Here is a 72,089-nt window from a genome sequence, read left to right as displayed (position 1 = left end):
CCTCGTTTGCTTATTTAATAGTTTTTATTTGATTAATTTTCGAAGGAAAATCAGCTTGAGAAATTAGTTAAAATTATTTATTATGGTATGTGGAATAATTTTTCGATAGTACTCGGTTTTCCCAAAAGAAAAGAACGGTATTCCATTTCCCATTCTTCGCATTATGATAATCATGTTTGTCGACGAAATTTTCGATTAATTTCGTTCGTTAATTCTGTAAGATATGTCAAGTGTCTTTCCTTATTTATTTATTGGCTTAAATTATTCTTTCGAAGGTACTAGTCAGGTGCTTGTTAAGATTTCGTAGATTGTTTCATAAAATAATTTATTATTAGACCAATGCACGTAAAAGAACCAAGACGAATTTATTTTGTCGAATTAACTTTATTTATTATTAATTTTATTTTCAAAAGCTTCTTAACAATCATATTTCACATTTCACGTGCATTAGTCAAATAATATACACATTTTCAACCACAACAAAGAACAAAAAAGAGAATTACTAAGAAATGGATAGAATTATTAGCAAATTAAAATTCTTTTCGTTATTTAATTTTCCAACGATGTACATACGCATATAATTTTTTCTTCCTTAATATTTACTATGATTTACTACAATCCTTCTCACGAAAGAACAAAAATCAAAGACACTTACTATAGCACTGTCACAACTCGAAAATCCGATAACAGATTACATCGATATCGAGATACTACCCACCGAATTCTCGTGTTCACTGAACAACCATGAGATGCTTACGATATCGACATAATCGATATTGCAACCATAGTCGTTGCCAACAACTTCTAGTAAATTAATCGGATATTAATTACTGCATTACGACTTCGTTACCTCTGTAGAACGAACATTCACCTGTTATTAACCTGTTGACCGACGTCGACGAGTTAGCTTCTTATTAGACAATGCTGCACGACGAGTTAACACTAGGTTTACAGACGCTATCTGTATACCTATTTCTACGGACACCTGTCAAATTTACAGGTAAAGCGAACCACGTGTCTTTTCTTTCTTTAACGATTAGTTTAATTTCAAAACCATTACAATATTAACCCTTTGCACTCGAGAGGTGAGCTTCAGCCACCATTTCATAAAATTTGGAAGATCCATATTAATTAATATATCAAATTTAATGTAATGCAACAGTGTACGAGGTATCGAAATCAAATAATTCTACAATTCTATTATTATACAATTCTTTGTTTACTGCTCGAAAAGTATCGTCAGTTTTTTAGTAGACAATCTTTGATTTTCTACTATTCTCTAGCCGAAAAATCTTCGAGTGCAAAGAGTTAACAGTCTTAATATAACTTAACTAAATCTGTTACTATCGTATAATTGGAGCAACCCATCCGTCAAATTGACGGGTTTCGTAAATCTAGTGTTAACTCTTCAGGAAATTTTTAAGATAGTAACAGTAACGATATTCATCCAGCGTGGAACGGTATGTCACTTGTTCATTTTCATCGTACGAATATTAGTACGAGTCTTTTGACAATTCTTTTCTCTTTCTAATTATCTGAAAGTGACTATCTATTTTGCTAAATAATCGAAATTTGCAGAGAGAAGATAAATATTTATAAAACGTATTTTTGAAGGAACAAAGAGGAACCAGTGGCATTCAAAATTTAATCATTCTATACTCCATGTACATGTTGGCTGTCGGTGTGTCTACGATTCTCGAAACGGTCAGGTGTTTCACAGGACACGGTTTCAAACAGTTCAGATGTAATCTTTTGAACCACTTCCCTAATACGATTACGAGATCCAGCTCGGACTCTAATTCGTCCTTCGTCGTGCATGGTCCAGCTCGCGAATGGAAATTTCGTTTCTTTTATTTTCCATCTACCCGTGTTACTAATTTACACTAAGTCTGCTATTCAAAAAGACCTACGCCTATTTTCCATATTTTCTCGTTGAAAAAGAATTTTTAATTTCAAAAAATTTCCGAAACCATTGCAATATTTTGTTTAGAGTCCACATAGATCGGCCAGTTGTAAAAATTCTTGGAATTCGATAGGGAATTTAATAATTAAACTTAAAATGGTTTGAATAATCTCCGTAACGCAGAGAATTCGATGATCGAAATTAAAATAAATATAGCAATTTGCGGAATGCGAGTATTAAAATTTCTCTCGTTCCTCGGTTTGGATAGTCACTTTCGGGGCACCCTGTATCACCGACTCGTTTCAGCAGCCACGTTCGAAGTGACAGGACCGTTTCCACAGGGATCGGGGATTACAAGCGGCGGGGTCGTTTGTGGTCAGACAGCTCTGCCCGGTTAACAGGTTAATACATTTCGAGCGGCCAATAATGGATTAACGATAACAATAACCGGGCGTGCACGAGCATGTAAATTAACGGTTGAAAAACGATACACGCAGGGACGAAGGGAAAAAGCATTGCATTTCGCGAAACATTCTGTGGTTAGCGATTAACCGAGCCTGTCGATCGCGTATCCGATTCCGCGTGGAGATACAAAGAAATCCAATCGCTTTGTTGTCTGTGCCCGCTTGTAAAGCTCGCCGAGCGGGAAACACAGCTTTCCGCTGCGTGGAATCCGAAGCTTTAACGATTAGTTTAGATAATGCGATTCCTGGCTTCTCGACGGGGAGAGGGACAACCCTTGAACTTTGCCCCCGCGGATTGATTCCTTTTTAACGGGAACTGTTTCACGGTGTAATTTATTCTCGTGGTCTATTTATTACGCATCTTATTACACCACGCCATTGAGCGGGAAAATTAGAATTTTCTCGTGAAATATCCCAGCGATATTTCGTCCTAATTATCGCTCTTCGGGAGAGGGTGAGAATGCGAAAGAAACGAGTCGAAGAAATTCCTCCTTTCATTTTATTTTATTTTATTTCTCCTTTCTTTTTGCTTTTCGTGCTGCTGTTTCGTAATGGAGAAACGTGCCCGTTGACTGACGCGAAAATATTAACCCCGCTGGAGGGACTCGCGGAGACATTATGCGGCCCCAGAAAATTGTAAGTCAGGGGTAAAAAGTGACGGAACGTAAATCCCTATGCCATTACGCGTACGTGTCGCGTATAACATTCATGACTTTTGCATATTTCAGAATTCACGAGCACCGGCTAATGTATACACTTTGTCTATGGCCTGATTAGCACCCCTTTGACTCGGCATCACTCCCCACTTACATTATGCTTCGCATTCGACGTTATATTTTCCTTTTCTACGGATGAAAAACACTCGTTGGTACGTTCTGTAACTACCCTGGAACAAGGAAAAAATAATAACGGAATAAACCAACGTCGTTTTATCTATTATTACGTTGCAATAATTCCTCGGCCATCGTCAGGGGGGCGGAAACGTTGTTCTTTGTTCTCGCGGAAGGAAGAAACGAAGGGCGATAATTGCGACGAGCAAAGAGAAATAAATTCTAGTCCAAGATTGTCTTTGGTGGCGAGGTGGTAATAAGAAAGGTCAAACGAGCGTGAGGGTAAAAAGTCCGGTGTTCCTCGAGTCGAGAACGACCGCGGCTATCCTGATTATTTTTGTACCGTGTACATATCGTAGGCGAAGATGATTAATTACCCGGGGCCAGGATGAAGCTTGGCAGCTTTTCTGCGTCGCTCGTAGGTACTTCCTACTCTTCGTCGGTGTTTTAACTTAACGTTCCTTTCCATGGTCGCCGTGGTCCCTGTATAAATGAGAAAAAACGGGGACGAGATCGCTGGCGACGCGATCGATACTCGTCCCGACGACGAAACGCGTCGTGGTCGGCCATTACGCCATTGTTTAGTCACGATGGTCGTGCTTGAACAACTATTATTATCATTAATGTTATCAGTGGATTTGTACATAGGAAGTGTCGTGCTTCGATTTTTCAATTATTTAGAATTAATTGAGGAAAAGGAAAAAAAAAGGAAAAAAATATATGCAAAAAAGAAAAAAAGAGAAAGTCGAAAGTCGTCGTCCGGTAATTTTGTAACGTAGAAAATGTCCGCGATGCTGAAGAAGTTGGCGAGACCAGTCCGGATGTGTATGTTAATTTTTGTTAATTTCGTAGGGGAGTATAATGATCTGATAATTCGAGGAAGTATTATGATATCGATCGTGATTGATCACTATCCGATATATCGCGATGTTGAGGTTTCGCTTGGACGTTTTACGAGTATTATTTTAATTCGAATTATATTTTTGATAAGGAGTGCATTTATTGATTTTATCAATTGGCCTTGAAACGGATTTTTTCTTTGTTCTTGCCTTGATGCTGGTATTTATTAATTTTAATTTTAATCAAATATTTGTACGGAGGAGAAAAGGATATTTATTGTATTTTATTATACGAATATTTACGTAAATTTATTTTCGGGGACGTTTGAGGAAGAATATTCTAAAATCGTTATTGTTTGGGTTGTACGCACATGCACCACTTAATTCTTTCATAAATTTTGATTACGCTTCGCGGTAATTTTATCTCACGGCATACGCGTTTCCATAATTCATTAGAATTCAATTATGAGACAACTATATGATCGCGGTGGATCTAAAATTCACCATGGTTTGCGCTATTATTAAATTCCGTGTATAACTTTCGTATCCTCGATCGAAGGAAATGAACATCCGCAAGGGATGCATCCCCGAAATAAAGTAAACGTTTGTTTTAGTACGCGTACACCGAATGCTTGTTATTTTTTAAATTCACCTAATATGAATACTATGAAAAATTTATTTTAGTTTGCGAATTTCGTCTTGGGTGAACGAACATCTCTTTGCGAAGGATGCATATGCAAATTCTGAGGCAACTATTTACGAGAATTGCACGTACACAGGACGTTTTATTACTTGGAGACAAAGGAACACGTGTCAGATGTCTACTGTCATAAATCTAGGTTAATAAATTTTGTTACTTTGTTAGAAAATACAAATATATTTATTCGGTCATATTTTTTAATTATTGCAAAATTAAATATCCTAAATTTCATTCTAAAATTAATCTCATCCCACACGATCGAGTGTCTATGAATTAACTAGAGTAGTATTTCTGTTTTCGACCATTTTGACTTACAGAACACCTAGTCCGGAGACTCTATGCATTATCTGAGTAATTACATAAATAATTATGTGGTAAATATTTATTTCACAAAATACCCGTTTCGAAGATCCTATAGATCACCTAGTGTTCATTTTGTAGACATTTTTTTCACAAGTCACCCATTTCGAAGTACCCTTTAGTAACTTTTAGTAACTTTCAATTCGTGACGCACTACAGTCTTCACAGTGCAAAAATACCTTAACGCGACTATCCCTGACAAACTACACGCAATTTTGCGAAATTCCACTGCACGTGTTCCTCGAAAAGACGGTATTCGCTGCAAATTAAGGGACAAAGGGTTACACGGTACGGGGCGGCTTGCAGAAAAATGGGGGTGCATTCATTGAATGACTGGCGCGATATCGGGGGTTGTGAAATTTCTGAAAAAGTTGGAACAACCGGAAGTACGTGCATATATCCTCGAAAGTTGAATTACAGTGGACGGGTGAAGTTGAAAGTGGCTTGGAGCGAAAAGTTCATGGTCTCGCCAACTTATTCGCGTCTTGCCGCGGACACGTATTTAATCATCGCTAGTTCTGTACATGTATATAGCGAACCCGCTGAATTATGCGAATAACGTGAGAGAGAGAGAGAGTATCGAATAGTATGCGTTAACGACGGACACGGTTTATCGTTCGTGGACATTCAGTGGCGAATTGCTCGTTCGACAGGTGTCTAAGAACGATGAACGTGTCTCGCGAGGAGAGATGGCAATGCCATTATTTATATTACATTACTATTAAGTTTTCCCAATATCGTCGTAGTTTATTGTTGAATGAGAGAGTTCTATTCCATTGCGGACTGCTGGTTATCTAGATGATCGATCGTTCGGTCCACAGCGATTCTCGAATCAGTATGGTATCACGTGTGATTGTGAAACACTGTAGAAAATGGTACGACTCTATGTCAAAAATAGCAATTATCGGCTTGTATGATCTAAGTTTAGTTATGAAAAGAAGGATAATTTGTTAAAGTAGGAAACTAGTATAGCAAAGGTCACGATATAGCCTGAGTGTAAATTAAATTATTAGAATAGACACTGATCAGTGTAGCCTTACTGAGAATCTCTTAACGTTGGATTTGTCAACTGAGAAATAGTTAATGGTATATTTAAATTGCTGTTAATAGACAACTAAACGTGTTTGCTTCAATGCCTGATCGAGTTTACTGTCTTGCTATATCGTGGCTCCTGATGTAAGTTCTTGCAGATTATCTTGTAAAACAGTGCTTTTCAACGACGTGGACTCGATCTGCGGCTCATATAAACCAGAAGTATCTTTAGGTCGATCATTGTGTCTAACTTGACATCTTTTTGCCATGCATGCTTCACGAAATGTCTCACGATGTTCAGCAGCAAGAGTACATCTACACGTGTCTTTTGTCGTACAATCCAATTGGTTGACATGTCTGCTTTGATCAATAGCTCGGCTGAAACCGAGGACATGTCTTAAATGGAAGGTTCCACTTCTGTTGATCAATTAGACCTGTGTTCCTTCCGTGAGACTTGTTACGAGGCGAGTACAGTACACTAGATAGCTCAGAAGAAGTCAGTCGACTGTGATTGGCGCTCACGTAAAGACGATCACACACGAATTTTCTTGACCCAGGATTACTCACGCGAAACTGAGACATAAATATTCGCATGAGCTGCTCATGGCTTTACAATGAAAAATAAGCTTATCGATTACGATATATAAAAATCCGAATATTTCACGTCTCTTTACTAACACATGAAAATGGCGATCGTCTGTTAGATACTCACACAAGTACTTCCAGTTTTGACCTCCACGTGGTTAATCCTGGATCAATTGATCGGCCTCTAGCGTCTACTACTCTGAAAGATATAAACATTGGAGAGAGACGCGAGATCGACTTCTTCTGAGCTCTCTACTGTACTCCCCCACTCGAGAAGCGCATGACTTAGCCAATAACATCGGGCAGCACTGTTCCGAGACTCGAGGATCGAACGGGGGTCGGGGCAGATAATAGCGGAGGATGAATGCTGGAGGATCGGTGCATTTGATCCTAAATCTGGAGAAATGTAAATCTCGAATAAGCACAGAAGTTAATTCCGCAATGTGTAGAAGCTATTTATCGTATGCGTTAACCGTGCACCAATTATATTTACGATCGTTGATACGGATTCTTCGTGTTTCTCTGTATCTAAAGGTACGGTAGTCGTAGCGAAGGAAGAGATAAATCGTACGTGTTAAACTCGTTCGTATTTTCAGCACCGAAAGGTATTATCTATTACATTTTACCCGCGTCGCCGTGTTTTAGTGATAAATAAAGAAGATAATATAGGGTGAGAATTGTACGGAAAGGGGAGGAGGGGTGGACGTCGTGTCGTTCCGCGAGCGTTTCTCGTTGCAAGGTGTCGGACATGACAAATAAAGGGAGATCGCGCTCGAGGACCGACAGGACGAGCATGAAAGAGAATATTTATTTGTAATATAGTCGAGAGAGCCGTGTAAATAAATCTCGTTCGCGAACTGGAAGGTTCGGAACGAAATGTAAGATAACTTAATACATTCGAAATAAAAGTTGATTATTTTTCTTTAATCTTGTGGTACGTTCATTGTCCTTTCTTCGGCGCAGTTGGTCCCCTGGTGGAAGATATTTAGATCGGTGTCCAGTTTTACAGGTAACAATTTGTCGTAGGTTCACGAAGAAATGGTACTGCGTAAATCCTATACAAGAGAAATTTTTGTTGAATAGATCGTGTAATGAATATATTCGATTCTGAGTAATTTCGAATTATGGTGATTTATTTTGGTGATTTTACCATGTGAGAGGGTTTATGGAAAGTGAACCATTCGAAAAATTAAAATACCAATTCTCTGAAGTTTTAAATGGAAATGTCGCTTTATGAGAAGAGATAATGATATAAAAATGAATTAATTTGCAAATTACCTGGTGTATATTTTATTAGATTTATTTGTCGTAATTGCATGCAATTACAATGAAATTTATATTACTTTCGCGAATATTGCGTTAACAATAAGAGTGGTATTACGAGCAAAATTATGATCGTGATATCGATAGTCAATTTTCCGGAACAAAATAATATCGGGCCGCTGAAAGAGGTCAAATAATCAACACCGAAACCAATATTTACCTAATAAAGGCAAACCTCCGTACAAACTCGACAATTAAAATTTCCACGTTCGATTTCGAATTCGGTTCCGTTGTATACTCCGCGTACTATCATATTCCACGAATATTCCATTTGAATAAAAGGGAAAAAAGGAAAAGCGGAAAAGCAATAAAAGAGAATTAAAAAAAAAGAGGAAAATAGTAACAAACGAAAATACCATGGATGCCAGAGACGAAAATAATTCCACGATCACACCTCGAACAAAGACCAAAACCCTGAGCCAATAATTTCTCGAACGATTACGCCGTTCGATTTAAATCTGCCTCGAAAAATGTGGAAAAGGAAGGGAAATAAAATAAACGCTTCTGTCCGTGGCATTATTAAAAAACAATATCGACCACAGAAGCGAAACAACGAAGCGAAATCGAGAGAAACAAAGCAAGAAGGTTCGCCCGATAAAATACGCTTCAGACGCGCTCGAAATCCGTATCCAGAATCGCTTTTTTCCCCGTGGCTAACCCGCTCTTTTCCCCCACTGCTTCTCGCTGCACCCTCTTTATTTTATATGTCGGGGGTTGGCATCGTTTCGTTCGCAGCCTGCCGGTTTATCCGGCGTTATGCTGTCGCGCGTGACATCGCTCGAAAAGTCGAGGCCGGCCCGTTAATTTACGAGTTTCCCGGAGGTATTACAACAAATCCGCGATCGAGAGACAAAGGCGGGACTGGCGATTTTCACGCGCGCGAATATATCGATTGGAAGTTCGGATAATCGCCGGAACCGCCACTCCCGAGGGCGCCGCGACGCTCCTGACTGCAGCCACGAGCGGAACGTACAGGGTGCGTCAAACGTGGCGTTACTGATGCCCAGAATAGGGGTTGATGCGTGACACGTGACGAATGATTGGACAAGTATAGCATGGCGGGACTTTGCAAATGAAGAAATGAAAAAGTCGGATGTTGAATAGGGTAACGAGTTCTACGAGGGTGGAACGTGCTTTTGAATATTGTTTTATAATTGTATTACGCAGGTCTGGTAAGTCGATGGTTGAAATGGAGGAGAGGCTATGGTTAGCGTCGACGTGACCTTTTGCGGGGCCAGGTTCCAAAATTTTGCGGAGCGAGAATATACATTTAAATCCGATATGGTAACGGTAATCAGTATGGTACTATCGTTCTCCAAAAAGTTAATCAAAATCGGTGTTTTCTAATTGGGTAATTTCCTTAACACCTAATATTTTCTGCACCCATGTTGCAATCGTATCAACCTTTGATGTTAACGTTTAATGTCAACGTTTAGAACACGTTACAACGAAATATTTCAATGCAAAAATGGCAGAGAAAGTCTTGCTCTCGTGTCAGTGTACAGAAAGCTGTACCATATCCAATTAATCCATAATCGATTAATGGATTATGCGATTGTATTTTCCACACACATCCGAATATTCAATCTGTGTACAGGGGGTCTTGCAAAATGTTTGATGAGTTTTCGTAGATCTTTCAAAACATAGGACCGGGTTCCAGTGAACCTGCCTCGCGCCGGCCCTGGCTATGGTATGATAAATATAGTTCCTCTAATTTTTGTTATTGCTCGGAAATTAATCGAAACATCTGCAAATAAGAGTGTATTGCATTGTTTGAGAAATATATTGACGCCATATTTTCGGGATAAAGTATTGATGCAGGCACATCATGCTATATACTAATTATTTGTAAAGAAATAGCATTAACTTCTTGCTTTATGGCTTATCCAGATGCTACTCGAGTGAAGTATTAGCTGTTACAAAATTATTTTTTAATATAGAAATATTGTATATAATTTGTGTTTAATCTTTATCGAATTGAGATTATAATTGTATTATAAAGATAGAAAGGGTATCTTGTTCTGGTATTACGTTAGAATACACTAGCAAGAGCTTAATAGCAATAGAGGTGTAAAGCTAGACAAAGACAATAGAGTACCATTTTTACATCTATGTTGCTTTTACCATTTATCTACCAGGTTCACACAGTACGTGGCGAGGTGAAAAGGTTCTGTGAATTTTTAGGATTTGTAGCAATTTTTCATATGGGTTTATATATTTAAAATGTAAATATTATATATAGATATCGTAGGAGTATCGAGTAAGCAGGTTTTCTTTTCAGTGAGTAATACAATTTTCTTATCGAGTAAATTAATTCAAATATATTTAACAATAGAATAGCGTAATTACAAGTGGAATGAACTAACATTCTCATTTAAAATTCTTTCTGTCGATTCCTTTAAGATTCTCTTTGTCTCTTCATTCTTTACTGTAATTCTTTAATTTTAACTCTCTTACGATTCTAGAACAAAGAACAATGGGTTGTTCCTCGAGTAGAACTGGCTCTCTTTTTCATTGTCAGGAGAAAAATTTATGCTAACTGTAAGTATGTTCTTGGCATCCGAATGTGAGACAAATATCGATCCTACACGTATACGATACGTGTATATTCCTGTTGATTTACAAAAATGTCCTAAAAGAAAACGAATAATCTAGGTGCTCAGTGGTAAATTTTAAAGTCTAGTCTCTCTGTTGACTCGCATTAATATTTATTCTTAGTAATAAATTTTTGATGCAGTTTGTAGCAAGATTTATCTTTAATGCAGCTGAACGATGCGATTGTAGCAAAAGGGTAGTTACGTAACACACTGCCCATAAAGTTTCTAGCCTAAGTTCTCGAATGTTTCCCATCTGTTAAACTTTATCTGCAATCTGGCTGTTTTGTGCTTCTATTAGGATACAAAATTATTAACAATACAACGAATAATACCAGTCAGTTTCTTACTACACAATGCAACAGGAAGCAACCAACTCTGATTCTCTCCTCTGCTCCTGTAACTTTGACAGATCTCAGTGAAGACTAAGTACATATAAACTAACTCCCACTCGCATTTTCCATGACATTTGCGCTTGCAGCAGCATATTCTCTTCCTCTTGCTCCACTTCTCTATCCCGCTCACTCGATTCAACCAAACTCAGCAAATATTCATAGAAAACATTCAGTCACGTTCATGAAAATCCTCAGAGGGCGATGCACTTTCCCTTCAAAGCGAGGTTTCAAACGCGTGCTACATTAGATCCTCTTTTAACACTTTAATTTACATACGTACAGGCACACTTGCATGTGTACTGTGTGAAGATAACTTGTTGGTTGGGCTGCCTAGATATTTAATTTTTCGTTTAAAAGGTAAACGAATACAAGTTTGCTATAAAATTTCGGGAAATTGACAAAGCTCAGAAGGAACTTTGAAAATTTATAATACAGAGCAATTATCGTAGATTAGGAGCGTAGCTCTTAGCTTGGTATCATTTTCCAAAAGAATGGAAAACAATACCAATTACCAGGTCTCACCACGTGGAGGTGGCTACGCATCGAGACCCGACATGCGCCCTAGTGGCGCAGCCTGCTGGCACTACCTGTATCAAAGGTACCCTAATCTAACTTGGAGCGAATTAAGTTAAAATGACTCTACTGACACTTTATTATATTTCGTGTCTTACAAAAGGGATTTCGGTTCGGTATACTGAAACTCTACTGTCGCAACGCTAAGATATTTTCAAGTTCCCATAAAAATAGGGAATGAAATATCAAACACGCGAGCTAATAGAAAATCGCGACGCGCCCGAACGAGTTCGCGATTATTCGAAAGACCGACTAGCCTAGGCGATGTACTCCCGTGTACAGAGATAACTTCATACCTCGGCACCCTCCCGATCGGGCCTAGCTCAATTCCAGTCACTGTCGCACTCGCCAAGACTTACACGTGGACCAAGGCTAGTCCCTGAACCAATGAAACTTCTAGTGTCAACGCGAGGGCCCGCTGGGCGTTTGCCGGCCAAGACAGACACTTCGCATCCCAGCCACACGGGGTAGAACTTAATCATCCCTGTGGTCTAACCGTAGATACTACTAGTCCGTCAGCTAGCATGTGCCCGAGCCCCAGTCGCGTACGACTTAGGCAGCGGACCGCCCCGTCGAGGTCAGAAGACGCATTGATCCGAGGGGGTCACCCTGGAACCCGATGCATGACGAGATTGACAGTGGCTGGAAATGAGTGTCGGAGACGAGCCGTGAGAATGACTTACGAGACATGAAGTTGTCGAGTACACGAGAGTACGTCGCGTAGGCTAGTCGGTAGTTAAGAACAATCGCGATTATCGCGAGATCAATTATGTTCTATTTTGTAAACGAGAGGGTAAGAGAATTGATATGTTTCACTCCAAGTTAGGTGGCTTATCTTTGAACGGATAGCGCTCACATAAAACTTAGTCTAGGAATCTGTCTTATCTGCTTATAACTACTTAGGTCTAAACGCACGCATCCCGCGTCGTCCAACGATGTTTTGAAAAAACCTGAAAAGCTGAAACAGATTAGTTATAGATTAGTAAAACACAATATATACATAACAGCGAAACAAATATAATGATCAACCAAATTGAATAAACAATCCAACGATGAGAAATGAAAAACCTAACAATTAGACACGAAGAACCCAACAATGAGATATGAAGAACCCAACGATGAGACATGAAGAACCCAACGATGAGACATAAACAACCCAACGATGAGACATTCGAATATTATACGAAATATTCGAATGTCAAATAAAAATAAATAGAAACCAAGAAAAATCTGAAAAAATAAAAAATTATTAAAATCTGAAAAAAAAAATAATTAATAGCTGAAAACAAAAATAAATTATTAATACCTGAAAACAACAACAAAAATTAGTAAATGGGGTGGGGTGAGGATGGGGTGGCTAGACCCAACCTCACTTCGGACCCCCACCCCTCGCGCACAACGAAAAGTTAGATGTTACACTTCCGAAGTCGAACCGACAAATGGCTTTTGCTCCGTCGCGTCGCCCTTTATATAGCCTCCGATCAGCCAAGTCCCCCACTCCTATCGAAAATTTTTGAACTTTGCCGATTTTATTAATTAGTAATTTTCCGCTCTCATAGCCAACAATTTATTAATTTTTTTACTTTAACTATAAATATACATTGCGAGCAATTTGTTAATAACAATTTCAATTTGTTGTTAACAATAGGTGTAATTATTTACAAACTTTTAGTAAATTATTTTTACATTTTAACATACTTAAGTTGTAAATTCAAGTAATAAACAGTAATTTATTAATTTTTTTACTGTTATTATAAATTTACATTGCGAACAATTTGTTAGTACCAATATTAATTTGTTATTAATTAACAAATTTGACTATTTAAACATTTTTTGTAAACCATTTCTGCCTTCGTATTTCCACAGGATAAATTTCAACGATACGTATATGTATCTGTCAAAATATTTTTATTTCCTCTATGTTTTTGGCAATGTCGATTGTGAATTCCTTTACAGGAAAGTACACTCTACTAGAATCGCCTAATGAATATTAAAGATTAGAGAAAAGGTTAATGTATGTTGGACAGCGTAGTCGCAGCGATACAAACCACATGCTACTTTAAATGTACGCTACATTTAAATTGCCAGCGCACATTCCTGCATGAAATAATTTTTATTCAAGGGAAACTTCTAATTAGAGAGCCACCTACTGTTTCGTGGAAGATGCATGCAGACAAAATTTTAACGAATCTTCGCTAACGAAGATTAACTCCAAACAAAATATTTTCGCGAGTAATAATTAGAAACTCCTCTACTAATAATCACCCTGCTGATTTACCCGAATGTTTTCAACAAACGAACCCCTTTCTTCACCCACGCTCCTTTGTCTATATTTTTTAAAATTACACGAAAGAACGCGAACGGAGGTAACTTTTCGAGGCAGCTTCATCAAGATTGAAATTTCGAAGTTCGACACTGAGCGAAGATATCGATTTTCGTCGAGGGGGTGAGATAGGCTGAATTTCGTAACTCAATATCATTCATCGGAAAATGATAATGCCAATATTGGCATTTCTCGATGTTTGATAATTAATATATTTAATAAAATTCGATATCATTATTCGACCTGTGGATCAGCGATGCATTGAAATTGAGTATGCACCGTATCGATATCGTTACTCAGCCATATTAAATTTAATTATCAATACGACTCTAATTATCTGTGCTAGCGAACGAACGTGAAAATCAACGTTTGCACGTTATCTGCGAATCGTTCACGAGATCGTTTTCTTTTTTCCTTCTTACACGTTGCACCGATGGCTCTATAATTTGTCACGAATTTGTAGCAATTATTTTCATGTCAAAGGTGGGCTGATAGAATAGAAGGTGCTCGTGGTTTTAATGCACGAACTTGGGGCGTATACGCGAGGTGTCCTGGCAGTTAATTTTAATTAAAGGTACTGTTCGACTACATAAACGAATCGAATGTGTATACTCCTCGGGGAAAATTAACTATGCGTGATATGCATTTACAGTGTAATATCAGCCCACTTTATAAATTATTACGCCAGAATTTAGGTGTCAATTAATTTCACCTCGATGTCTTGTTTGGCGTTTCTAACTGATATAAATTACTATTGAACTCGTGTGATTTTCATATGTATCATGTTTATGGCTTCGAATTTTCTTCTTTCGTTTCGAATTCCCTTGCTTCGTATTAATTTCTTTTTTCCTTATATTTTATTCTTTCTACTTTCCTTTCCTTCGAGGCATTTTATATTCTCCATTTTGTAATTACTTTTTATTTTTTTTAAGTTTATGATCAGTATTTTTTAGGTATTTTTGTTTATTTTCTATCTTTGGTATAGTCGATGGCAACCCATGGCTTTTAATATCGTTTAATGGATTATACGTGTTTTATTTCAATTTTATTAAATCACTTATGCGAATTTGTAATTCAAATTTGAAGGCTTCTACATGGCTGCTCGTAGATTATTTTTATTTATTACTGAAATACTTTGAAATCAAAGTCAATTAGTGAAATTGGACAATTAATCCTAGTTAGGTACCAATTTTGTTGGATTGTCTGTTTAATTCTACGAATAAATAGCTCTGCTTCGAGAATTGGCCTGTAGCCACTTCCCAGGTGTACAATAATGCTTTCGAAAATATTCTACCTTGCGATTCTAAAACCGAATCCCGAGAGGACCTCACATCCACCTTTCCAATGCAGCTGAATAATGGTGGAATTTCCTCCAGGCTCGGAATCCTCGCACCTATTCCTAGGAATTGCTGGAAACTCGTTTCCATTTTACATTGCGAAACTTTCAGAGTGCATAATACTTTGGATCGTTATTCAAAATAGGAAAATACAAATACCCTCGATTCGTGACATTTCGTAGAACGAAGGGAAAGTAACTTAATTCTCTTGACTCCTGATGATGTAGAATAAAAATTCAAAGGCTCAAAAGGAAATTCTCGCTGTCTTTCATGCTGAAGATATTTCGTTCTTTTCTTCAGATCCACATCTGAATTTTATAGTCATTTTTTGTTTTACTGTTCCTTGTCTTCTTTGCTTGAATATACAGTCGCCCTATTTTATAGATTTATTATACCTCCCCAGTCATAATTTAGGACGCAAAATTTACGATCCTATTATATTTATTGGATCCTTATATTCTTCATTTTCTCCACGAATCTCTGTTGTACTTCGTTCTTATTTTAAATCTTTCTCCTTTTATATTTTTAAAATTGACGTTACATTTTCAGAAATATTATTTCTTAAAAATTTCTAGGACCTATGATCCTATTATATTTTTTAAATTATTAGCATTTGAGTATTAAATTATTTATGAGTTTTAAGTACCATTAGGATTTAATAATTTTCATATTATTCACTTGATATTGTATTTTGTAAATTTCCAGGCCCTGAATATCACAAATGGTTATGAATTTTAATTATTATCGGAAACCCATAATTTTCGAATCATTTGTCGATGATACCTACATTTATTTTTCGTATACTTTTGCAAGATTCAGCCATTTTATATGAACAATGAGGAATCTATCCCACGGGTCGAGTAAACTGACGAAGAGTAATGGTAATTTTAGACTTACAGATTAAGTTGTTTGAAATTCAAAGTCCGAGTACCTTGGACCACGCTGCCGCGATGACAAAAATTCATTGCTCTGTTTGCTCTCAATCCTAACAATGGTGTATTCCTAACAACGGTTGCGTTGAAATACTAACTTTGGTCTTCCACGACACGCGAGTGAATTTACACGCACGTATATCGCGTTGCACACGCAACGAATGCAAAACGATACGGAGCAAAGTACGGTCATACATTTTTCATTATGCACTCTGCTTTACTTGAAAATTTCGCGAGGATACGGAACACGATAACAAATTGCAAGCTCCGTTTCATTTTCATTAAAAAGGGAATTTCTTTGTTAAGTCTCTCCTAACCAATATTGCCTTTTGTTAACTCGTCGTGGTAATTTAATTTTGGTACCTCTGCAGAGAAATTTCTTTCTATTCAAATTATTCTCCCCTCTTTTTTTTTAATTAAAATTTCTGCACGAGTTGCGATGGGAATGAATTCCTTTGAGCGTTATAATGTTGTGATTGACCTGTACTACTTGTTCGGCAGCGCAGCATTTGTACTACTGATAAAAGATTTATCATTTTTCTAACGTTTTTTAAATTTTTCTATTTTTTACATTTAATACTTTCAAGCTTTTTATAGGCAGCGATTTAGTTATGTATTGTAATAAAATATTTTTTTATGGATTAAAGGCTCGTACACGTATTCGGTGTTAGTATTGGATATTCTTTTAAAATTAATAATTTTTAATATATTTTTAATTTATTTATACAGTCGATATAATAAGGTATTAAAAATTAGTTTCCATTTGTTAGTTAACGTTTTATCAAATTGTAAAATTACAGGGATGGTGATAGAATAATAAAAGCATTCGCGTCAGATTCGTTTGAATAATGGACGAAAGATGTAAAATTTTAATTAAATATAACGTATACAGAGGATTAATAATACTAAGTGTTCTTGAATACTTAAGCTTTACGTACACAAAGGAAAGACGAGTCTCTTAATTAACTTCTGTTTCCACAACTTTCTGTCTTTATCCTCTTTTCCATATTTCGTTTTCAGTTAATACATTCCAAATTTACCTTTTCGTTTATTTGAAAACTTGCCTACATTTCCGTATGTAATTAAATAAAATTCTCCAACGCATTTAGAAACCAGGTCCCAAACGCTTTATAACGCTTTAATTTCACGTACACGTAATTAATATTTAATTTTAACACCATCGCAGAAAATACACAGTTATTTTTGCCAGTGTTACAGAGCAATAAAGGAATAACAAAGGAATCATAAAATACAATAGTTCTCACTCTGTTTCCTCTCTTAGAATATAAAATTATGAATAGAAAAATTTTTAAAAACTCCTACAAATTACCACCACACGAATTTTATATCTCAGATAAAAATTTTTCTTTGTTAATAAATTCAGGAAGAATCTATGATAATCCTCTTAATTGCTTTTCTATTTTTCAGAAAGAAAAGAAAAAATTTTCTACATGTTATTATCACAGGAATGACCATGTCACATATTATTGACTCGTACTCCTTATATCTCATATTATACCTCAGATTCAAATTTTTCTTCAGTAATAAATTCAAGAAAAATCTATGATAGTCCTCTTAATTCCTTTTCTATTAATCAGAAAGAAAAGAAAAAATTTTCTACAAGTTATTATCACAGGAATGACCATGTCACATATTATTGTCTCATACTCCTTATATCTCATATTATATCTCAGGTTCAAATATTTTATTATCAATAAAATTTTAGAGTAGTTCATTCAGTCCTTAATTATTTCTACTCACAAAACAGGAAAATAGAAGAGTCTTAAATTCTTTGTTTTCGATTCAGATAAATTTACCAGATATTCCTAAGAATCTGGTTCTTACGTCTACCTTTTAGGATTCTGTTCTAGTCAATTCCGATAAATTCTACAGATATCTTCGCAATCCTCGAATCTGCCCTAGACCCTCGTTGTTCACACAACTCTCTCTTTTCTCTCGTCCTTAATCTTCGACTCTTCGCAGCTATCTGCTGAAGACAACACTCTTCTTTCCCATCCCCAACATTCAACTCCAAACACTCCCCAATCATATTCGAAAGCTTCACACGCACAATGAGTTCTACCCTCTGTGCAAACGTTCGCATGAAACTTTTATTCCCGCGGGATTACTCGAAAGAAAATAATCCTGATCGCGAATCTTTCTCCGGATCGCGTTGCTCCAATCTCCAAGTATAGGGGTGGTTTTCGCCGTATTTTTAAATTCTCGAATCTCGAATCTGAAACTTCGTGAGATCTTGAAACTTTGGAAACTCAAACTGCTGATTTTATTTTATGGAAGAAATATTTTGTTTCAAGGACTATAGTGTCTACACAATTTTCGTATAAATCTTCATCGATTTTAGTATGGTTAAACAAATTATAAACGGAGATTAGTATATATTAACGTATTTATGTACTCGTTTCAAAATATTGATACTTGAACTCTTTCTGGATGTATTCTATTTCTCTTTTTCGAATATGACGTATGAAATGTCAAATATATCGAAAATTGTATAATTTTCTTTTCTCATCTTTCTTTCAAAAATTTCCATTCACATGCTGATAGTTAAATTTATAGTTCTCGAAACTTGAAACATTTTTGAGTTTCGGAATTTCTTCTCTTTGTGGTGTCTACAAAGTTTTCGTATAAATCTTTATCAAGTTTAGTATGGTTAAGCAAATTATAATCGGAGATTAGTATATATTAACGTTTTATATACTCGTTCCAGAATATTGATACTTCAACTCTTTCTAGGAGTATTCTATTTCTCTTTTTCGAATATGACATATGAAATGTCGAATATACAGAAAATTATTTCATTTTCTTTTCTCATCTGTCTTCCAAAAATTTCCATTTACATGCTGATTGTTAAATTTTCAAGTTCTCAGAACCCAAAACATTTTTGAATTTCGAAGCTTTCCCATCTAAGTATCTCCTTCTTCGTCAACACACGTTAACAACCTAATATTGAACATCCAACAAAGTATACATTTTTCTTACCAATCCTCCAAAAATTTCGAGTCCTCAGAAAAGTTCAAAATTTGAAATTCTCGAGACTGAAAATATTTCTGAATTTCGAAACATTCCAACGTATCGTGAAATTCATCCCCATTCACGAATCCCCATTCTTCTTCATCATCATCTGTCAATCACCTAATAACGAGTATGAAGTGAATTATATATTTTCTTTTACCCATCTTCTAAAAACTTCAAATCCTCAGAAATTTGAAAATTCCGACTTCTCGAGGCTGAAAACATTCACTCATACTCGTGCAAGTATCTCCCCTCTTCATCTAGTGGAGATGAAGCGAGCACATAGCACGTATTAGTGAAAATGGGACGCCAAGAGGGTTGATGTGACGTTCACCCCCGAATAGCGGGGTTTCCGGCTGTTGGGCCGCTTTGAAAGTGGGAAATCGCGGCTGATTTCGTTAGTGGAGATTGCTCAGACCGCGTGTATTTTCCATCGTGATCCGGCATTGGCCACGTCACGGAGCGCGTACTGGTGTCTTTTATTCGCGCCGGGATTCAATGGGCCGGGTGGCATTGTCGTAAAGTCGGGGGATACAACGGGTCGCGGGTATCATTCGCGGATCGAGTCGACGAGCCTGGTCACGGTTTTCCAGGCATGAATACGGCCGCGTTTGATTAAGCGTAATCTCGCGATGGGATACGGGAAAGTAAGATTGAATGCGGCACGAGGCTCCAGGTATTAACCCTCTTTTCCTTGCGCGATGGATCGGTTTTGTGTGGCTCGATTAATCGATTCGTTGCTGCCATCGCTTATTAGAAACTTCTCTCTCGGTTTCCATATCAATGTCTTCTTCTTTTTCTCCTTTTTTATTCTATTTTCTATTTTAGTCTCGATTGATTTTCCTATTTTTGCGTGCCTTTGGGTTGGTGAAATTTTTTGGATCTGATCACGAAGACCTTGTTCAAAAATTATACTTTGATATATTTCGCTGGTAATTGGTTATGTGAAAATTGTCTAAATTATTTATATAATAATGTCTTTTTCTCCTTCCTTATTCCATTTTCTATTTTAGTCTCGATTGATTTTCCTATTTTTGTGTGCCTTTGGTTTTGTTTTGAAGGTTGGTGAAATTTTTTGGATCTGATCACGAAGACCTTGTTCAAAAATTATACTTTGATATATTTCGCTGATAACTGGTTATGTGAAAATTGGCTAAATTATTTATATAATAATGTGAAATTTTTCTATATTCTAGAGTAATGAAAGCAGTGTTTATATAGTAACAGTGGTTTGAAATAGTGAGATTTTTGGGGATTTGCCGATCCTTGACTGTTGTAAATTATTTGCGGATAGAATTGATCCTCAACTTGTACTATCCTCCACATTTTAGTGGTTTACTTTTTAACAGTTTAGTTGTTAAAATTGATATCGTATTTCTTCTATTTTTTGATTGTTATTTTGGCTCTCGATTTAGGTAGATCTCTAACAATTTTGACGAGTTGTTAACATGGGTAACATGTATATCTCTTGTTCGGGTATATTCCTACAAAAGGATCGAATAAATCTGAAGCGTTCTTCAAATCTATATTTGATAGACAAAGTTTTATTTTATCGTATTATTTTCTTTCTTCTTTTTCCAACGAAATACTTTTATTTCATTTCAAAACTATTCGAAGAATTTTATTTCGATCGTAATTAGAAGATTGGGAAATTAAATTCTAATTTATTAAATTAATTGTACTTCACATAGCCGTTAATAGACAGATTATATTGTTAAATGGTCTTAGTCTGGAGTATCAAATCATCGGTAAAACTTGGAACAATTTGGAAGACGTCAGGTTCCCGGTATTAGTTGGCTTAAATTAATTAGTCCTAGAAACAATTAGGCGACGAATAGTCAGTTAACGTCTGAATTGCTTGAACTTCAGTCAGATTAGTGAGCAATTAAACTCAAGTTACAGTTTCAAACAAGAGACAGTTGTCGGACTGCTGTTAATCGTTAACCATTCGTTATTTGTCGTAACGATTTCACTGGTGTAATTCTGGTCTCCCAATTCCATCTAATAAACTGTACAAAAATGAATAGAAAAATACATTTCTAAAACAACGTCCATTGATCTACTTAAAATTTCATATTTATTTTCGATAAACTTATAAAATATTGCGAAATTTAAAATACTGTTTTCATTTCGAATTTTGTGTTAGAATTCACCCTGACTTAATAATAATATTTAAAGTGATATAACGAAGGTAATAATTTTATTACTAAATTTCTCGCATTCAATCGTCTGCAACCCCTTGTCTTCTGAAATTTAAATACCTATAAATTCATAATGAATACGTGATTTAATTATCATTTCATTCGCATGTCACTCTTCTATTTTACCTTGTTACCACGTCACTCTTGTATCACTCCGTAATTGATTTATGCCAATTATTTTCGTTTGCCGTGTTTCTAATTAAATTAATACTCGACGATTAATTATAACTCTCCTTCGTGGTAAATAAACAAAATTCCCGTTATAGAAACTTAATTTTCATTCGATGGAAAAAGCCACTGCTTGTTTCGTTCGCCGATTTCGTCAAGCAACCCCCGCAGGGGGTGAGACCGCTTTCCCGACGAATTATCGACGAATTATCGACGAATTGTCGGCGAGTACGAAATCACGAAACGCGATCGTACATGTTCCATAAATCGGCAGAAACTCGAGGTCGACGATCTTGGAAATAAAAATTGAAATTTTACGATCGGCGTCGGGAATTCCTTTGTGCCTGGTCCCCGATTATTAATCGGCGGCGATTTCGATGGTTAATCGAGCCCAGCGATGTGTAATGAGTTCACGTGGCCGCAGCGTGTATCGTATTGTTTGATTTTAATGGACAATTTATTGTGGCCTGCACGCGTGCCGCATTAAATCTTGATTTAACGTTTACACGCTGGTCCGTTTGAAATATGTTTTCGTGCGTTTTCACGGGTTATGAGATTCTAATGATATACGGGCCCAGTGGACAGCTAAAGTGAAATTATTAGCGTTAAATAACGCTCCGATTGCTTTTTATCTGGCTATTATGCAATTTAGGCAGATTTGAATACATTTTACTATTTTGAAAAGTCGGAGAATACAGATGTGGTTTCTAGCAATCGAAATTGTCAACAATTCAGTATCACTGAGGAAAATGACGTGGTATTCGATTTCTTCTGTAGTAAAATTTTAATCCCCTTTTCTTAAATTAGGATGCAACAGTAAGAAATCATAATGGAAAAGAAATAAGTAAGGGAAGTAAATATAAAATAAAATTTATAGCTTTAAATTGGAAATGAAGAATAAAATTAAGTATTCGTTTAGGCAAATTTGTATACATTGTGGTACTTCGAAAAATCAGAGAATACAGATGCGGGTTCTAGCAATCGAAATTGTCCATAATTCTGTATAACTGAGGAAAATGACGTGGTATTCAAGTGCTTCTATAGTAAAATTTTAATCCCCGTTTCTTAAGTCTGGATGCAACAGTAAGAAATCATAATGGAAAAGAAATAAGCAAGGGAAGTAAATAATAAGTAACACGGTAGATAATAAAAATAGAGAAATAAAATTTATAATTTTAAATTGAAAATGAAGAATGAAATTAACTATTCGCTTACAAATTTCAGGTTGTCTCGGTAATAGGAGACTCGTGTATGCAGTGTGATAGTAGATAGGAGAGAGCAGGAAGAGAAGTTTAGGAGAAAACTTTAGTAACGTAACACTGGTGACACACGTACTCTTGCTTTTTTATCTCGGACTGTCTAACATACATAGTCTTCCAGTTCTTTCACTATGGTTTCTGGGTTTTAAAAAGAAAAAGCCACGAATAATTCACGCCCTGCTTTATATCTCTGCCCTGTGTTCATATTGTCCCTCTGCAACAAATTTCCTCCCTGAATTAATAAAAACATTATTATATTCTTCGTATAAAATATCTATTTCTAAATTACAGATTATTATAATAGGAGACTCGAGTATAACAATGTCTACAAAAAAGCAAGAAAATTTTACATTTCCTCTAAGGAAAACTTTAGTGACATATCCGCTAACACCACGTACACTCTTCGACCCTTTATCCCATATTGTCTAACATTCGTGGTCTTCCAGTTCCTTTACCGTGGTTCTGAAATTTCAAAAAATAAAAACCACAAAAGAATTTCCATTTTATTTGACTCTCATCTGCTCGGCAACTTTTTCTTCATACAAATTTGCTTTTGGATCAAGGTAGAACAAATTATTAAAATACTTCCTTCCTTTATTAACCCTTTACACTCGAGCGATGAGCTTCAGTCATCATTTCATAAAATTTGGAAGATCGATATTAATTAATACAGGTAGTCCTTCTACAACACGGCATCCTATAACACGGTTTCACTATAACACGATTCATAATTTGCGGGAACCCTCCTACAACACGGTTTCGCTCTAACATAGAACGATAATAAGATAAGAAAATTGCAAAAACTTTTGTACAACACTGTACTTCTACATGTGCAGTGACGATGAAGAAATTTATTAAATTAAAGTTGCGTTAAATTAAAATAATATTTTTGTTCTTTTTTTTTGTTTTTGTGTTGTACATACGTTTATATTTTTAATAAAAATTAAGTTGTTTATGTAGAATTAACCTTTTGCACTCGAGAGGTGCCTCTCAGTCGCCATTTAATCAGATTCTAACGATGGATGTTAATTAATATATCAAATTTACAATTACCCGATGCGTGGAATATCGAGGCAAAATAATTTTAATTTAAATCATTTTAATTAGTCTTAATTTGCATACGATTTCTGATTTGCCGTTTTAAAAATATCGTCGACTTTATGGCAGGAAGTCTTCGAATTACTATTTTTCTCTGACCCCTCTTTTTGTACTGGCTCTAGATCTCATATAACACGGTTTCACATTACACGGCATTTTCTAGGAACCTATCTATCGTGTTATAAGAGGATTACCTGTATATCAAATTTAATGTAAAGTAATACTGTGCGAGGCATCGAAATCAAATAATTCTACAATTCTATTATTACACAATACTTTATTTACTGCTCAGAAAATTATCGTCAGTTTTTTAATAGATAATCTCTGAATTTCTACTCTTCTCTAGTCAAAAAATCGTCGAGTGCAAAGGGTTGAAATACTTATTCGTTATACTTCACCGAAAATAATTCTAATATTTCATAAGATTTTATTCTGTTGGTACACCAAAGTTTTAGAACCATCTTCATAAACTATCCCCTAATTTTTCAGAATACTTCGCAATTGACCATTGGCGTAACATGGATCTCGCTCGATCAGTTTTCGGAAAATTTGTGACGCGTGTTGAACACTCGTATTCGAGCTCATCGCCGAGAATCTTCCTTTCGGTTAGACTATTCTCGTGGGAAATTCGTAACCGACTCGCGACGCCGACAGTTCCATCCTTTGTTCCCCGGTATTAGTATCGGCATTACGACGCGCGTTTTAACAATTCTCTGACAATTCGCTGTGCCAGTTTCCCGCGCGATGCGTCCAGCACGAATCTCGTTCCCTCGCGAAAATTGTCCGTTAACTGGAAATCCAGAAGTGTTCCTCTCGTCCCCTTTTTTCCCGATCGGGCATCTCGCGCGGAATATATTTCAATGGCGAAGGAAAACTGGAACAATATAGCGCGTGAAAAGAATTGGAAAATAACCACCCCCTGATCTTTTGTTCTCCACTGCCTTTTCGTTACGTCGGATGACAGGGTTGGCTGTAGCTGCGAGCTTTACAATTTCAGAACCACGACTTTTGTTATTCGATGTACGGGATTTTTGATAATCAACTGAGATATGCGGAACCAAGGGTTGGTCTTTGCTTGCAAGTCGAAGACCGAAGTTTCTTGCTTTAACTTGGGATATATGGGCTAATTGTTGTCACGGATAGATAGTATGGCGATGAAATCAAATTTAATCCTATGCACTCGAGAGTTACTTATCTTTCGGCACTTTGAAATTGATAGAAAATCGGAATCTGCTTTTTATCGAGTGGCTTTCATCGGTATTGGTAAATCCAGGTATTGCAATTGAAATTAGGAATGATAAACAATTAATACAATAATAAGTAAAATTAAAATCACATTGGTAAATTTATAATTAACCCTTTGCGCTCGAGAGACACCCTTCAGTATTTGATAAAATTTCGAAGCTCGATATTCATTAGTATGCCAAATTTCAGATAATATAACGACGAGGTGTGAGGTATCGAAATCAAATAATTCTACGTGTTTATTATCATACCACTTCTTATTCACTGCTCAGAAAAATATTGTCAGCTTTGCAACAGAAAATCTTTGAACTCCTATTCTCCGTTAGCCAAAAATCGTCGAGTGCAAAGGGTTAAAGGATATTTATATAAATCTAAAATTATTTAGTATTATAGAGGAATAAATATTTAGGCCACACCCTTTTTCATTCATGTACCAAGAGGTAGTTACTGACATTTGAACCACCAACGTTAAATACCGTGCTTGTACTTGATATTAATTAAATTGGTAGAATGAAAAGAAATTTGATACTCCAAGAGTCAGTATTAATTCTGCGAAAGGCAGTTGTACATTTTCCGTAACAGGAGAAATGAAATCCCTCAAACGAGTCACTTTGAGCTTTCCTGTGTTCAACATCCATACCTTTTACAATCGAATATTCTCGAAATGAGTGTTCCATTCAGGCTTCAAATTATTCAAACAATTCAGACTCCGTAGTCTAGAAATCTATTCGACTTGGAATTCAGAAATTACCAGGTCACGACTCCGTGTAGGGCAAGAATATGAATCAAATATGATTCCATGCTTGAATATCTTTCCTGTCTTCTCGTGCAATCCCATCAAGGTTGCATGTTCCATAGGGTCCAAAAGGCTGAGAGAACCCTAGCGCAGGATCGGTTCCAGTTTCGTTAGTGTTTAATGGAAATTAATAACGCGATGGGGGTTATAAGTCGCTGGTACCGGGGGTGAAAGGTGTGATCATGATTTAATAGATGCTAGGATGGCTCGCGGAACACGTTGTAAATAAAATGGCGTTCGATGACGTACGAATATTCGACAGTATGCATCTGGTGTTCGCCGTTCTTAAAATTTTCGCCTCTTTCCTCTATTTTCGAAGGTGGATCACGTTTCCGGGCTGAACGGCCACCTGGATATGATGCACGCGAGCGTTCTGCGAGGGCTGGTAATCTTGGGAAAGTGCTCGCTGCTTTCTCCTCGCGCGAAGTAATATAGGTTGGGTAAGAAGCCGAAGTTTTGGGGATGAAGAGAACCGGGGTGGAAACGGTAACGGGAAAATGATCTGCAAGGGTAGTTTGATTATATTTCCCGAGTATTTTTCAAGGCCTCTGGAGGAATTGAAATAGGGATGAAGGGTGAGTTGTAGGGTGGAGGGTATTTAGAAAGTTTGTAGAGGTTAATTTATTGCAAAGGATGGACAGAAAATAATATCGGAAATTTTAGTATGAAATTTTAATCATCGTTTGAAACAAGAAATGTTACTTTAGGTAATATATTTAGCATTTCGATAATAATTAATTCCAATTAGGATTATTTCATATTAAAAGGGTATTTAGAAATGATGCAGAGAATAATTTATCGGGGTGGGCAGAAAATAATATCGGTATTTTTGTATAAAATTAATTCGAAAGGTTTTATTGAATAATATATTGACTATTTCGGTCTATAGGATAACACGATTATTTTCATACGTATTTAATATATAATTTGATGGATGAGTATTTAAATGTATAAAAATATTTGATTAATAGTCTGAACGTAAATAATCGACCTTGATGTGTCATCGTTTTTGCTGTTGATAGTAAAAGGTTTAATTTAATGTGAAACTGGCTATGGTTGCTCGTTATTGGTCTGAAGAGAAGATAATTTCCAAGAACTCCGAGCCATAAACTTCACTCATCAAAGCTGATACTATGTAAATAGACTGTTACTATAGATAGTATCCTATAATTCAATGAAATTCTAAGCTCATTTCTATATACACATTTAATGAAATTCTAAATTCCATTTTACATGTCACTTAATTTTACATAAGTAATACATTTAATACATAATTACTACAATTTAATATAATTTAATACAATTATTACATTTTACATAATCACTTCCGTTTGAACGATTACATGTGACTTTCGTAGATCAAACATGAGAGAGTGAGAGAGAAAGAGAGATTTGTTCGTGAGGTATTTACATCCGCAAATATTTATCCAATAAGTTACGAATTTTTACAGTACATGATATTCTGCTCAACGTTAAGCAATGATACTTATTTTTCATTATTCTCTCCCCGATATTGAACAAAAATTTCAAATATTTCTTTTCCTTTTATTTCATCCCATTACGATGCAATTTGTGCTCATAGCACTCCGTTTTAAATTAAAAAAAATTCCAGTCATTTTGGATAGTTTAGTGAAAATCTCTTTGTCAGTGATAGTACAAAATCATTCTCACCTCTGCAGGTCCTCGAAGCGCCGAGTACTTGGCACCCCGTGCATTTTTGAGGGTTGAAATCGTTCGCGTAACTAGATGTACTTTTCTTCACCAAATGGCGATCGTCACTGTCAAAGGGGTAACGCTGTGGTCGCTGTTTACCGATTGATAAACCACCCCTGGACCGTAATTCCCGAGTCTGTTAACCGTCCTACGTCCGACGACTCGCCCTTTGATTCCGTGTACCCGCTTCGACTATATTTAATCAGGTCATTTTGAAAAGTCGAACAGTTTCGGAACCCGTGCAATTCTCCGCGTTTCCTCGCTGCAAACGGAAAAACTGTAGACAGCGGCCGAGGTGCGTTTAAACTCGACCGCGTTTATGCTCCACCAGTCTAATGATAAACTGTCCGCTTGTAATCAACCTGCAGGACTAATTAAAGACGCCGAGGGAATAATTTTCACCCCGGTTTTTTCGCCGATCGACCAAATTGCTGGACTTTTGAGGGTCGAGAGGGAGAAAATTTACACGACTTCGCATGGCTGACTTTCGCGTTTGAAGTTAGAAGTCTGGGAAGTGGGACGATCGTTTCTATAGGGTAGTTGATGTTCAGATATTTGTTTTGGGGTGTTGTTTCACGCTGGGAAATTTAAGTTGATGGAAAGGTGGAGGAATTTTCTTTTATATTTATTTATTTTTGTAAGATACGAGGTACAATATTCCAGTACAACGCGGTTAATAGATGCTATATAAATTTGCTGTATAAATTTGTGGGAGTCTTCCCCTATGTGCTGGTCACAGATATCCTCGTTGGCAGTGTAGCTACAAGGGACGATAGGAGAAGAAAGGAAGGGATGTGTTTCTTCCTCATCAGTAAAGCTACCCTAACAAGCCCTGCCTTAGTCTGGGATATTATTGGAAGGACGGGGAGTTATATATATAGGATTTTGAGGTTTTTCGAGGACTTGCAAGAAAGTTTTCGAAGTCGCAATTCATCTAGTGGTGAGGGTGAGAATGATGGTCGCTACAAATTTATAGGAAATCGTGCTTATAACGCGCATAATCTAAAGTATTAGGTGAAGTAAAAAGAAATCCATTATTTTTGCATGAAATTGAATGAAAAATGTAAATTTAAATGCAAAAATAATGGAAAAATAAAATATCCATTATTAAGTAATTATTAAATAATGGGTATTTTAATGCAAAAATAATGGATTTCTTTTTATAAATACAAATACTGGAATATTCAGGTGGTGGTCAACATTGTTAACTTACTTCGTCTTTCATTATATTAGGTGTAGTAAAATGAAATCCATTATTTTTGCATAAAATTGAATGCTTACTTATATTACTTCACCTAATATAATGTTTGAAATAATTATTCCTATGCCATGTTTATTTCCTGTTTTATCAACAGTATTTACAAAATAAATGCACACACACGAAGTTTATTAAATCTAATAAAAATTATTTAAAGATATTATCAGATTTTGAAATAAAATTATTTAAAAATCTAATAAACATGCAATTATACAAATTTGTGTACTATGTTCATCAAGATTTCTTGAACTGAAAAATACTATTTAAATTGAAGGGATGTCGTGAGTATTAAATAATGAAAGCACTGTTTTGTGTTAATACAAGCTTTATTCCGCGAGGGGGATTGGTACAGAGGGTACAGTGCCTTTCTTCGAAAAGCTCTATCCTGCGCTCTAGTTGCCAAGGAAATATTTTTTCCAGAGCCTATCCCAAACTTTCAAGGTGGTTCGTGTGTCCTGCGTCCCACAGGACGTTGGTCGTAAAGACATAAACCAGACCCCCATCGACTCGGGACCCTCGATGTCTCTAGGGGTGGAAACAATCCACCCCATCTAGGCTTTCTTTTTCCGCATCGACGGATGCGTTGCTGCACTTTTCGGTGCAAGTAAATATTCATTCCCAACTGTTAAATCAGCTTTATTATATTTGACAATGGATTTGGCAATATCAGGTACTTCCTTCGTTTTATTATTTGACGCGTTGTACGGAGAATCGCGTTATATGTAAACAGTAGTCGCAATATCTTTGGTACGTTATAGTTCGTGCTGTGAGAACTCGCTATACGGAAGTCGTCTGTACATGTTTTGTATTTCACTTCCTTCTTGGCAGCAGAAGGCAAGCGAATACATAGTTCACCTATATACTTTCCTTCTCTAGAGTTATGTTTTGATTCTGCCGAGGCGTGCGTCAGTTAGTTGTGTTCCGTGATATGGAGAGGACAGCCACGCCTAGGAGACATACGATTTCGAGCAAGATTGTACGAGAAACGTAGTAAGTGAATTATATATTAATCTAATAAAGAACAACGTGTATTTATTTTATGAAAATTGTTTAGCGTATATTCGGTACCATTTAGAGTATATTTTCTACAATTAATTGTAAATATAGCATTCTGCTCACGAATAATATCCAATTTTAGATCATTTTTGGCACAGAGAATGTCTAACTTGAGATTAGCAAAGTTAGAGTAGAGTAATCATGTCATATAGTAGTTTTTCAGTATAAATCAAAATAAGCGCGATTAGGGAATTTTTAAATAAGTTTTATTATAAATTTATTTAGCCTTTGTTATCTATTCAACTGGTATTAGTGATTATTAGACTTTTGTCGAATGTACATCCCCAACCAGGGTTTCCCAATGTAAACGAAGCGAGGATGCTGACTCTGTCCAGAGGATCTACGTGCATTAATTGCTGATGCACTTCTTGCTAGTTTATGACAGATCATTCACCACAGAAACGAAAGTTTATTGTATGATTCGTGTGATTCGCAGACGTACAGGTTCCTATCATCATAGAATAATTCGTAAACCTTGATTTCTGACTTCCACGTGATTTTAAACAAGGAAGGTAGATAAAGGACACTAGAAAGTTACTAGAAATATCCAGGCATCCATGTCGTAAACACGAGCAGCTGAATTTAGGGTAATTACTGAACCTAATAGACTGGAATGTTCGTAAGCAGAGTCTCGTTTAGACTGTCCAAGGTGCACGAATTCGTCCTTGTTTTCCCGTTTTCTTTCATTTGTACGCGTAGACCGTAATGACAAAATTCGGGAAGAGAAGCTGGGGTACTTTGCATATACTAATTTCATGTTTCGTTTCATGCGAGCATAGTTTTGCATGAGTATTATCGTGTTAATTGGATAGTTCCTTGAATAGGAATTTGGATTTTGGTTAAATCGGTTTTATTCCGTGTAAACGAGGAGAGGGTTTAAAATGAGACATTCCTGCATGAATAAATTGTTCCATGTTAGAAGATCCGCAATTTAATCGATAAATTTGTCCTAAGACGTCGAAAAGGTTGATGTGGGAAATTTGAAATAGTATTGAGACAGAAATGGATCTGAATTTATTATTGATAGAATCGGTAGATGTGACCTACATGCTGCAGGTCATCCGTTTATAGTCATTGAAATAGTGATTTGTATTGATCTTCGACGTTATTAATGGCGAGGACTAAAAAGGACGCGTTATTTTTCGAGTTAATTTTAAACAACGTATTTCAGTCCTTTTCCAATACGTTTCAGATTATGCTTCATTTCGTTTAAATTTCAAATATGAAAATAACATTCCATCTTACGTATCGTCAAGAAATAACGAAAAATATTAATTATGCGTAATTGTTCGTATGTTAGAATAGAAATGAAACTTAACACTTAGCCGGCCGATCGGGAGGTCTCCCCATTTTAACCCCTTGGCTACTGTGGGCGCATATACGCGCTCAGAAATTTTGCTTTTGTGACACGGAAGGCGCATATACGCGCTCAAAAATTTTGCTTTTGTGACACGGAAGGTGCATACAAGCGCTCAACACAGTTTGCTTTTGTGACACAGAGGGCGCATCTTTACTCAAAATTTTGCTGTTCTCGGCGGACATTGTAAATGAGTTCCTACCCGTGTGGTACGACCGGTGCGTTTCAAAGTCTGCCGTAGTCAAAGAGTTAAAGTAAATCGGTGCCCGACCGATCGGGGGGATCTCCCATTTTGACCTTAGCAACGCGTTTCTCGTTTTCGGTTATTCCTTACACTTTCTCCATTTGGAGTTGTTCGTAATTACTGACGAACTGCTTCTATAAAGCACTGCTTCTAAAGCTTCATATAATAAAATTCACCAATTTTTAAGGCCCTTTATTCGGTATTTCCAACGCTCTTCAGATCAGTTACCGATCAATTTCTATCAGTCATAAAATCAGTTCGTGTTACTTCCGAAAAATGCCCGGTGGACAGCGCAATTTGGGTTCCCCGAGCACAGTGGAAACCGTATAGTTCGCTGTGAGGCGTGCGGTCGGCTAACAAGGAGAGTGCAAGTCCATCGGGTCACCGATTTGGCTCAAATTTTATAGGTTTATAAATCTTGTCATGTAGTTTAAGAAAATATACAATTATAACAGCAGCTACTCAGTAGTTTTTGAGATATTTACGATTAAAGTTTTATTACTCCGTTAAGTACACCTTTATTTTCAATAGTTTTAAATTGGAGTTTTAGACTATCGGTGATAGTTGAGAATTTCAATGCTCGAGGACCAGGGTTCGATTCCGGTTGATAAATTAGTATTTTTTCTTCAATCTGTTTTTTATTTTGTATTCATTTTTCGCCTATGAAAACATTGTAAATAAAAAATTGTAAATAAAATTTCTTTCTAAAAAAATTTATTTTGTACCCTTTCTTAGGCCAGTATATATTTATTACTTGATAAGAATATTATGCAAGAAAGACAGTTTTTTTTATAGCAATCCTATCTACTAGTAACTAATTATTTAATTAAACATTGTATAAGAATGTTGCTTATAATTCCAACCTGGCTGCGCAGCTATAAATGTTCACGAATTAATTACAAAAACTTGGAAATTTATTAATTTTCTGTTGCCGAATTGATTTATTAAGGTGTATTATTAGCGCATAACCAGACGCGGTATCGAGTTTGAGTAAAAATTTTACCGCCTGCGATCAGCGCTATCTATGATTTGGGCTCAAAAATCGAGAAAGTGATAGGAATATAGAATAGGCAAGGAGGTCGACGATGAGCTGGTCACGTGGTAGACAAGGACAGAGAGTGGATAGAAAAGGATAGAATGGCTCCGGCAGTGAAAAATTATTAATTACTCAATTTCCGTAAACAATTTGTGAACTTTTATAATTTCATTGCGAAGGTGGAACTTCAGGCTGCATTCCTATATACTTTTCGTAAAGAATTTAACTCTAAATTGTTAGTTATCAATTTTTGTTTGATGGCATCTATGATTTCGAAACGACGACCATCACGATTTTAAAATGAGACATTCCTGCATGAATAAATTGTTCCATGTTAGAAGATCCGCAATTTAATCGATAAATTTGTCCTAAGACGTCGAAAAGGTTGATGTGGGAAATTTGAAATAGTATTGAGACAGAAATGGATCTGAATTTATTATTGATAGAATCGGTAGATGTGACCTACATGCTGCAGGTCATCCGTTTATAGTCATTGAAATAGTGATTTGTATTGATCTTCGACGTTATTAATGGCGAGGACTAAAAAGGACGCGTTATTTTTCGAGTTAATTTTAAACAACGTATTTCAGTCCTTTTCCAATACGTTTCAGATTATGCTTCATTTCGTTTAAATTTCAAATATGAAAATAACATTCCATCTTACGTATCGTCAAGAAATAACGAAAAATATTAATTATGCGTAATTGTTCGTATGTTAGAATAGAAATGAAACTTAACACTTAGCCGGCCGATCGGGAGGTCTCCCCATTTTAACCCCTTGGCTACTGTGGGCGCATATACGCGCTCAGAAATTTTGCTTTTGTGACACGGAAGGCGCATATACGCGCTCAAAAATTTTGCTTTTGTGACACGGAAGGTGCATACAAGCGCTCAACACAGTTTGCTTTTGTGACACAGAGGGCGCATCTTTACTCAAAATTTTGCTGTTCTCGGCGGACATTGTAAATGAGTTCCTACCCGTGTGGTACGACCGGTGCGTTTCAAAGTCTGCCGTAGTCAAAGAGTTAAAGTAAATCGGTGCCCGACCGATCGGGGGGATCTCCCATTTTGACCTTAGCAACGCGTTTCTCGTTTTCGGTTATTCCTTACACTTTCTCCATTTGGAGTTGTTCGTAATTACTGACGAACTGCTTCTATAAAGCACTGCTTCTAAAGCTTCATATAATAAAATTCACCAATTTTTAAGGCCCTTTATTCGGTATTTCCAACGCTCTTCAGATCAGTTACCGATCAATTTCTATCAGTCATAAAATCAGTTCGTGTTACTTCCGAAAAATGCCCGGTGGACAGCGCAATTTGGGTTCCCCGAGCACAGTGGAAACCGTATAGTTCGCTGTGAGGCGTGCGGTCGGCTAACAAGGAGAGTGCAAGTCCATCGGGTCACCGATTTGGCTCAAATTTTATAGGTTTATAAATCTTGTCATGTAGTTTAAGAAAATATACAATTATAACAGCAGCTACTCAGTAGTTTTTGAGATATTTACGATTAAAGTTTTATTACTCCGTTAAGTACACCTTTATTTTCAATAGTTTTAAATTGGAGTTTTAGACTATCGGTGATAGTTGAGAATTTCAATGCTCGAGGACCAGGGTTCGATTCCGGTTGATAAATTAGTATTTTTTCTTCAATCTGTTTTTTATTTTGTATTCATTTTTCGCCTATGAAAACATTGTAAATAAAAAATTGTAAATAAAATTTCTTTCTAAAAAAATTTATTTTGTACCCTTTCTTAGGCCAGTATATATTTATTACTTGATAAGAATATTATGCAAGAAAGACAGTTTTTTTATAGCAATCCTATGTACTAGTAACTAATTATTAAATTAAACATTGTTCCGGTTCATAAATTAGTATTTTTTCTTCAACCTGTTTTTTTATTTTGTATTCATTTTTCGCCTATGAAAACATTGTAAATAAAAAATTGTAAATAAAATTTCTTTATAAAAAAATTTATTTTGTACCCTTTCTTAGGCCAGTATATATTTATTACTTGATAAGAATATTATGCAAGAAAGACAGTTTTTTTTATAGCAATCCTATCTACTAGTAACTAATTATTTAATTAAACATTGTATAAGAATGTTGCTTATAATTCCAACCTGGCTGCGCAGCTATAAATGTTCACGAATTAATTACAAAAACTTGGAAATTTATTAATTTTCTGTTGCCGAATTGATTTATTAAGGTGTATTATTAGCGCATAACCAGACGCGGTATCGAGTTTGAGTAAAAATTTTACCGCCTGCGATCAGCGCTATCTATGATTTGGGCTCAAAAATCGAGAAAGTGATAGGAATATAGAATAGGCAAGGAGGTCGACGATGAGCTGGTCACGTGGTAGACAAGGACAGAGAGGGGATAGAAAAGGATGGAATGGCTCCGGCAGTGAAAAATTATTAATTACTCAATTTCCGTAAACAATTTGTGAACTTTTATAATTTCATTGCGAAGGTGGAACTTCAGGCTGCATTCCTATATACTTTTCGTAAAGAATTTAACTCTAAATTGTTAGTTATCAATTTTTGTTTGATGGCATCTATGATTTCGAAACGACGACCATCACGATCTTCCGTGAAAATATTTAATACTAAACAAAACTAGAATCAAAATGTGATCAAAAGTTATATGAGAAGATTCGCAACAATATTGCCTTTATAATGAGTGCATAAAGATTCATAAATTAATTGCGTAAAGGATGGTAATTAATGAAAAACCAATGGCGTCTTCGATGATCTCCGACAATAATTCAAACATTTCGTAGCATAATTATTAATAATTAATTAATTAGGGACAAATTTATATCGAAAAATATATTGGAAAGTTCTTGAAGGATCTGGCTTTACGATGCAATTATAAAAGTTCATAAATTAATCACAGATATTGAGTAATTAGTGAATTTTCCACTGCCGATTTGATTTATTAAAATATATTCGGAGCACATAACCAGAGTTAGTAAACTGACATCAGAGCCATCTATATCATAGATGGCGCTGATCGAAGGCGCTTGAATTTGAATCTGTTATTATCTCAGTAAATTAATTCGACATTGGAAAATTAATGCATCCTGCGTTTCAGTAATTAATTCATGAATTTTTATAGTTGCATCACATCCTGTGTGCAGTTATTATTACAAATTAATTAATTAAAAAGGAATTAATTTATCCAGAATTACCAAAGGCGTCAAATGCATAAAAGAAATAAGTATGTAAAATTTTCTTCCTATCCCAATAAAATCAATAGTAACTTTTGGTAGAACAACTATAAATTTGCAATATTTTATGCATGATACCACTTTGGTAATTCTGATATTAAAATGAATCAAACACTTGGTACAAAGATTATGCTGTATCATTTATTCTCCTATACTGTACAAAACGAAACTTAATGTATATTATTCATTCTGTAATTCTTGCAGAGTTTACTTTCCTTGAAACGAACCTGCAAACAAAATTGCTCTATTACTTTCAGATGTCAAGCAATATTAGTTTCTCAAAAATTGTGTAATTCATATGTGAGATCTTTCTCCTACTCACTTTCTATATACAGTTGTATTTACTGCTGTTGCAGAACTTTTACTCTATAGATAAGTTGCAAAATACATAGCTTCCATTCACAATTTCTTTTCCATTTCAGTCCTACAGGAGTGCTCGTGTTTTACTCAGTGATATTCGATTCAGCCTTTCCATTCAGATGAGGTGTGTACAGTGTCGTAAAATCTAGTATAGTTACTATCTATCTTAGCCAATTCTTGAACTCTCGACTGGTAAACCCTCCTGGTTCCATTATCGCATTTAAATCTTTATGTTATTTCACTTTGCTTCTGCTACTGCAACACAATTAAACAATCTCTGTAATGCTTCAGTATGTGATTCCATAACATAAATCCTTACATAATTAATAAAATCTAACACTACCATCACATACCTATTTCTATTCCATGTCTCTGGCTCTATAGGCTCAGATAAATCAGAATGTTTTGTCTCCAACTGGCTTATCAACCTTGTTCTTGTTTCTCTAAATGGAATTTTCAATTTGCTTTGCTTCACAAAAATATCCTGCATTCTCCACTTCCTCTCTCAAGTACTCTTTTCGTTAATTTCATTTCCAATACTTTCTTGGACAACTCTTTCATATGCCCTATACATAGATTCCCCAATTTTCTGTGCCTCTCTACCAGCTTCTTGTTGCTCTCTATAGCTATAAAGTCCATTATTACATATATGACATATAAATATTTCTTCTTCGTTTTTATGAACTATTGCTTGATATTGCTTGGACATTACTGCACTACCATCTGCAGTTATCAGATTTACTGACAATAAATTCTGCATCAAGTGTAGAACACAAAGAATATTCAAGTATCTGGCTGTATTCTAACTTTTGCTGTAGCTTCCATGGAAATATTTCTTTACACTGATTCAAATTCTGCTCTTATTTCTTCCTATTTTTTAAAATATTCTAGCTTATTAACCATATGGCTCATTGTTCCAGAGTCAAAAATCCATTATTCTGTTCCATCGTTCTCTGTCAAGAAGTACGTGTTCCTTTTTTATTTTGATCTCCTTTCCTTTCCTTTATGTTTTCAAAATAACAGTCCAAATGATTTTTGCCAAATAATTGAAATTCTTACATGTCCCACATGGAGAGTATATCTCCTAAGCCTTGTCTCTTCCTCTTAATCCTAGAAATGTTACTGATTTTTATTCTAATCTGCCACAATTATAACATTTAATTTCTATGTTACCTTTGTTGCTTTTCCAACACGCATATGCAACATGTCTACTGCAATTGTACTTGAAACATCTCTTCCCCTAAGGTTAGAAGGCTACCAACCTGCTTTTCCCCTTGCTTTCTTTGCAATCAGTTCAGTTTTGAGATTATCTGTTCCCCTTTCTTCTGTCTGCGTTAACTCCCAGACATTTGCGAACACACAATCTAGAAACATACATAAGATTTTAGTTATCAGCATTCTTTTTTCTATCTTACTCCTAATGCATGTAATTTGAAAACTTATCTGTTTGACACGCAATGTAGGTTATAATATCACATTCAAATTCATATTTATACATGAAAAATTCCTCTGTAACAAAATATCTTTGCAGTTCTTATACCTTTCATAGATGTTGCTGAATGTTACCCATATTTCATGACTTGGCGTAAAGCTGATGCACAAATTCATTCCCTCTGGTTGAAATTATATTTTGTACCTACACAATGTTTGTTAACCAATCCTGTTTGTACTTTTCTATATTTCTTGGTTCTTTCATTGCACCATCATACAAACCTTGACATTACAGCATGAAGACAACTGTAAATTTTCGAATACAAAATCCATCTTGATCTTTTCATCTATTGATACTTCCAATTTCCTTCTCGAATTTTGTTGTCCGCATTCAAATACGTGGAGTACATTCTGTTGGCAATCCATAACCTGTTGATTAATTTCTTTACTTAAAACATGCATAACCCACACACATTCCACCATACATTACTCACCCGAGGTCTCCTTTTGTTTTCGTTGCTGCCACAAGCTCATGTCATTCTCTCCAGTTATAGATTAATTCGCCGTTTACAGTCGAAAACATCCATCACACAATTACCGTCCAATAATAGCAATCAGAAGCACATATCCAAAGTTAGTAACCGATTCAAATTCAAGCGCCTTCGATTAGCGCCATCTATGATATTGAAGTGGAACTTTAAATCGTTATTGTCGTTTGAATTTTCAGTCGGTACTAGAAAATTAATCAATTGCTCAGTTTCTGTGATTAATTTATGATCTTTTATAATTCCATTGTAAAGGCAGTTTCTTCAAGAATTTTCCAATATATTTTTCTATATAGATTTATCCCTAATTAATTTAATATTAATTATTATTCTGCGCAGTGTTTGAATTGTTGTCGAAGACGCCATTGGTTTTTCATTAATTACTATTCTCTACGTAATTAATTCATGAGACTTTATGCACTCGTTGGAAGGACTATGTTCTTGCGAATATTCTCATATAACTTTTGATCACATTTTGCTTTTAGTTTCGTTTAGTATTAAATATTTTTGCGGAAGGTCGTGATGGTCGCGGTTACGAAATCGTAGATACCATAAAACAAAAATTAATAACTAACAATTTAGAGTTAAATTCTTTACGAAACTTATATAAGAATGTAGCCTGAAGTTCCAGCTTTGCAGGGAAATTCTAAAAGTTCACAAATTGTTTACAGAAATTGAGTAATTAATAATTTTTCACTGGCGGAGCCATTCCATCCTTTTCTATCCCCTCTCTGTCCTTGTCTACCACGTGACCAGCTCATCGTCGACCTCCTTGCCTATCCTATATTCCTATCACTTTTGGATCATTTGGAGCCAAATAATAGATGGCGCTGATCGAAACTGCCGAATGAAAAACCACGTTACCCGTTGGGCGGGAGAAACAAAACAATAAAAGGACATAAATAATTATAACACATTTTTCTTCCTTCTCTTTAGTCTCTTAAAAGCCAGACGTACATGATGTCACAGATGAAGATGCGTTGTTTTTTTGTTTTATTCTTGGTAAAAAGAAAACGAAACTTCAATTGTTATATGCTTAGGTACTTTTTATTCACTTTCAAAGTTTTACATATACATGTTAATTGTTAACGACATAATAAACAATGACATATAGACATTAGAATCTGAATAGATGTCCGTATGACGGACGGTTTCGAGAAAAAGATGTTTCGTAATACATATCACCTAATAATTATCATTACAATGACCATATATATATGTACAATATTTATAAATATATGATAAATGATTCTATTCAAATACATGAGTTATCCTAATAATTCTTGATATCTCTTATCGTGCATCTCTTCTGCTTTCTCTCGTGCTAAACCTCATAAGGAGTTCTTTATTCCCTATTTACATTCCTCTATATCTTTATCATCCTCAACATCGTCTATTTTATATTTTTCTACTTTCCTCGGTTCCTTTTTTGTATCTTTCAATTTATTTCTTATCCTTTCCTTCATTGCTCTGAAAATATAAATATAAGACAGTCAATAAATAGTCCTACTTTCTATAACGCAGTTATAATGTAAACAATAAACTGGCTCTTTCTCTTCCTTTGTAATCCTAATTCTTCTTGAGTTTTTACTTCGTCGTCACTTTCTCAATCGCCACTTCCTTCCTTTCCTTTTTTTATATGCAAGTCCAGGTGGTTCAACAGCTGGTTGTGAGCTCAATTTTGGATCAGTTATATGATCATGAGTTGATTTGCCCTTACCACTAAACTTTTTATTTTATATCACATATTCTTTTTCATCTTCCTCTACTTCTTCACCAAATGATAAAAGATTGAAATCTCTGTAACAAAATTTTCCATTGCAAAGGATAAGACTATTATACTGCAAACATAGATGATTTTTACTTTAGTGCTACTGTTTTAGTTTTTCAACTGTCCTTTACAACTTCACTTTCCTGTACTATTATTCTTGGTATACTATCACAAAATGCATTGTTCAATATTATAGGTTTTATCAATCTTGGAGGATAAAGTGGTCTATCATTCTACAAAAAGGAGGAAATATTATATTTATATCAATTTTTTATATATTTTCTTGTAAACACTAAATTTACCTCATCTACAAGTGCTTCTTCAAGTTTAAGCATGTTATATATAGATTCTCCAGTAGCTCTACCAGAAATTGTATGCTTATTCTGAAAATCTAGAGTAGAACTAAGAGTAAAAAAGAATTGGGAACCATTGTCATCTTTTCCAACATTAGACATAGCAATTAAATCTCGCCAACAAAAACGCAATCTTGTATGAAATTTGTCCTAAAACATATATGTCCAATAACTATTTTTGAATAAGAAAGGAATTCATTTTATTTTTAAATATAGTCTCACTTTTAATGGTTCTCCATATATTTTACCACCTTCTCCTGTACCTGTGGGATCACCACCTTGTGTGTGAAATATAGTATCATTCCAATAACCTTCCATACATAATTGTATGAAATTTTTGTATGCCCATAGAGTTTCTTGTGCCCATAATTCTAACTTGCTATCACCAACAGTTGTTTTCATTATAACCGAGCTATAACAAATATATTAGTTTGATTAATGTAAAATACTTATAAAATCAAATTTATTAAAATTTATTATTTATTATTGTAATTCAAATCAGAAATTATTTAATACATTAATATAGAAATTTATAAAGTAAATATTGTATATCGGTTAAATTTTTAAAAACAGATATACAATCCATTGGAATATTATAAAATGATACTTATTACTTTACATTTAGTGGCTGGCTCTTGCATAGAAATATTACTCATGTTTGTAAGTCTCCTATAATAGAAAAAATCCTTCATCAATAATATTTCATATTAAATCTTTAGTTATTTATACATCAGTCAACCAAATGGTTCTTTTCTCAAATAATCATACCTTTTACCTCCTTTTGACATTGGCTTTATTGGCCCAATGAAGTCCATGATGTGTCACAGCAACATTATAATTACTTCTTTTATAGTTTCCAAGTACCTATAGATATTACTAGACATTTTTGCCTTAATGCAAAATTTACACTCTATATTCAATTTAACTTTACCTTTCATAATTATTATCAATTGTTCATTCTCCATCTCTTCCATGATCCTCATATTTGCATGTCGATGCCACACATCCTTCTCTGTTGATACATATGCTGCCCCTTTTATATTTCTTGATTCAGCATAATATGCATTTCTTCTTTTCATTGTTTTCATTCAAATCTCTCTCTTTTCTTTATATACCTCAGATCCATCATTCTGAAACTTAAGATATTCGCAATGGTCAGTGTCTTTGACAACTGATATTAATAATATTTATTTAGATCAAGAATTGAACATACCTTTCAATCTCACTGTAGTCTCTATATCTATTTGTTATAAAAGGCCATCACCTAAATTAATTGTATTTCTATTTGTCTGCCTAAACCATCTCCATTTTCTGAATTTTTATTTGATCATCAAAGATTTCTATCTTATATGTCATATGGTTAACTGACCTAGAATGCAATAGACATATCATACTTTACATATTTATTTTGCTGCTCCAATTTTTTCTCGCTATAAAGTATAATTCTTGGCATCTATGCTGATGATATTCCATGCGTCCAATATTTTTCTATTGTTGCACGTGCCTGTTTATTTCAACAGAATATTGTCTTTTCTAACTTACACTATTTAATTATAACTAAAGGTTATGTTAATACAAATACTTACATTCTTTTCGTGATGCAGGCACACCTGCATGGACACAACAATGCTTCCAGCGTTTGTTTGAAATTTTTTCTCATTTCCCATGCACTCTCCTGTTTACTTGGAGAAAAATTAACAAATCGCTCAATTTGTGTGTTTAATTTATGAAATTTTATAATTGCGTTGTAAAGGCGTACCTTTGCATATTTGTCGTCTGCCAGGTAAAGAAACGAATGCTGATTGTCTAATTAAAACCGCTGTTTCGGCTGAATTTATTAAAGAATGTAGAAAACTTTATGATTTTATTTATTAAAATAAATTAAAATATATTAGGTGCACGTAACCAGAGTTAGTAAACTATTTGAGAAACTATTCCAAAATCATAGATGGCGCTGATCGCAGGCGGTAAAATTTTTATTCGAACTGGATACTAGATATCAATTCGACAGTAGAAAATTAATAAATTGCCAAGTTTTTGTAATTAATTCATGAAAATTTATAGCTGCACAGCAAAGTTGGAATTATAGGCAACATTCTTATAGGATGTTTAATTTAATAATTAATACTTACATGAGCGATAGGTTTTGTATTTCCTGTAGTAAACAAGATTGCTATAGAAAAGTATTTTTCTTACATAATATTATTATTTTGTAATAAATATAAACTAGCATAAGGAAGCGTAAAGAATAAATTTTTTTATTAAGAAACTTTATTTATAATTGTGTATTTACAATGTTTTCATAGGCGAAAAATAAAAACAAAACAAAAAATATATTTAAAAGAATTATCAAAACTATGGACGGGAATCGAACCCCGGTCCTCCAGTATATCAATTCTCGATCGTCCATGATTTTACATCATCTCCAACAATTCTCTAGACAATACTTTTTCTACTTTGCAGTACATTTTAATAATTTTACTTACCTCATACTTACCTTGTACTTACCTTCCCTTACTTGCAATTCCTCCCCTTACTTACCTTAATCCCTCTTCATTTAAATATCATTTAAACAGATATTGCCCACTCTCTATTTTCAAATTCCAAAGGGAACATTGAAAATTTACAAGAGGTAGGAAATATCCTAAACTTTGTGCGCAGCTCTTAGCTTGGTATCGATTCCCAAAAATTATTCTTTGGAAAACGATACCAATTACCAGGTCTCACCACGTGGAGGTGGCTACGCATCGAGACCCGACATGCGCCCTAGTGGCGCAGCCTGCTGGTGCTACCTGTATCAAAGGTACCCTAATCTAACTTGGAGCGAATTAAGTTAAAGTGACTCTACTGACACTTTATTTTATTTCGTGTCTTACAAAGGGAACTTCGATTCGGTATACTGAAACTCTACTGTCGCAACGCTAAGATATTTTCAAGTTCCCATAAAAATAGGGAATGAAATATCAAACACGCGAGCAAATAGAAAATCGCGACGCGCCCGAACGAGATCGCGATTATTCGAAAGACCGACTAGCCTAGGCGATGTACTCCCGTGTACAGAGATAACTTCATACCTCGGCACCCTCCCGATCGGGCCTAGCTCAATTCCAGTCACTGTCGCACTCGCCAAGACTTACACGTGGACCAAGGATAGTCCCTGAACCAATGAAACTTCTAGTGTCAACGCGAGGGCCCTGCTGGGCGGTTGCCGGCCAAGACAGACACTTCGCATCCCAGCCACACGGGGTAGAACTTAATCATCCCTGTGGTCTAACCGTAGATGGTACTAGTCCGTCAGCCAGCATGTGCCCGAGCCCCAGTCGCGTACGACTTAGGCAGCGGACCGCCCCGTCGAGGTCAGAAGACGCACTGATCCGAGGGGGTCACCCTGGAACCCGATGCATGACGAGATTGACAGTGACTGGAAATGAGTGTCGGAGACGAGTCGTGAGGATGACTTACGAAGCATGTACTTATCGAGTACACGAGAGCACGTCGCGTAGGCTAGTCGGTACTTACGAACGATCGCGATTATCGCGAGAACAATTATGTTCTATTTGCTAAACGAGGGGGATAAGAAAATGATAGAGAATTTATAAATTTCGCTCCAAATTAGGTAGCTTACCTTTGTACAGACAGCGCGCACATGATACTTAGTCTATGGATCTATCTTATGATTACTTAAAAGTAAACGCACGCATCGTTCATTGATGTGTCGCAAACAGAATCTTGAGAAACCTAAAAGCTAAAACAGAATATATTATTGTTAATATGTAGCTGAAAGGAAAGGGATTAGTACGAGGAAACCATCAAGGATAATAACCAAATGGAACGAGCAAGCCAACGACGAGACCTGAGCAACATAACTACGAGACAGAAACATTCCAACGGTGAGATATAAACATACCAACGAGGAAGCGCTCGAGTATTATACGAAATACTCGAACGCTCTAACGAAAACAAATCGAACGGAAGTCGTAAAATTTGTGAAAGGAAAGATTTAGCCAACGATGAGACATAAGTAAACCAACGACGAAGCATTCGAATATTATACGAAATACTCGAATGCTGAAACAAAGACACATAGAATGAAAAAAATAAAATCTGCAAGAAGAAATTATTGTTAAATTATTTAAGAGAGTGGACAATGGCCACTGAATAGCCATTGATCTAGCCAACGATGATATACAATACAAATAAACCAACGACGAAGCATTCGAATATTGTACGAAATACTCGAATGCACAAACAATGAAAACTAGAATGAAAGAAATAATATCTGAAAGAAGAAAGATAATTAAAACCTGAAAGAAAAAATAATTAGTACCTGAAAGAAGGAATTATTATTAAATTATTCAAGAGAGTAGACAATGGCCATTGAATAGCCATTGATCAAGCCAACGATGATATACAAATAAACCAACGACGAAGCATTCGAATATTGTACAAAATATTCGAATGCACAAACAATGAAATCTAGAATAAAAGAAATAGAATCTGAAAGAAGAAAGATAATTAAAAGCTGAAACAAAAAATAATTAGTACCTGAAAGAAAAATATTAACGCGGACCCTCCGAAGTCGAAGCGACAACTGGCTCGAGCCTGCACGCGGGGCCCTTATATAGCAGCGACCGACCGAAGATCGGCGAAAATTTCCGAACTTTACCGATTCCTTTAAAAGTTATTTTTCCGCTGTAATAACTAATAATTTATTAACTTTCTTGACATTCATCGTTAATATACGTTGCAAACTATTTGTTATCAATGATTTTAATTTGTTGTTAACAATAAATTTATTAATTTATTAACTTTTTGTAAGTTCCGAATATATTCTATCACAATACGTCGTTTGTTAAGTAGTAGGCCATAATTTATTAACTTTTTTTACTTTTATCGTTAATATACTTTGCAAACTATTTGTTGTCAACAATTTTAATTTGTTATTAGCAATAAATTTAATGATTTATTAGCTTTGTGTAAGTTACGAATACATTTTAATACAAATACATTGTTTGTTTAAGTAGTAGCTCATAATTTATTAACTTTTTTTACTTTTATCGTTAATGTACCTTGCAAAATATTTGTTATTAATAATAAATGTAGTAATTTATTGACTTTTTGCTAATTATAGATACATTTTCACGCAAATACGTTATATATACTAGTGATAGCCTATAATTTAGTAATTTTTCCGCTTGTATTGTAAATTTACGTTGTGACCAATTTGTTATTAAAAATAAGTGCAATAATTTTTACATTTTTGCAAATTATTGGTTGATTTATACATTGGTATAATATTTTTCAAGTGATAACCAATGATTTATTAATTCTTTTGCTTTTATTATATATCTACGTTGTGAACAATTTATTAACATTAATAATATGTTACTAGCGATATGTAATATAATTTACGTATAATAGTATAGTTATGTGTAATTATTACTCAGAATGTTCGAACTGATGCTGATAATACTATTGGTTTTTCATTAATTACAATCTTTTATGCTATTAATTTATAAATTACATGCACACATTATAAAAGCAATATCCATGGGAACATTCTCATATCATTTTTGTTCTTATTTTACTTCTAATTTTGTTCATAATTATTTATTTTGTCGGACCATCGCATCGATCGTTGTTGTCGAATCACATACGTCGTCAAGTAAGTAGTAATAAAGTAAATTAATTAGCGTCAAATTATGTGCAGAAATTGTATAAGAATGTTATCTAAGGAGTCAGCTATGCGATACAGCTACAAAAGTTCATAAATTAATCGCAGAAACGGCATAATTTGATAATTTCCCAATTATTCTCCAATAATTCCCAATCGCTAATACGGTCTTTTTTCTGTGTTTAATTTGGAGATCCAGGTGATTCAACAGGTGATAAAAGGTTGAAATCTCTGTAACAAAATTTTTCATTACAAAGAATAATACTACCAGGGCTAAATTCTGCAAGCATATATGGTTTCTACTTTACTGCTGCTGTTTTAGTTTCTGAACTGTTCTTTACTTCTACACATTCTTGTACTATTATTCTTAGTATAATATCAGAAAATGGATTGTTCAATATTATAGATTTTAACAGTCTTGGAGGATAAAGTAGTCCATCATTCTACAGAAGAGAGGAAATATTATATTTATATCAATTCTTGATATATATTCTTGCAAACATTAAATTTATCTCATCTACAGGTGCTTCTTCGAGTTTAAACATACTATATATATATTCTCCAGTATCTTCGCCAAATATTGTATGTTTATTCTGCAAATCTGGTGTAGAACTAAGAATGAAGAAGTATTGGGAACCATTGTCATCTTTCCAGCATTAGCCATAGCAATTAAATCTCGTCGATAAAAACGTAATCTTGTATGAAATTCGTCCTAAAACATATATATCCAATCATTATTTTTCAATAAAAAAGGAATTCATTTTATTTTTAAATATAGTCTCACTTTAAATGGTAGTCTACATAGTTTATATTTATGAATGAATATATATTCATGGACATATATTTATGAATATATGTTTTCTCCATATATTCTCCTGCATCTGTGGGAACACCATCTTGTGTTATCTTGTATTCAATTTATCTTTAACTCTCACAACTACTACAACATTTACACTCTATATTCAATTTAACTTTACCTTTCATAATTATTATCAATTGTTCATTCTCCATCTCTTCAATAATCCTCATATTTGCATGTCAGTGTCACACATACTTCTCTGTTGATACATATGATGCCTCTTTCCCGTTTCTTCATTCGACATAATTTGCATTTCCCCTTCTCACACCTTTCATTTGAACCGCCCTTTTTTCTTTATATCTCAGCTCTATCATTCTGAAACTTAACAAATTTGCAATGATCAATGACTTTGACCACTGATATTAATATTTATTTAGATCAGGAAGACTACATACCTTTCAATCTCACTGTATTCTCCATATCTTGTTATAAGAGGCCATCACCTAAATTAATTCTATTCCTTTTTGTCTGCCTAAACCATCTTCATTTCCTGAATCTTTATTTGACCATCAAAGATTTCCATCTTGTATGCATACGGCTATCCCACCTAGAATCAAATACACATACCATACCTCACATATATGTATTCTTCTTCAACTTTTTCTCGCGATAAAATGTAATTCTTGGTATCTAATGCCTCTACGCTGGTAATATAATATAGAAAAAGCCTAATTTTGGAAGTAGAAGAGAAAAAAACCATTACGCAGCACGATTTAACTACCACGAGCACTTTTTGCACACTTTCCCGAAAACATATGCTCGATACCGAAAAAAAATATTCAATCCCGTTAAAAAACATTCTGCTCTACGCGGACATATTGAACAAACCTAATCAAAAAGCCTAATTTCGGAAATAGAAGTCAAAAAAGTGTACTACGCAGCACGATTTGTCACCCGCCCGCATTTTCGGCTCTGTCTTACGGCAATGAACAGTCGAAATGCGAAAAAAATCATCAATCTCGATAGCGAAGAACTCACTTTACGGGGATAGATAGAAAAAAACCGGTTCTGCCGCGAAATTTTGAAGATCGAAATCAAAAGAGTCTATTACGCAGCGCGACCTGTCACCCACCCGCACATTCGGCACTATTATACGGCACTGAACATGCGAAATCCAAAAAAAATCATCAATCTCGATAGCGAAGAATTCACTCTACGGAGATTAATGGAAAAAAACCGGTCCTGACGCGAAATTTTGAAGATGGAAATCAAAAAAGTCTATTACGCAGCGCGACCTGTCACCCGCCCGCACATTCGGCACTATTATACGGCACTGATCACGCGAAATCCAAAAAATATCATCAAACTCGATAGCGAAGAATTCACTCTACGGGGATTGATGGAAAAAAACCGGCCCTAACGCGAAATTTTGAAGATCGAAATCAAAAAAGTCTATTACGCAGCGCGACCTGTCACCCGCCCGCACATTCGGCACTATTATACGGCACTGAACAAGCGAAATCCAAAAAAAATCATCAAACTCGATAGCGAAGAACTCACTCTACGGGAATTGATGGAAAAAAACCGGCCCTAACGCGAAATTTTGAAGATCGAAATCAAAAAAGTCTATTACGCAGCGCGACCTGTCACCCACCCGCACATTCGGCATTATTATACGGCACTGAACATGCGAAATCCAAAGAAAATCATCAAACTCGATAGCGAAGAACTCACTCTACGGGAATTGATGGAAAAAAACCGGCCCTAACGCGAAATTTTGAAGATCGAAATCAAAAAAGTCTATTACGCAGCACGACCTGTCACCCGCCCGCACGTTCGGCACTATTATACGGCACTGAACACTTGAATGGCGAAAAAAATCATGAATCTCGATAGGGAAGAATTCACTCTACGGAGATTAATGGAAAAAAACCGGTCCTGACGCGAAATTTTGAAGATGGAAATCAAAAAAGTCTATTACGCAGCGCGACCTGTCACCCGCCCGCACATTCGGCACTATTATACGGCACTGATCACGCGAAATCCAAAAAATATCATCAAACTCGATAGCGAAGAATTCACTCTACGGGGATTGATGGAAAAAAACCGGCCCTAACGCGAAATTTTGAAGATCGAAATCAAAAAAGTCTATTACGCAGCGCGACCTGTCACCCGCCCGCACATTCGGCACTATTATACGGCACTGAACAAGCGAAATCCAAAAAAAATCATCAAACTCGATAGCGAAGAACTCACTCTACGGGAATTGATGGAAAAAAACCGGTCCTAACGCGAAATTTTGAAGATCGAAATCAAAAAAGTCTATTACGCAGCGCGACCTGTCACCCGCCCGCACATTCGGCACTATTATACGGCACTGAATACGCGAAATCCAAAGAAAATCATCAAACTCGATAGCGAAGAATTCACTCTACGGGAATTGATGGAAAAAAACCGGCCCTAACGCGAAATTTTGAAGATCGAAATCAAAAAAGTCTATTACGCAGCACGACCTGTCACCCGCCCGCACGTTCGGCACTATTATACGGCACTGAACACTTGAATGGCGAAAAAAATCATGAATCTCGATAGGGAAGAATTCACTCTACGGAGATTAATGGAAAAAAACCGGTCCTGACGCGAAATTTTGAAGATGGAAATCAAAAAAGTCTATTACGCAGCGCGACCTGTCACCCGCCCGCACATTCGGCACTATTATACGGCACTGATCACGCGAAATCCAAAAAATATCATCAAACTCGATAGCGAAGAATTCACTCTACGCGGATTGATGGAAAAAAACCGGCCCTAACGCGAAATTTTGAAGATCGAAATCAAAAAAGTCTATTACGCAGCACGACCTGTCACCCGCCCGCACGTTCGGCACTATTATACGGCACTGAACACTTGAATGGCGAAAAAAATCATGAATCTCGATAGCGAAGAATTCACTCTACGGGGATTGATGGAAAAAAACCGGCCCTAACGCGAAATTTTGAAGATCGAAATCAAAAAAGTCTATTACGCAGCGCGACCTGTCACCCGCCCGCACATTCGGCACTATTATACGGCACTGAATACGCGAAATCCAAAGAAAATCATCAAACTCGATAGCGAAGAATTCACTCTACGGGGATGAATGGAAAAAATCCGGTCCCGACGCGAAATTTCGAAGATCGAAATTATACAAGTCTATACCGCAGCACGATCCCTTACCCACTTGCATTTTCGGTATTATATTTCACCACTGAACTGTCGAAATCGGAAAGAGGATCGATACATTAGTTGGAGAAAAGCCTAATCTATCCTTTTATGCCGAGAAAACCTAATCGGAAAGTCTAATCTCAGAAATATAGGTGCAGAAAGTAAACTGTATAGCATGATTTTTTAGGCACAAATTATTGTCAGTTTATTTCATATATGCACTTTACCACCGAAGAGATGTTCACACTTAATCTTCATAAACTTCTTATAATTTCTTAAGCTTGTGTCCTATTCGTAAATATTATCATGATGTTGCACAGGTTACCTACAGCTGTAATGGTACGAACTAATATCCGATACGTTGCGTTATTCTTCTCAAATATATATTTCCTTAAGTTGTAGTAATTATTACGTTAATCAGCGATATCACTACTCCCCGAAATGTTTTGAAGAAGTCTGTAATGTTTTACTTTGACGCGCAGCAATGTTGCACCATGTGTTACCGGTATACCCGCTTTGGCGGCAACTGGAAGTTGGCTACGGCCGGATATGCTACGTATTTTATGGCGGGAAAATTCTGCGTCTTTGAAATAGCTATGTGCTAAAATATCAAACGATGTTTCTTATATTTATTAATATCAATGAAGCAAAAATAAATATATTTTTGTTAAAAAATGACAAATTTCTACTACAAAGGCGTTATAAATTAATAAAATTAATCATAACGTTAGTATCAAAAATATAATATATGATAATATGTATTATACATTAGTCACATAATTTGGTACATGAGCATTGTGACTATCTTTATTGAACATACTTCTTGAAAACATTAGTTTCTAATGTATAAGTGGTTAAAGCTATTTTTTCAACAAAACCATTCAGTCAGACCTATCTAAGGAAAATATGTATCACTCGGTTATAATAAAGCCACAAATAATTTTACTGTTGCTAATAAGATGCGTTTATGTTCAGTTTCAAGTATACTTATAACAAACATAAAATGTTATTGTTAAAATTAAGATTGACTAAATAATACTTTTTATAAAACAATTTACTTAATTTATGCTGTGATGGGTTGGAGTAATAAAACAATAAAACGATATCAATGACTATCACATAATCTCCTCCCTTCTTTTTATTCTCTTAACACCCCCATAAAGCTTTTCATATTGTTTAACAAATTTGGGCCACTCAGTGGTTTAGTTAGACCATTAGCATTCGTTTCTTTATCTGGTGCATAACAAATTTGTAAGTTCTTAGTTTTTACTATATCCCTTATATAACAACATTTTTCTGTGTAAGAGCTTAGATTTAATTTTGTACATTTTTCAATTCAAGTCAATACACGCCCTCAAATATCTTATTACCCCCTTCCATCCATTCATGTCCATAATTTTAGGATTATGATTACACTATCACAAACATCCTACTGCAAATGAAATGTCTGGCCAGACATAAGTATTCAAATATATGAGTTTCCCTAATAATTCTTGATATTTGTTTATCTTAGATTAAGCTATAGTGGATTTGTCCTTCCTCTCAGCAACTCCAATTTACTGCAGTATCTTTTCTGGAATCAAATCATGTTTTATCTTCTTTTGATTTAACCAAATCTGGAGGTCTTGTCCCACAAACTCACCTTCATTGTCTGAACATATAAGTACTTTTCAACTTCTTGATAGATTAATTTTCTTTCAGTGCTACCAATATTTTTATTTCCTCAGCTGTCTGACCCTTTTCCTATAAGAGAAAGAAAAAAATAATCACTCTCCAATAATCATCAGTAGATAAGACGTACCTTTTACCTCCTTTGGACATTGGCTTTATTGGTCCAATCAAGTCCATTTGTTACAGCCCCATTCAATTTCACATAACACTTATTGTTCACCTAATCCTTTTCTGGCCAGCATATTCAATATTTTGCTTCAAGTTTGTGTACTAAACCCACAGACAATTTTAACAAATCTTTTCATATACCATATGTTTGGCTTTTTCTCTTGTTAAACCTCATAAGGAGTTTTGGATGGTCAGCTAACTTTGTTCAGTCTTTTATATGGACAGCTGTACTCACTGCTTCTGCCCAAAAATACATTGGCAAATTTGAATGCATCATAAGTGCTTTTGTCATCTCTTTGATGGATCTGTTCTTCCTCACAGCAACCCTATTACATTACGGTGTCCTTGCTGGACTGAAATCATGTTTTATTTCTTTTTGATTTAAATAAACCTAGAAGTCTTGTCTCACAAACTCACCTCCATTGTCTAAGCATATAAGTACTTCTCAACTTCTTGACAGATTGATTTTCTTTCAATGTTATCAATATTTTTATTTCCTCAGCTGTCTGACCCTTTTCCTATAAGAAAAAGAAAAGGATAACCACTCTCGAATAATCATCAGTAGATAAGATGCACTTATTACCTCCTTTGGACATTGGTTTCATTTGATCAATCAAGTCCATTTGTCATAGCCCCATTATTTCTGCTATTTTTATAGTTTCCAAGTTCCTATGGATATTTAGACACATTTTTGCCTTAATGCAACAATTACACTCTATATTCAATTTATATTTAACTTTTGCAACTATTACCATGTGTCCATTCTCCATCTCTTCAATGATCCTCATATTTGCATATCAATGTTTTTTCTCTGTTGGTACATACGCTGCCTCTTTTCTGTTTCTTGATTCCGCATAATATGAGTTTCCTCTTCTCACTTCTTTCATTCGAATCACTCTCTTCTCTATATCTACCTTAGCTCCATAATTCTGAAACTTAACACATTAGCGATGATCATTTACTTTGACCACTGATATTAATATTTATTTAGATCAGGAATACAATATACCTTTCAATCTCACTGTATTCTTCATATCTTGTTGTTACAAGAAGCCATCACCTAAATTAATTCTGTTGCTTTTTGGCTGCCTAAACCATCTTCATTTTCTGAATCTTTTGACCATCAAAGATTTCTATCTTGTATGTCATATGGCTATCCCACCTAGAATCGAATAGACATATCATACTTTACATATTTATATCGCTGCTTCAATTTTTTCTCGCTATAAAATATAATTCTTGGCATCTACTCTGACGATATTCCATGAGTCCAATATTTTTCACTTACGCTATTTAATTACAACTAAAGGTTATGTTAATACAAATACTTACATCCTTTTCGTGATGCAGGCACAACTGCATGGACATAACAATGCTTCCGGCGTTTGTTTGCAATTTTTTCTCATTTCCTATGCATTCTCGTGTTCACTTGGAGAAAAATCAACAAATCACTCAATTTTTGTAATTAATTTATGAAATTTTGTAATTGCGTTGTAAAACTGCACGTTTGCATAATTGTCGTCTGTCAGATAAAGAAATGAATGCTGATTGTCTAATTAAAACTGTTGTTTGGGCTGAATTTATTAAAGAATGTAGAAAACTTTATGATTTGATTTATTAAAATATATTACGATATATTAGGAGGACATAACCAAAGTTAGTAAACCGACATCAGAGTCATCTATGTTCTCGTTGCGGAACTCGAGCTTCGAGTATAAAATCATACATGGCTCTGATATCAATTTACTAACTCTGGTTGTGCTTCTAATATATTTTAATAAATCAAATCGGCAGTGGAAAATTCTCTAATTATTCATTATCTGTGATTAATTTATGAACTTGTATAATTGCATCGTAAAGTCAGATCCTTCAAGAACTTTCCAACATATTTTTCGATATACATTTGTGCCTAATTAATTAATTGCTAATGATTATTCTATGCGGTGTTTGAATTGTTGTCGAAGACGCCATTGGCTTTTCATTAATTACTATCCTCTGCGCAATTAATTTATGAAACTTCATTGAGACAATGTTCTTGCGAATCTTCTCATATAACTTTTGCTCACATTTGCTTCTAGTTTCGTTTAGTATTAAATATTTTCACTACAGATCGCGATGGTCGTCGTTACAAAATCATGGACGCCATCAAACAAAAATTAATAACTAACAATTTAGAGCTAAATTCTTTACGAAAATTATATAGGAATGCAGCCTGAAGTTCCAGCTTTGCAATGAAATTATAAAAGTTCACAAATTGTGTACGGAAATTGAGTAATTAATAATTTTTCACTGCCAGAGACATTCCATCCTTTTCTATCCTATCTCCGTCCTTTTCTGCCACGTCCCAGCTCTTCAACGATCTCCTTGCCTATTCTATATTCCTATTACTTTCTTGATTTTTGAGCTCAAATCATAGATGGCGCAGATCGCAGGCGGTAAAATTTTTATTCGAACTAGATACCACTTCTAGTTAGACGCTAATAATACACCTTAATAAATCAATTCGGCAGCAGAACATTAATAAATTTCCAAGTTTTTCTAATTAATCCGTTAACATTTATAGCTGCGCAGCAAAGTTGAAATTATAGGCAACATTCTTATACAATGTGTAATTTAATAATTAGTTACTAGTAAATGAGATTCCTATAAAAAGGTGTTTTTCTTGTATAATATTCTTATTATTAAGTAATAAATATAAACTGGCCTAAGAAAGGGTACAAAATAAATTTTTTTAGTAAGAAATTTTATTTACAATTTTTTATTTACAATGTTTTCATAGACGAAAAATGAAGACAAAATAAAAAATAGATTGAAGAAAAGATACTAATTTATGAACCGGAAACGAACCCCGGTTCCTCGAGCATAAAAATTCTCGACTATCACTGTTAAGCTACAACTCCGATTAAAAACCATTGAAAATAAATCTGTAATTAACGGAGTCATAAAACTTTAATCGATAAATATCTCAAAAGCTATTGAGTAGTTGCCGCTGTAATGATATATTTGCTTAAACTGCATGACGATATCTACAAACCTGCAAAGCTTCAACTAAATCGGTGACCCGATGGACTTGCACTCTCCTTGTAAGTGTTAAGATGATAATAAAGCAGGTATCTAACAATATAATAATGTAGGATACCAAAGGAAATCGCGAATCGGCTACTGCCAACAAAAACAAGTTATAAACCGATCGATATCTTCTAGAAGCAAATCGAAAAGTTATTCTATATGTAGGATATTTTTAGACACCGTGAAGGCACGATGGTCGAAGTGTTCCTGTAGGGAACACCTCGCCAGGTATAGCGGTCCCGTTAGAGTCTGGCGGCCAGACGAGTCTCAGGAAGTCGGGGCCAGGCCACGTGAGGTAGCCTCGCGCAACCCCGGTTTTCCCCATTGTAAACTGGCGGTGACGCGTCCGCGGGGCACCTCTTGGGAAGGGTCCCCGCGTGGGTGACCCTTCGGAGAGTCTAACCTGAAGGAAGAATCTCTTCTATCCCAGAGAGTTGCGTGGAGGGAGTTTTCTCCTCCTTTCGGGGGAGGTTTTCTCCTCCTTCGGGGGAGGCCCTTGCATTCCAGACGGGCTTAAATGGGTCCGCTCCACAAGATACAGGCAGAGAGTTAAGATAGTCTTAGAGCGAGCGTTATCTAGAGTTGTGATTGCGAGTGATTGTAAAGAGTTGCATTCAGTGAGAGTCGAGTCAAAATACAGACTGAGACCAATCCAGTCCCTATTCTGCAGTAAATCTGAGTATCCGAAGTACTCTCCAGCGAAGTGGAGACTGTATGACTCTAGATACATAACAAAATTAAGTTGCTTGGCTCTCCTACGGGGAGGTGAAGCGTAGGTTAAGGAAAGCATAAAAGCGTGGTCCTTGACAACCAAACCAGAGTCCTTAGAAATCGGTTGTGACCAGCACAAGCGTGAGTCGCTTGGTGTTGGAAAGAGAGCTTTAAAAGAGTGTGTCTTTTTGTGTTTTCGTTTCGTTATCTTGGTGATTTTTTCCTAAGTTAAATCAGTTTACGAGTTTCGAGTTTGTGTTATCGTGTTCTTGTTCTTTCGACAATTTACGGTGTCTCAAGACCAGTATTCGCCATCCTACGATAATAATAACGGCAAAATTACTAAGGATCGTCAAACAAAATGGCGCTTAGAATATCTCGCAGAGTCCAGTTAGAAATATGTCTATACTTTTAATGAACACTGGAGAGTGTTCCAGCTTAATTATCAATGCAAACGTAACGAGTGTTCTTATTTACGTTCGTTCGTGTGTCTTCAATCTCGCGAGCTCTATCTTATTTGAGCTGGATGGTCAATATTAATTTGGCTGGTGATCAAAGTAGAGTTAGATTGTAACTGAGTTTACGTAACAGGTATCGGCGCACTTCCCTTCCTATTAGAAACTCAAATACCTGCCCTCTTGCAGCGAGGTCGTGGCGACTTCGGTGTGTAGTCCTAGCGAAATGGAAAAACAGCCGGAAATATCTTGCAGCTAATAACACTCATCACGACACACTGATACATAAGATAATAAAATGAAAATAACAACGAAACGATAGTAAAATGATAACGTAACATAGGATACGTTGAATTTCGAGGGAAGATTGAAACGAAAATTGCGGAAACTGTGTTTTGCGAATCACGCTGCTTCTTCGATAGAATATTTTCCGAGAAATTTATTTTCGTCCCAGGAAACTCAATCTTTGAATCCATCGAATTTGTGAATATGCGATTTTGATTGCATTTAACTTGGATTGTATTTCGCTATCTAACCCTTTGCCCTCGACGATTTTTTGGCTAAAGAAGGGTACGAGTTGAAAAATTTTCTGTTATAAGTCTGATGATATTTTTTGAACGTTAAATAAAAAATCCTATAATAATTAACACGTAGAATTATTAAATTTCGATACCTGTTACATTATTTTAAATTTGATATATTAATTAATATCGAGCTTCGAAATTTTATGAAATGGCGACTGAAGGGCGCCTCTCGAGTGCAAAGGATTAATATAATTGAGAGCAATGTTAGGAATTACTGAAATTTAATTCTGAATTAATTTTCTCATCGTCCTATGTTGTTTCAATTTTTAATTCTCTTTCATCCATTCTTCTCGATGAGAAAGGGTACACGTGTATGCAATTTTTTATCACACACTTTCGCAGGAGTCCCCAATGAAAAATTGATACGTTACTTTTAAACGTTGAATCTTTTAGCACAAAATTCGTTTCAATCTAATCTAGTAGCTCTTTAAATTCAGTTACCTATTAACGATCCGATATAACTCGTATTACCACGTTACACGTAGGAAATAAAATTCAAAAAGAGAAGCACAAAGGATACAAGAAATTTTAATTTCCCATACATACCTGGCAAATTAATTTTCTCAATTTTTCACGTTCATTCTATGTACATCATTTCACGTTCTTTAACTATTAAAATCGACGATATCAATATCCAATCAATTTCCCTGACAAATTTCGAAGAAACGAAAATTTCATTCGGAAAAATCCAACAACGTAGCAATGTACCACCGATATTCTACGTTGAGGGAATTTCTCGAATTGTCTAAAAAGACATGCATTACCCAACGACGGTATCGTCGTTGGAAACCCGGTAACAAAAATTCCAATTGAAAGGCAGCGTTCTATCGCAATTCGATCCCCATTGATATCATATCGAACAGTCGAAACTCTTTCGAATACCTGGAAGCATAACGTCTGGGCAGTGGCACGAGGGCATTCGATAATCCGCAAAGGATCCATGCCAGAAGTACTCGAGGTCGACCCTATCGGCGTCGACAACTTGTGGAGCGTTTCGTGGAGCGTTTCGTGGAGTGGATTTTCGAAGGAACGAGCCACGGAGAAACGGGTCAAGGCGGCTCTTTCTAAAGGAATTTTGGTCCTCTGGTATCGAGAGACGTATGTCTGGGTTAGGAATAGGGTCTATGGCGATCGTTCTCCTTTATAGTCCGCTTTTGGCGTTAGTAACCACCGCATAACCCACTTTACGTCGGACTATGCTTAGGGGATGATTCGTCTAATCTGATGGGAACGAATTGTTGCGTCATCGTGGGGTGTCATGATTTTAAGATGGAAACGAGAGAGAGAGAGAAACAAGTGCTTCCGCTCTAATAATTACTCGCTTCGTGAATTTTATTTTGTTGAATCCTTTGGAATTTTTAACACGTTTTTGATCACAAATTGTTTGGAAAAGACTACTGTTGTTTATTATGTTTCCTTCTTGCGATATATGTACATTTGTCACTTGTATCCATTCATGTACGTTAGAATATGCTTAGGGGATGATTTATCTAATTCTACAGAGGGATGAATTGTTGCGCCATCGTGGGGTGTCATGATTTTGGGATTGAAACGAGAGAGAGAAACAAGTGCTTCCGCTCTAATAATTACTCGCTTCGTGAATTTTACTTTGTTGAATCCTTGAGAATTTTTAAATTTTTTGTGGTCGCACGATTGTTTGGAGAATATTACTGTTGTAGATTATGTTTCCTTCTTGCGATATATGTACACTTGTCACGTGTATCCATTCATGTACGGTGGACCATGCTTAGGGAATGATTCGTCTAATCTGATGGGGGTGAATTGTTGCGCCATTGTGGGGTGTCATGATTTTGAGGTAGGAACGAGAGACCAAATGATTCCGCTTTAATAATTACTTGCTTCGTGAATTTTACTTTGTTGAATGCTTGCGAATTTTTAAATTTTTCCTGATTGCACGATTGTTTGGAAAAGACTACTGTTGTAAATTATGTCTTCTTCTTGCAATAAGTGTACACGTGTTACTTGTATCCATTCATGTACGTTGGGCCATGCTTAGGGGATGATTCGTCTAATCTGATAGGAGTGAATTGTTGCGCCATCGCGGGGTGTCATGATTTTGGGATAGAAACGACAGACCAAGTGCTTGCACCCTAATAATTACTTGCTTCACGAATTTTAATTTATTTATCAGATCTTTGGGGATTTTTAATATGTTCGTGATGTCAGATTGTTAGGAAAAGACTACTGTTATAGATTATGTTTTCGTTTTGTGATATATGTACACTTGTCACTCGTCTCCATTCGTGTACTTTGGACCATGCTCAGGGGATGATGCGTCTAATCCGACAAGGAGATAAATTGTTGCACCATCGTGGGGTGTCATGATTTTGGAATAGTGACAATAGAGTGCGTTGGCTTTAATAATTGCTCACTTCGTGAAGCTTGCTTTGATGGTCGCAGTTTGGTTGAAAAAACCACTGTTGTAGACTATGTTTTCTTTTTGCGGTAGGCGTACACGTGTCACTCGTATCCATTCATGAACGTTGGACCATGCGTAGAGGATGATTCGCCTAATCTGACGGGGGTGAATTGTTGCACCATCATCTGCTATCGTTGTTTGGGATAGAGACAACCAAGTGTTTCATTCTCAAGAATCACTTACTTCGTAAGCTTTAGTTTAATGATGTGCATTTTCCAAATTTTTAATATGTTTGTTATTACGGTTTGTGGGGGTCCTTCTCCATGTTAAATTAAGGTTGTCACAGGTATCCTCAATATAGGAACGGTATCGTAAGAGATGGGAATCCATCTAGTGACGAGGGTGAGAATGATGGTCGCTACAAGTTTGTTTGGGAAGACCAATTATATGCAGTAGTACACATGTCACACATATTTACTTGCATCCAAGATATGCAAACAACCAGACTAAACATATTACACCTCCTCTTATACGGTGATAGTTTATATTAAGAAAAAGAAATTCGTTAAAATAGTGATTGACAAGAGAACATCAAACTTGCTTTAAAAACACGAACTATGCAAAAAGTAACATACTATATAAGTAATTACATGCAGGTAAACTCTCACCCTCTAAAAAGAGTCCAGGTTCTGAAAAATAAAATGTTTGTACAACATACAAAAGGTACTTAGTTGTATAGACGTATATTATACCTATAACTCATTTTTAGCTTTTTCCTTTATTTCCTACGAAACACTGTACACTTTTTCTCGTCGAAGATCAAAAAATATGAACGACTTCAAGGAACGTCCATAAAGGAGTTTTCACGAGAAATACAAGTCCGTAGCCGCTCCATAGACGTACCTCTCGATGCCAAGCACGTTCGAGTCTAAAAAAAAAATATATATATCACCCGATAGAACGAGCGGTTTATGAATAACTTCAGCTTGTCAAGTCGACTCGCGGTTATATAGTTGGATCGAGCTGTAGAGGGAAACGAGCGTATAAAGCGTCGTCCGTACGCGAGAACCTAATTCCCGTGCGACTATCGCGCCAAGGACGGGCCTAGGACGGTGTTTATCGCCGGTTTATACGGCCCTGCGGTGGCTCTTGGCCACGAGGCAACCCTCGAGGTGGTTGTGAAACGTTGCCTTCCAGTTTATACCACGGTTGTAACACGGAATTTTCAAGCCGAGAGACGGATAGTCTCACGCGTCGATTTGAGGTGTAGCAGATTGGAATTTGTACCCTTTTGTCGCCAAGGGTGACTTCGAAGTCGTCCAACGTGTAACGTTTAACGTGTAGTAAAAATGGTTATAGTCATTCAGCGTTGAATGTTCACGAACGTCAGAAAATATTCGTTTCTTCTGTATTAAAGGTGACTCGGTGTCGAGTGCTTATTATACATTATAGGTGACTTTAATCATTCAAGGTTGATGATGAAAGCAATTATAGTTATTCAATCTTGCAGGTTCATTGTTTATCAAAGTCTATACTGTGTCACAATTTTTGTTTATATGCTGTTTATTAACCCTTTGCACTCGAGAGGTGACTCTCAGTCGCCATATTTAATCATAGACTCTAAAGATCATTGTTAATTAATATCTCGAATTTAAAATTGCCTAACGACGCGTGGAATATCGAGGTAAAATAAGCCTTACAATTAATTTGCACTTCTTGTTTACCATTTTAAAAATATCGTCAACTTTCTGGCAGAAAGTCTTCGAATTATTATGTTTCTGTAACGAAAAGATCACCCAGTGCAAAGGGTTAAAGGTGACGTTCAAGGTCGAAAGTTTGATACACATTAAAAATTACTATAGTCGTGTGATATGAAGGTAATCATAATTATCCATCGTGGAACTTATCAATTGTCAAAATTTGTTATTTAGGCATCCTAGTTTGAGCCTAGCCTAATAAGCTTCCATTTTCTAACATAATTATTCTACTTTTTATTCGATTTATATTTAATAAATGGTACTTCCATTATTTATTACAGTCGAATTTTTAATACAACCTCCACGTATGACGCAAATGAAAAATTTCTCACGTCAAATTGTAATATTAAACAATTTTCAACAATTGTTTACCTTCACACGTCTCCATCAATAATTTGAAACGAGTCGAGTGAGAAACCTATAATGTAGAATTTGCATGTCATTGCACTTTGTCATGGACAGAGTATAGCCTCGACTTTAACTGTCCCTCTGGGTAACATACACGTGTCCAACTTGCCTGTAGCGAAAGCGTTAAGAGCTTTCTGCGGGTGAGATTGTTTAGATTGCGAAAGTTTCGAATCGTTGAGGCGGGATCGAAATAATTGTTAACGTAATTACCATGAGCGTTGCATGAGTAGACAGCTAGCCCCTTTAGGTTAGCTCTGCTCTCCTTTCGATCTTTACCATCGTTTGCCACCGATTGGAAATAGTGACTGGAGTCACTTGGAGTTGTATGGCAACCTCTTATTGCGTCTGTGTCGTGTTTTCGTCCAGAAGTGCTTGCAGTCCTCTCTGTTAGCACTGTCCAAGCTGGACCAGACGACTTGTTTATGTTTCCTTGAGAAGTATGATAATACCTTGCCGAGATATGCCTTGCTAGATCCACGTGTGTATATACTGTGTTTGATGAGCGTAGAAATTTGTTGGAATATGATTTAAAAATGTTGGGAATTTCGGGAAGGAAATCCAAATGATTAGCGTACAGGGAAGTAATCGTATTCAGTTGTACAGCAATTGAATGTATAAAGTTTAACCCTTTCGTTACCAGCGTCACATATATGTGACGACCTGATTTTCTTATCTGATCTCAGCGTCACAAATATGTGACGGGTGTTCATTATCAGTTTATGATAATTGTTTGCTCCAAATCGTGTCGCACACAGACGGGTTATGTTATAAAACAATAAAATAGACACAGAATGTTATTGGTCTGGCGACAATTACTTTTTTAAAAAAGGTCTGGGCATCACAAATTTATGCTACGTGTTCTTTATCAATATATTTTAATTGGTTTCACTAAGTTGTGCCGCTAGTATATTAGCTGAGTTATATGTAGAGTTTTTATTTTGCTTTTCCTTTCCAATTTTATTCATTTCCTTTTAATCAAATGTGTCACATATATGTGACGACGGGGCTACCAAAGGAACGATCTATCTATAGCCCAGTTTCACTTATGTGTGTCGGCTTGTAAAATTGCTAATTTCACTTAGATAGAACGTTATAGATACATCCCACAAAAATAAATGATAATTGGTATCATTTTTAAATAATAAGACGTCTGGGCTGTGATGGCGGTTTTTCTCCTGAGGCTCTGGTAGCGAAAGGGTTAATATAAGTGAAATGTATACACTTTATACGAATATACAAACAAAACACGAGAGTCTTTTTCACACCACTGTGTGTCACAATATGTAAGCTATCTGCACTGTTCCTGATTTGAGAGTGAGAGCAGTGAGAGACAGCAGGTCCTTTTAAACCCCCAAAACCGACCCCTTGATGCCTGCATATTATCTTGAGATCTAAAGGTCGGTATTGGCCTGCAACCTCTAACAGGCCTCTCACCATCGTTGCATAGGCGTAGCTAATTTTCAACAAAAAATATTAGGTTAATATTAATCTGATGATGTACCATCCTGCTATTATTAACCCTTTGCACTCGAGAGGTGCTCTTCAGTCGCCACTTGATAAAATTTCGAAGATCTTAATTAATATTAAATTTAAAATAACGTAACAGTATGTTTGGTGTCGAAATTAAATAATTGTACGTGATAATTATTATACAATTTCTTATTTACTGTTGAAAATAATATCGTCAGCTTTGTAGCAGAAAATCTTTGAACTCCTACTCTTCTTTAACCAAAAAATGGTCCAGTGCAAAGGGTTAATAGGTTTATCTGACTTAAAAGCTTCCTTAAAATGGAATACTTTTTTGACTTTGCATATGTTGAGATATACATAGATTATTCGATGTATGGTTACGTTGCTATGTTAATTTTTGAGGAATTCACTGTACGATAGTTATATAGAACTATCAAATTGAATTGTATGGTACTTTAGTTGCTGAAAGCTTCGTGTCCAATTTCTAGATTTTCTTCGCCCTTGTAATAATATCTTCACGCGTTGGTACTTGTTGGAGCACGAAATTTATGTAAATCTTGGTGTATGTTTCACGTTGTTAGCTAGTGATGTATATAAATGTAGTGGATTTTAACACTACTTAGGTCGCTGTTATCTTTTACGACAGGCAAGCATAATAAGATTAAACTATCAGAACTTGGCTCATACCTGGGTTAAAAGTATTCCTTCGAAGTATCTTTCGTTATTATAAGTGGTTGATACATGGTCCTATTTTGAAACTAAATTTCTGACTGATGTAACTCAAAATTATGACAGTAATCAAGCGTTTTTGAACTTGGATAAATTTTTAAAATAAGTTCTAATTTTTTAATATTAAAACTTCAAATTTATAAATTGGATAGTTAAATATATATCGTTATATATGATACAAACGATAATAATTGTAATAATGTGATGAAGATAGACAGGTATTGGCAATCTCATTATAAAAGTCAAAATTAATTTTGACGGAAGCAGTTATGTATTCTTAGAAATTATAGAAATAAAATATCTGGAACGAATAATTTTGAATCTCTTAGTAACTCTAGTGTTGATAAAATCTCGAAGATTTATATTCTGTTTAATATATAAATTTTTCGTCATGCGAAGAAAAGAAGCAGGTTGAAAAATTGCAATTTGTAATTAAATTTAATATTCATGGAACAGTGTCTTTCGTATTTTCTGAGTTTCATATTTGTACAATAGCTGACGTTTGCTAAAGATCATCTTTATGCCCTGAAACATTCGTAAGAAGTAGAAGAAAAATTGTTATTTTTCATCTCTTCTTATATCCACATGGAAGAGGTTAAAAAAGAAGATTATTCCAGGGTCTTCCCATTCTCAAAAAGTTCTTGCTTTGTTAACGTAAGTCTTTCACTTACACTTCTTTGGACTAACTTAAAACTTTCCAGTTTCATAATTTCTAACTTCTCATTTTTCTTTATTTCATAACGTGTTTTCAGTAGTCGAGCTTTTATATTTTCCGACATTATTCGTAAACAAAAAACTTTAAAATTCTATAGGATAATTCGATAATTTCACAGTATTGATTTTCAACTAGTTTAATAATTTTTAGGTGTGTCTAATTAGACGTGTATTAATTCTTTTTCTTTAGGTTTTCAAAAACAAAAATTGCAACATCCAGGGCAATAGTAATTATTTGTCACGAATTAAAATCATACTTATTTTTCTTCTGTCACATTGTCAAAAAATATATTTTTTGATATTCCACAGAATTTGAGTCAGCTTGCCTGAACCATAAAATATCAAAGGTTAAAAATCACTGTTGTATACTTCAAAATTTTACACGATAATACATTTTGATCATTTTTTTCCTTTCATGTAACTTCATTCATCGGCACCATTTATTTTATCCGTGCCACATTTTTTATTGCCTTTTTCCATTTCTTTTTCTCTTTTTTACTTAATTTCGTTGACAGAAACAGTATATCGTATACGATATGATTTATCGTTGAAATTTTTACAATTTTTCATCCTTCATTCCTATCGTTTATCCTAATCCCTTCCCCGCTATTTATCAACGTAGCTTAGCGCACTTTATTCGCTTTCGTTTCCGATTTATCTTGGCACGAGCTCCGTTTGTTGTAACTATCTCTATTTTACAAATTTTCCTCCAACATCTGCCATCTTGGACGCGCGATTTCGTCTTTCCTCGTTACCTCTGCATGTTATGAAAAACGTCGAGTAATTTGCCCCGATGTTCTTCTCCCGATTCCTCGAGCGAAACGTGGAGCAATAAAAAGGAGGAACGTAGGAATAAAAGTTCAGTCTCGAATACGAATACACAGTTTTCAGCAGAAGCAGTTCAACGGGAATACAATTTCTTTTAGCTTTCTATTACCCTGCGTCTCTCGCGTATTTATTCGTTGCTGTATCGTTCAAAGTCTGACAGCAGAAAGGAGCTATAGCCAGCCGGGTATAAGATTCATGTAACTCCGACATGGACCCGTATCTCTTGAGATCTAAGCGAACGCAATATCCGAAGAATATTCTTAAAGAAATATTCAATCTTTATGCGTTTGTAGCGGCGATAAAAAGGGGAATAATTCGAATACTTTCGTTGGAATCAGAACAATAGACACGATGACCGAATTTATTACGGTTATGAATATAAATTTCAATGGCGGCAGGAACGAGGAAGCTTCGAAAGCCGCGTCAGGTTGAAAGTACGTAGCGGGAATAAAAATTAAGCGTTGGTGTTGCAAATACGTGTGAAATGCAATTTAGTTAGGACAAGTATTCGTCGTATGGCCTGGTCGAAATTGGTTTTGTCCTCTTGCGGAAATGAATTGCGATTTTCGCGTTAAACTTGTTTACTCGGTGCTTCATTTTGGGAATTAAAATTCAAAATTTAATAAACACGCGTTCGTTTGTGCTCTTCGTACACCCTTGTTTACGAATTATGCGATAAGGTAACAATGATTTCGTGAATTATATTGTACCGGGATAGTTCGTGCCTTTCATTTTCACTCATGGGAATTACTTTGTAATTTATTTCTTTTTTAAGAAATAATTTTCGTGTGTCTTTTATGGGAGACCTCTGGTTATCGTTTTATGGGAATCTTTAATAATATTGAATATTTTATCTAACCCTTTGCACTGGACGATTTTTTGGCTAAAGAGGTATACGAGTTGAAAAATTTTCTGCTATAAGGCTGATAATTTTTTTCTAGCCGGAAGTAAGAAATCGTATAATAATTAACAGGTAGTATTATTTAATTTCGATACCTCGTACACTGTTACATTACCTTAAATTTGATATATTAATTAATATCGATCTTCCAAATTTTATGAAATGGTGACTGAAGCTCACCTCTCGAGTGCAAAGGGTTAATATTATGGTGGCTATTAGATTTAGCTACTAAATTTGATGAAGATCGATATATTTTATTCGTAATTCCAGAATCTTCGATATTGTAATATGAAAATCATTACATTCTAGTTAAGAAGCAATGTTGATTTCGAAATTTTTCAAATATTTTTACCTGTAAGAACATAGTGCATATACTGCATAATGTACTTCTGCAGGACATGCATCTCTCGTACAAATAATTTGTACATCCCCTGTATTTGTTATACCTGCAATCTAATCTAATAAATATAAAATATTATAGCACAATTTGAAACACATTCGTGACTAATAAACTCCAAAAATTTTATCATTTCACGTATTAAAAAATCGCTATACATATTGCAATACACCCATAACAGACCACACAACTCGTCTAAAAAAGGTATTGCAATTTTATATTACACTGTCGATGTAATGTAATAAATATCACAATTCTAATCGTACCACACGAATTCGTCTTTACACCCCACATACTGGTACACGCGTGACAAGATGAGAATTTCGATGGTTGGCAAGTGAATGAATAAATCAAGTTTGGAAAGAGGGAGCAATAGATAACACTTTGGGATAAATCTGCTGGAAGGAAAATCCGAATTCCATCGATTCGTGAGCAGAGGAACAACCGGTGATCCAAAAATCCCTAGCATTGGCTGCCAGACAATAGCTCTTTAGGAACACGGCCATACTTTTCCCGAAACGTTTCTGTTACACGCAATTCGCGACGTGCCGATACTGCCGCGGAGCGTGCTGCAAGATTGAAACGAAAGAAAGCGCGGTGTAAAAATGCCGACAGCTGTCGATAAAGTCGCAAAGTGGTGAGGAAATACGTACCCCATAAATTTGCCCGTTTGAATGGCGAACGGCGGAAAGAGAGACAGGGAGAAGATGGGAGAGTGAGGGTCGTATGAAAGATTCCACGATAGTTACACCGAATGGTTTCCAGTCTATTAGCGGCTGACAATAAATTAATAATCGCTTTATTTCCAACCAGTTAAGCTGATCCAATGTTGCAAGCATACTGTTTCAGAGTATTATAACAAGAAAAGTAAGATAAGAGGAATGAACGAAAGGTAGACATTGATGATACGTGCGAATGAGAGGGAGGATATGACGACTCTTTGAACCTTTGAGTAGAATACTTCTCGAAGACAATGTACGTCCCGGAGTGCATGTTTATAACATGATTTTTATTCTAAGGTTTACACCTTCAACAGACCTAACGGTTTACAATATATTTTATATTGCGACTGCAATTCCGGGGGATAGATGTGCCTCATCGCCGTTCTAGCAGATTAAGTTGTAAAGGTAAAGGCGAAAGTTTAGGAATTTTTACAAGTCCAGACCACACCACTTATAAATCACGTCATTGGCGTAATTACGATTTAAGATTCAACAGCGTGGTCTCAAAACGTAAATAGAAGGTAAGTTAAACGTACCACGTGCCAGGCTCGTGATAGTCAGTTTTAGCCTGACCTGTGTGCCACGGGTCAGGCTCGTGATGATCAGTTTTGGCTCGAAAACCTGACCACGAGCCTCACACGTGATTGTAGGCCAAAGGGTTAACACTAAACCTACCACAATAGGTCAAATGATCTATGATCTATGACAGATGGGACCCACGTGCGACAGACCCAACAAACGACGGACGGACACCACTTATAAATCACGTCATTGTCCAACAAAAATCGGCTCCTTGACAGTTTCCTACTCCTTAGCCAAAGGTCCTTCCGTCACACCCTCTGTTCAATTAAAACTCCATACTTTCCCACCACCATTTATTTTACCTAATCAGAACAAAACTGGAGAAAACACCGGACAGGACACATCAAGATCGAGAAATCAGTTTGTCTTCGACACCGATCCTTGTAAGATGACACCGATATCTTATTTACACACATAAACACGTGTTCGAAACGGTACTTTACTTATTACATTATAACTATTCTATACTTGACTATAAATAAACACTTTCTTTTGACCACTTACTCTGGATCCTTAATATCACAAACTAGTCACACAATATTAATTTGGCGCGTGATAAACGTTCTAGAACATTGAAGGGATTCGATAAATAGGACGCTACAGACAATGCAACAGATTTTCCTATCAAAAACACTTTATAAATTAAATATTTACTTGAGTGAGATCAACAAGTGAAGAGCTACAGGTAATTTTCTCACCTCTTCCGAGTCCTTGATAAAAGCATCAAACTTTATTAACCCTCGTTCACCCTTAATCTCGCTATCTCGAGAATTTCTATCAATTGTCATGAAAGAGGTAACAGTTTATTAAATTTCCTTTGACCCTGTTACCATTTCTTGGAGCTGGCTGACTATTTATCACTCCTTATCTTTAACGTCTATTTAGACAATTTGGAAGAACCATGGCTGCAAGTGGTCGTTGTATGAACGTGGGATCTCGAGAATTTCTATCGTTTGTCACGAATGATCACCCATCGATGAAGGTGGCAGTTTATTAAATTTCTTTTGACCCTGTTATCGTGACTCGAAGTTGCCTGGCTGTTTATTACTTCTTATCTTAAACGTCTATTTAGACAATTTGGAAGAATTATGGCTGTAAATCGTCGCTAGGAATGAACGTAAGGCTATTGACGCGGTGAAGGCAGCGTCCCTGAGCTTTATCGCGATCAGCTTATTCACAAAATGTGGAATAAAGCAATTCGAGAGTAGACGAGTCGCTGCAATTTAGGCTTGGAAATAGAATCGTCGTGGATAGTCATGGTGTTGTATAACGAAATTAAATAATTTATTACGGTAATTTTATAGGCAGTTATTTCTGACATTATTTTCGAACGTCGTTGTAGACATTTCTTAAAATTGTGATATTTTCTTGAATTTATAAGAGTGTTTGGGAACGTTCTAATTAACGAAATTAATTGCTGGACGGAAGTAAGGTGTGGTCTACAGGGACGAGTTCACAAAGCGTGTAGCGAAAACTTTTTCAATGTGTGAGAGGATAATGGAACTTTCGCATGATGCGCGTTCCCAATAAGAAGTTTTTATGGATTTTCCTTTATGGATCTTGTTAGACACTTTGTTCCCTAAAAGAATGCAAATGAGAAATTCAAAAGGTATATGCAACTTATATACCGAGTTACGGATAAATGTGTTTATTATAGGATTATCATAGTTATTTGAGATGGAGTATCGTGGCATGACGAAGAGTAGACACAAACGTGGGTACTTCAAATGAAATGATAATTTGTGTCATAAATTTTGTATTTAGTTTCATACTGTCTTAAGGGATGAAAATTTTATTTCGAAAGGCCAAACGCGTGATATAAAATTTAGTATAAAGGACCATAATTCCTCTTGTAATAAATACAATTCATTTTTATTCCTTGCTCTGATGATTTAGGTTTAATATTTTATAGGTTTGATCTTCAGATTTTTCTGTAGAAAAATTAGGTCCATTAAAAATGGCGAATATTTGTATTAGATTCATTCGAGGATAGGATACGTAAGTTTAATTGTAACCGAAGTATCGTTGCATAAATAATTATTAATATAATTTGTTGGATATTCTCATAGATGAAAATCAAATCAAACGATGAATTAGGGATGGTAATTTTATTTCAGCAAGTCAAACGCGTAATGTAAAATAATAACGCAATAACGCAAACGACGATATATATACAAATTTAATGATATGTTAACAATGATAATTCCATTTATATTATACAGAATCTCTCTTTGATACAACAAATATCGGAAAGAGCTCGAAGCAAACGTTTGGAAACCTTGTATGAAAAGTAAATCCTACTGACATCGATCGTCAGAAGTAGCTAAATATTTTTAAATCTCCTTGATATCCAACAAAGCTAGTATTCGTCATTTGATAGCTTAACTAAATAATTTGTTAAATACCTTCAACAATCTCAGTGAATATCCTCTACATCAAAATTAAAAAAACATAAATCATTAATTAGCATTTCACGAGAAAACTGCACGCGAATTCATGAATTTTCGTGTACACCAAACTCACCAAATTTTAATACAATCTTGTTCATTAGTGCAATTCATAGTTACCACTGATGAACTAACGATTACATATGCATATCCTCCAGTTTTCTACAGTAATCTATCACTGTCACAGAATGTCATAGAAGCATAATGAACATAATGAAATAAAAAATATATGTGGCATCGCGTTGGGTGGATTGACTAAAATAGCGTTGTTTGCTTCTTAATAGTGTAGACTCTAAAGTGGTGGTAAATAATAGTACTCTATTTATTAATTAATAATAATGGATTGACAATGTGTGGTTACGATAAAGTCTACGAATATGGATAGAACAACTATTACAACTACAACTACAACTTAAGATTACAGCTTGATTCCACAACACAAATACAACTAAACGACTAAAAACTTATACTTCTTTGTATACAACTCCGTTCTAAAGACTCCTCAAAAACCCTATACAAGATCTGTCCCAACATAACTGTCTGCTAACCATTTTTGCCTTCCTTATATATTCCCCAAAAGCCTCCCCCAACATGACCAAGTATGGTCATGCTAAAGGCCTGACGCATCGCCAGGGTTTTTCCGACCGACCTGTCCCTCGAACACTCGGCGACCATCCAAACTAAAGTCACCTATACACAGGGTGAAAATTCTGCGATACTACAATAGAATACAATATGCTGATACATAGAGTATTGGCTCAGAGAGATTCGCCACGGACACGCTGGATTTGGACTTCCTACTGACATACTGGCGCACTCTTAGAGACTAGCTTAAAGACTGTTAGAGACTGTTAGAGATTCCTGGAGACTGTAGACTGAATCTGGCCCGCGCCCTAACACCCTTATTTAAGCCATTCATTCTGTCCTTTTCCATACCTAGGCTTTCATTTCCAATCATGCCCCTCTGGACGCATCTCTAAACTTTCACTCGACTCTGCCATAAATATTCTTTGCAGTCAATTCGCTTCCACACGGTCACTTTCATTCTAAGCCCAGACACACTTGACATTTTTTCAGGGCCGTACTTATTCCAATCCCACATATATAAATTATTCGGTAAGTTATTATCCAATTTTCAAAGAATCTTCTCTATGGACGGAATTGATAGTCGTCAACTGAGAATCCTGCATGCTGCAATCTTTGTTCTTCAACAATTCATCACCGCTTCATCCGAAATACTGATCATCAGCTACAAAATACCACCATCTCGAGACTAACCCACATTATAACCCTAACCTACATCGCGATCTTGGTCCGTCATGGATCCCGCGGGACAAAATTCCGCCCTAATTCATAATCCGCGCTGTATTTGAAAACTCCATCCGGGATTGCCAGGAATATCTGCTGGTTTCGCGTAATTTATCCGCGCGGCGGGCAGCATCGTCGGAAGTAATCTTCTCGCAAAAATCATCTCGTATTTCAATTTCTCATGCAAATAACTGGCATTAATCGTGGAGACGCGCGGCTGGATCGGCGCGCTCGTCCCTGCATCCCCTATTCGCGATCGACTGACGGGGTAGCAAGGAGCTGGCGGAAGAAAAAGGAAGGGAGGGAAAACGGAGCCCACGTCCGCCCTGGAATCCGAGCCTGCTGTCTCGCGAGCATTTATTCGTCGAACAATTCTTCCGACTTATATCGCGACGGCCCGTTTCCAGACGTCGACATAAATATTATTCCTGCGTACGACTTGGCGTTGCAGGGACGATAACTCATCGCGAAACGCTTCGGTTCCTGATAAATTCGCAAAGTTTCCCTCGCGATACCACCCTATCGAGAAAGTTCCCCGCGGCCCCGCGCGACCCCCTCGCGTTCCTTTTCCTTCCCACAGGCTGGCTCGATGATATTCCAAGCGGGAGACGATAAGGGCGCGGGGGATAAAAGGTACTTCGTGAGTGACGCGGGGAATTTGTTGTACAGGGCTTGCTAGATTCGGTGATCTACGATGGTTCGAATTTGGGTTACGCCTGGTATCAAGATTGAGAGATTTATGGCGTTCAGTTGGAACGAAATAT

This window comes from Eufriesea mexicana, unplaced genomic scaffold (assembly GCF_001483705.2).
Source record: "Eufriesea mexicana isolate 0111107269 unplaced genomic scaffold, ASM148370v2 scaffold34, whole genome shotgun sequence".
Lineage (NCBI taxonomy): Eukaryota > Metazoa > Arthropoda > Insecta > Hymenoptera > Apidae > Eufriesea > Eufriesea mexicana.
The sequence above is the reverse complement of the archived record's forward strand: the minus strand, read 5'-3'. Positions refer to the sequence as shown.